Below are 72,089 nucleotides of genomic sequence, written 5' to 3' on the forward strand. Positions count from 1 at the left end.
CTCCCAAGACTCGAGTGACAGAATAGGTAGCTCTAAAGGTGGTTATCACACCTCTATCTCCATTCCCGTACAAAGATAATAAACAGGTACCATGAAGGTATGATTGTCAGATGGGAGGGACAACAAAAGAAAGTAAGGAAATATGTGAGGTGAGACACTTTACCAGAAGTGACATATGTTATTCTCTTAACCAACCTAAAGCGTCTGAGAAGAAGGTTACTATTGATAAGAGAAAAAAGGTTGATTTGTAGATAAAATAAGATGAGCCCGTCATTAATGAACTTGTAACCGAGAAAGAAGCAGTGTAATTCTTAAAATTCTAGAAACACAGTGAGTACAACATTGTGGAGCAACTACACAGGCTGCTTGCCCGTATCTCTGTCGTATCACTTCTTTTGAGTTCAGAGACCCATCGAAATGCCTTGTTAAAAGTTTTTAACCAGAACTTTGTGCCAAAAGAATTGCCAATAGAAAAGTTGGATCGATTAGTTACCAATATACAAGCTGATAACTTTCTCTCTTTTTTCAAGGATGAGATCCCTTATGGGATAATAATCAGCCATAAAGCTTTGCACATCATAGTTAGGTGCAAAGGACATGTTCTATCCAGAGTATTGGTCAATAATGGTTCAGCTTTAAATGTAATGCCCTTGGTTACACTAAAGAAGTTGCCAGTGGATAATACACTTATGAGAAATAGTCGGAGTGTGGTTCAAGCTTTTGATGGGACTAAAAGAGAAGTGTTAGGCAAGATGGATATTCTTTTAACCATTGGTCCAACAATCTATGAAGTGGAGTTTCTCGTGATGGACATTATGCCTACTTATAACTACTTGTTGGGAAGACTTTGGATTCATCAGGCCGGTGCAGTTCCATCGACATTGCACCAAAGGCTGAAATTTTTAAGTAATGGAAGACTTATATGTCTTCATGCCAAAGAGGATATCATTGCGTCTGTTTCTACTACTGCTCCATATATTGAACTGGAGGAGCAAGCTATTGAATGTTCTTTTAGATCATTAGAGTTTTTCAATGCCATATTTGTGGTTGAAGGCAAAAGGATACCAAAGCCTAGATTGTCAAACTGACCCTTAAAAGAGGAGCGAAAATTGGAAAAGGGTTAGGAAGCCAGTTACAAGGACCAGTGCATCCAATTTACCCCGTTGCTAAAAGAGATTGATTTGGGTTGGGGTATCAACCGACTTTAAGAGAAAAGTTGAGAGGCATTAAAAAGAGTCAGGAAATGAGAAAGGCAAGGTTGGCTGGTGAAGACCTTAGCTGGGAACCCATGACCTTCCCACCGTTGAGAAGCATTTTCGTATCAGGAGGGCATATGTTCCAAGGGAATCCAAGAAATAAGGAAATGATGGTTAAGAATGCCTTGGGATATCTAGGCATTAATGTTATAACTGATGATAAATCTGAAAAAATGAGAGCTACGAGCATTTACCCTGCACCACCTGGCTTCATGTTGAATAATTGGACAATGGAGAAACTTCCTGTAGTTTACAAACTTTTTACAGAGTAATGCACTAGAACTTTTCCCTATTGTTCATACTCTGGGGCAATAGGTGATTTTATGTAAAGGGTTAAGCTGGCTGTTTTTGCTTACTTTCAATAAAAGATTAATACTTATTAATTCAAAATGGAAAACATTCTACCATGCATTTTTCATTCTTTGTTATATGTATGTATTATTTATTTCTATTTATTTATATGGGAAAATATTTTCCCATATGTATATATGTATATATATCTCCTTTTTCGTTATTCTTTCAGGAACTCATATATCAATAATATGAATATTGATGACCCTGACCCGGAGATTGATTTCAAGATGGCTATATGTCAAGGGGAAATCAAAGATTATGATGATGATGAGGGATGTGAACTACCTTATGAATTGCTCAAAATGGTGGAAAAGGAAGATAAACAGATTATGCTACATGAGGAGCTTACTGAGATCTTGAATTTGGGGATGGATGAAGATAGAAAAGAAGTAAAGATTGGTACCACTCTGTCTGTTAAAGGACGACATAATTTGATAGAATTACTTCAAGAATACAAAGAGGTATTTGCTTGGTTATACGAAGACATGCCAGGTTTATATACATAATTGGTTGTCCACAAGTTGTTGATTAAGCCCGAATGTAAGCTTGTACAACAAAAGCTGAGAAGAATGAGACCCGAGATGCTGCTCAAAATTAAAGAAGAAGTGAAGAAACAATTTGATTTCAGGTTTCTTAAGGTGGCCAAATATCCTGAGTGGGTGGTAAATATTATCCTAGTACCAAAGAAGCATGGGAAAGTTTGAATGTGTGTCGACTATAGAGATCTCAACAGAGCCAGTCCAAAGGATAATTTTCCTTTGACATATATATACACTTTAGTTGATAATACTGCTGGAAATTCTTTGTTCTCATTTATAGATTGTTTCTTTGGATGCAATCAAATTAAAATGAACCCTGGAGATATGGGAAAAATAACGTTTGTCACAATGTGTGGAACATTTTGTTATAAAGTAATGCCGTTTGGATTGAAGAATGCAGGAGCGACGTATCAAAGGTCTATGGTAACATTGTTTCACGAGATTATGCATAAAGAAATAGAAGTTTATGTAGATGATATGATTGTTAAAGCCAAGACAGAGAAAGAACACATTGAGAATTTAAGAAAGCTTTTTCAAAGGCTAAGAAAATGCCAGTCAAAACTTAACCCAAATAAGTGTACTTTTGGGGTGACATCTGGAAAGCTTTTAGGATTTGTAGTAAGCCGAAAAGGAATTGAAATATATCTAAATAAAGTAAAAGCCTTTCAAGATTTTCCACCCCAACGAATGTAAAATGAGGTTCGAGGATTTTTGGGGAGATTAAATTATATAGCTTGATTTATATCACATTTGACTGAAAATTGTGATCCCATATTTCGCCTTCTTCAAAAGAATAATTCAGGAGAATGGAGTGAAGATTGTCAAGAAGCTTTTGAAGAAGTTAAGTGATATTTGTCGAATACTCCAATCCTAGCGCCACGCCTCTCAGGCAAACCCTTAATTCTTTAACTGTCAATTTGTGAAAATTCAATGGGGTGTGTACTGGGGTAACATGACCAAACTGAGAAGAAGGAGAGGGATATTTATTATCTCAGTAAAAAGTTCACTGAATGTGAGACAGATACTCACCAATTGAAAAATTGTGTTATGCTTTAATATAGGCTACTAGAAGGCCAAGCTGGTCATGAGCTGATAAGAAAATCATGATTTTTTTATTAATATGATCAATAAGTGTCATTGAAATTCTCTCCCAATCTCATGCACCTGAAGGAATAACCATATCACAAACTGACATTGACGTTGGGGAGTCATTACCCTTATACGCAAAGACAAGTCTTTCATTATTCTCTAACCAATTATCATACCAAAAGTATATATTAAGTCCTGTATCCCAGGCACCAGAGGGAAGAACCATATAACAAATGCATTCAAAATACTTTAAACTTATAAAATGAGTAAAAAAAAAAATAATTTGAGCTATTATTTTCTTTATTAAGCCATGTATATTGAGAAAAAGAATGATTTGGCGTCCAAATCAGTGTTAAGAGGGAAGCCCACTATCACGGCCGAATTGGATTATAGGAATCTACTATCTAGATGGTATTCCTCATCTATAAATGCAAAAGTATGACATTGATGTTAAAATATAGACCCAAGAAATACTAGAAAATATTTCATTCTCATATATTCATAAACTTACAAGCTGATGTATTTATACAATAGCTAGATATCTAACTAACTTATAAACTAACCAAACCAACTAACTAACTTTCTAACAGAATAACCTCCTACAACTATTTTCTGTACTCCTCCTCAAGTTGAGGGATTAAAACATTTTTCATCCCCAACTTGCCCACCAAATATTTGTGTTGCTGTATCCCAAGAGCTTTGGTTAAAATATCAGCAAGCTGTTATGCAGATGATACATACTCAGCCTTGATTATTCCTTCTTGTATCTTATCTATAACAAAACGACAGTCTATATCAATGTGCTTGGTCCTTTCATGAAATACTGGATTTGCTGAAATTTGTAAAGCCGCTTTACTATCACTGTACAACTTTGCTGGTCTCAAAACATCAGTTTTTAACTGCTTCAAAATACCATTTAACCATACTATTTCAACTGCAACAACTGCCATATTTCGATACTCAGCTTCTGCTAAGGATCTTGCTACTGTATTATGTTTCTTTGATTTCCAAGATATCAAAGAATCTCCTAACTTTATGCAGAAACCAGTAACTGATTTACGTGACATAGGACATGAAGCCCAGTCTGAATCACAATATGCTATCAATTGGCTCTTGCTTGCTTTCTTTAACAATATCCCATGTCCTGGTTTTTTTTTCCAAATACTTGACAATTCTCAATGCTGTTTCTAAATGTGTTATCTTTGGTTGTTTCATAAACTGACTGAGATGATGGAAGCAAATGTAATATATGGCCGAGTGTGTGCTAAGTATATTAATCTTCCAATTAACCTTTGAAATGTTAACTTTTCCTCAACCAATACTTCATCTTCCTTTCGCTGCAAATGTTCATCATACTCTGTGGAGGTAAGCTTCAAATTCTGCTCTAAAGGAGTCAAGGCTGGTTTAACTCCTTCAAGACCAGTCTTCTTTAACAATTCTAAAGTATATTTTCTCTGATTCAACATAATTCCTTCTTTTGACCTCAAAACCTCAAGCCCCAAGAAATATTTCAGCTTTCCTAGATCTTTCATCTTAAAATTGCAATTTAGTATATCTTTCAGTTCATTGATCAAAACTAAATCATTACCAGTTAATAGGAGATCATCTATACAAATGAGCATCACCACCAATCTTTCACCCTCTTTTTTTGTAAACCTTGAATAATCAAACTTACTATGCTGATATCCTAAATCTACCAATGCTTCAGTAAGCTTCACATTCCATTTTTGTGAAGCTTATTTCAAACCATAGAGAGATTTTCATAGATGACATACTATATTCTCCCCCTGGCTGCAAAAACCTTCAGGCAGATTCATGTATATCTCCTCAAGAAGATCACCTTGCAGAAAAGCATTATGCACGTCCATTTGAAAAAGAGGCCAATCATTCATAGCAACAAGAGCAAGAACAGTCCTGACAGTGACTAATTTTGCTACAGGAGAGAATGTTTCAACAAAATCAACACTCTCCTTTTGATTGTAACCTTTAGCAACAAGACTTACTTTAAAACACTCAACTGTACCATCAGATCTATATTTAACTCGAAATACCCATTTACATCCAATGTGAGTCACTCCTTGAGGAAAAGACACTACAACCCAAATACTATTGTTTTCTAAGGCTTGAATTTCCTCTTTCATGACTTTAATCCAAACCGGGTTTAAAATGAGTTCAGAATAAGATTGTGGTTCAACAATGGATAAAGTGGTAGTAAGAAAATGTTGAGTACGAACAGGTAAATGATCATAAGAAATGTTATGAATAAAAGGGTACTTACAAGTGAAAAAAGAGGAAGAAGACTGATTGGAACACATATAATCTTGTAGCCATGTTGGAGGTCCAGATGCTCGAGAAAACTTACGCAAAGGAATATTTGAAGGATCAGATGATTCAGGTAAAACTGGTGACAAAGAATTTCTAGGGGATACAGGAGGTTGAGACAAAACCAAGAACTCAAAATCATCCTCATAAGACTGAGCATTGAAAAAAGAATCAAATTGTTGAGGGAAACTAAAAGGAAAAATAGACTCATGGAAAACAACATCACGATTGACAAAAAAACTTTTTTTCAATATCAAAGAAGAGGTAGCCCTTTTGAGTGGATGAATAGCCAAAAAATACTGAAGGAATAACTCTCGAAGCAAACTTATCAGTTAAATGTGTCCAAGTTACATAAGCAAGACACCCAAACACGCGAATATGAGACAAGGAAGGGGGCTTTTATACAATAATTCAAAAGGAGTAAGCCAAGACAAAACAGAGGAATGCAACCTATTTATCAAATAACAGGAAGCAATAACACATTCATCCCAAAATTTCAAAGGAATTTTAGAATGAAAACGTAGGGCACGAGCAACCTCAAGTAAATGTCTATGCTTACGCTCAGCTACCCCATTTTACTGAGGACTACGAACACAACTAGATTGGTGAATTATGCTAAGATAGGAAAACAAAGGAGAACATACTGAATTGAAGAATTCTGACCCATGTCACTATGAATTATTTTAACAGAAGTAGAGAATTGATTTTGAATCATCAGAAATAGGGCTTTTAAATGAATAACAACATCACTCTTTAGCCTTAACAAAAAAAACCCAAGTCATACAACTGAAATCATCGACAATAGTAACAAAGTAACGATGTCCACTATGATTAGAAACTCCATAAGGACCCCAAAGATCAATATAAAGTAATTGAAAAGGATTGTTTGTTCTAAAGGTACTTAAAGGAAATGGCAATCGTGTTTGTCGAGCCATAGGACAGACTGAAAAGTGTTGCACATCACTAAGATTAAATTTAACAGACTGAAGAATAGGTAACTTGTGTATTTTATTAATGGCAACATGCCCAAGTCTAGCATACCAAAGTTCAGTAACAATAGGAGAATGATGATCAACATGTTTACAAATAGAAGAATATGAAAAAGAAGAAACATCAATGGGAGATGAACTCAAACTCGAGGATGCAAAAGAAGACTCAAGCAAGTAAAGGCTTCCACGTTCCTTACCAATCCCCTTGATCTTTCCACTGGAGATGTCCTGCAGGATACAAAATGCAGGATAAAACAAAACAACACAATGAAGCTCATTGGTCAGTTTAGTGATAGATAAAAGATTATTTTTGAATTCAGGGACAAACAAAACATCATGAATTATATGATCATTACTAAGAATGTAAGACCCAGTATAGTAATGAGGGGTTTATTACCATTTGGGAGATGAACAAACCGGTTCTTGGAAGCATATGCAATAGGATTAGTCAAACAAGAGAATTCAAAAGTAATATGATCAGTAGCACAAGTGTCCAAGATCCAATTTATAGAAGAAACAACACTTGAATCTCGTCCCATAAGATTAACAGATGACTCAGAGGCAGGAGCTTGGTGCAACAAAGTCAAAATATAATTGTAATGTTCTTGAGTAAAGACTAGGGCAGAAGATACATAAGATGAAATGGGAGCTGAAGTAGTGACCGGATCTTCAAGTTGAACAGTAAGAGTAGCTGAAACATCCTTCTTTCGAGTGATTTGAAGTCAGCAGGAAAATTATTCAATCTATAGCATTGTTCCTTTTTGTGACCTTTAATCTGACAATGGTCACAAGTGCCATTGAATCAACGTCGACCCATACTGCTAGGATATGCAGAAGAATTAGAATAAAAAATAGCATAATCAATGATTGAAGGTATACTGGTGGAATGAGATCGCTGAGACTCCTCTTGAACCAACATTGAGTAAAACTGATTAACAGATGATAATGGCTGCATCAGAAGAATTTGACTACGCACAACAAAGTACGATTTATTTAAACCCATCAAGAACTGGAAAAGACATTGTTGAAGAGCATTAGTAGTATTTTGCTGAGCATTGGCACAATCACACGAAGGAAGAGGCACCAAAGCGCCATATTCATCCCATAGAAGCTTCAATTTGGTGAAATATGACGAGATTGAGAATCGCATTGAATGAGGGTTACAATTTCTCGGTGTAGAAAATAAGAACCATCAACCTTATCAAATCTTTCTTTCAAATCAGGCCACACAAGAGCAACACTAGAAGAGAAAACAATACTTGCTGAAAGATCCTTGCTAACCGAATTGATAAACCAGGAAAGCACAATTGCATTGCAACGATCCCATTGCGGTTGAAGCTTCTCTACAAAATCAGACAGACTACAAACCCCATCAATAAACCCTAGTTTGTTCTTCGCAAGGAGAAAAATACGCATAGACCTACTCCAAACCCTGTAATCATGAACGCCGATGAGCTGATGAGAAATAAGAATAGCACCGGTGTATCGGACGGATGCGTGAAATCGATATCCGAAATGTCTTGTGGAGGCATCGCAAAGAGGAATTAAAACAAGAAAGAACACAGAGAAGTAGAACTGGAATTGGGAATTTTCCACGAGAAACGAAAACGAGAGACGGAAACGAGGGCTGGATTGGATTAGTGTGAAAGAAACCCAATAACCCAAGAGCCCAGAAATATACCATCTGATACCATGTTAAAATATAGACCCAAGAAATACTGAAAAATATTTCATTCTCATATATTCATAAACTTACAAACTGATGTATTTATACAATAGCTAGATGTCTAACTAACATATAAACTAACCAAACCAACTAACTAACTTTCTAACAGAATAACCTCCTACAACTATTTTCTACATGAAACAAAACTGTGTCCTTAAGACGCGGAGTATCGTCTTCATTATACGTGTCTACTTCCGGATAGGTTCGCATCGTAGGTTGTAGGCGGGCATATGGAGTATCGACAACATCAGATATACCGTCAAGAATCAACAAGCGGCGCGTGGTAGGAGACAAAGGCGGACATCCCAAAACCCGGTTTAGTATTTATATTTATATTCATGGGGAAAACGAAGAAGAAGAAGAAGAAGAAGAGGAGATGACTGCAGTCTTCATTAGGGTTTATAAGATTTGCCTCTCATCTTCTCTTTCCTTTAGATATTAAACAGAGCATTAACCAGTTTGACTATTGAATATTGATTTCTCTCTCAGCTTGCAGAACTAAGAAAGGAGCTAATTTTATATATAGTTTATGTCCTTTTACTTATCGTACAGATCCAGCAGTTAATTCTTCAAAAAAAAAAATCCCAACAGTGAAAAAGAGAAGGATCTGATAGCCTGTATCTATCCAACTGTTCAAAAACATTGACCTTTTCTTACTGTCATTTTTTTTGGAAAAAAGGTTTTACCTTTTTCTTTTATTTTCTTTTTTTTTCAATCCCCGTGCTGGGTTTGGATTGTTTTTCTTTGTTCTTCACTGGGTTTTTGTTTAAGCGCATTTACTCTTTACAGCCTCTTTCTTTTCTTTACTTGCACTGGAACTAAGAGAGAGGGAGGGATGAACTGTGGATTTTCATTCTTTTACGTTTTTTTTCCTTCATATTTGTCAGTGCATCTATGGCGTTTTCAGGGATTTCTCAGGCTGGGACGCTGGATTTAGGTGCAGACGTAAAAAAGGTGTGAACTCTTTGATTATATATTATTATATTATAAGATAAAAATGGTGTGAACTCTTTGATTATATATTATTATATTATAAGAAAAAAATGGTGTGAACTCTTTGATTATATATTATTATATTATAAGATAAAAAGTTCGTCTCTTTGTTCTGTTGCTCCACTGTTTTCTCTTTCCTAAACTGACTTTTTATTGAGAAAGAGAGGTATAATTTTTCATGCATGGGCGTTGACAGCCTTGCCATTCTCTATTTAAGAGGGGGAGTTTGTTTTGGTACAGAAAACAATGGATGGATATGAGAGTATGTCCAGCAGTGATAATTTTGAATTTGTTTCCGGTGACGATCAGGATGGCCTCCGCCGGACCGCCGAGAATAACTTGTTGAAGCAGGCCATGACTACTCCGGTATGCAACAGTTGTGGTGGTCCTGCAGTGCCTGGTGAAATATCTTATGAACAATACCAGTTGAGGATCGAGAATGATCGATTAAAAGACGAATTTAGCGGGATATGTGCTCTATCAAACAAGTTCTTAGGTAGTCCCGTTCCTTCTCAGGGCTTAAACTCCAATTTAGAGCTTGGAGTTGGAAGGAACTGTTTTAGTGGCCTGAAAAGTGCAGGCACTCCAATTTAGACGGCTTAAACTGGTTTACGTTCGTGGCTCGGCTCTTGTAGAGGCACTGATGGATGCGGTAAGCCATCAACCCGACTTGTTGCAGGGTCCGATTTTATTGATTAAATCTTCAGATCAAGTATTTGAATTGTTGTTTAACAAGTTCTTTTTATGTTACTTTATATGAATAGAATTGTTGGTCGGAAATGTTTCCATGCATGATTTCTACAGCAGCAACCATTGATGTGCTATGCGGTGGTACGGGTGGAACCAGAGACAATGAGTTACTTGTATGCTTTTTCTCAACCATCTGTCTTTGCTTCTTTTGCTGCTTAGCTCCAACTCGACGAAAATCTTACTCTGCAGATGGATTCTGAATTTCAAGTGCTTTCGCCTTTGGTTCCTGTCCGTCGAGTGAGATTCATTCGGTTCTGCAAGCAGCATTCCGAGGGTGTATGGGCCGTGATCGATGTTTCAAACGATGTTAGCCAAGGCGCTGCAGATACGCAGATGTTTCCAAACTGCAGGAAACTTCCCTCTGGCTGTCTTATCCAAGATGTGGATAATAAGTGCTCCAAGGTGATTGCTCTGATCTTATTTCTGCTTTCCTGCAGTGGTGTTCTGAAGTTCCATTGATATCCTTAAAAATATTTAAATAAAGGTTACATGGATCGAACACTCGGAATACAATGACGGTTCTGTACACCATCTGTTACGGCCATTACTCAGTTCTGGTTTCGGGTTCGGTGCGCACAGGTGGCTAGCAACTCTCCAAAGGCATTGTGACTACATGGCAATACTGATGTCCCGAGATGCCCCGGACGAAAATACTACAGGTTCTTTTAGCTTGTACATCACCCTTCCATCCTTAAAAAAATGGGTGTCTCCTTGCCTAATGCCACTACCTGTACCATAGGAATAACTCTCCTGATGGGAAGAAAAGCATGTTAAAGCTTGCGCGACGCATGACGGATAACTTCTGCGCCGGAGTTTGTGCTTCAAGCATTCATAAATGGGACAAGCTTAGTGTTGGTAATGTTGGTGAAGATGTAAGGGTCATTACACGGAAGAATTTAAATGATCCCGGTGAGCCACATGGTGTTGTATTGTGTGCTGCTACTTCTGTTTGGATGCCGATAACACGAGAACGCCTGTTTGATTTCTTGCGGGATGAACGGATGCGGAGCGAATGGGACATTTTGTCCCATGTTGGACCCATACAAGAGATGGTCCATATTGCCAAGGGCATGGAACATGGTAATTGCGTGTCTCTTCTCCGTGGCAGTATAAGTTTTCACTCTCGAGATTTTTCTCACTCGAATTATCTATTGGGGTGTGGTGTTCCCTTGCAGGCCATTAATGCAAATGAGAACAACATGCTAAATCGTATACTTCACCGAGTTATCGTGGCGGATGAAGCGACTCCAACGGACCTTTGGTGAAAAACGAGTTCGTTGGGAGGATAAGTGGTGGAAGCCTATTTACAGTTGGATTTCAGATTCAGGTGAACAACGTTCCCACTTCTAAACTAACGGTGGAATCAGTGGAAACTGTTAGCGAAATCATATTTAAAGAATTTGGAGTTAATTTTATAACAACAAAACAAAACAATAAGCAATCCCCAATAGATGGGTTGTGATCGGTTTATGATTTGAAAAGCTAATTTTATGACAACAAAACAATGTCATATTTAAAGAATTTCGGAGTTAATTTAGGAAATCATGGTAATTTTATGACATAATTAAATGAATTTTATAATCTATAGTGAAATCATGCTATATTCGCATTTGTATTATTTGTATGTTTCTTTTAATAATGACAAATTATTTTTATTAGTAAAAGTAATGGAAGAAATTATAATTACAACACACTTAAGTATTGTGAGAAAAATTAGGACAATAGGTACTAAAAGCCTCATAAAAACCAAATATTAAATTTAAAGATGCGGAGAGAGATGAAATATCCAATGACCATAAACATAAAAAAATTCAATAATTTTCATAAAAATTAATTGTTTTTGTAGCACGAGATACATTACAAAGTGATAAAAGAGTACTGAGCGAATTAAATTATTTAATAGGTAGTTGCACTACATAATTTTAATTACATCGACAAAGATTTTTTTTTCAAAATTGAAAAAATGGTAAAATGAAAAAATTAAAAGAATTAATAATTTATTCACGATCCACAATAAATATTAAAATTAATGATGTCATTAGTTAAACAAAAATCAAAGAAAACAAAAAAATGATATATTTTTATAATTAGAAATTGTGTAAAGTATCATAAATCTACCTAGAGACCTAAGAATAAATTATGATTAACCTATTTCAAATCAACTCAATTCATTGAGTTAAAAAAATATTATTTATATCAATAATTATAAAAAAATATTTTAATTATGAAATTTAATTTATGATTATAATTTTAAATTTTTATCGTAATTTTTTATGTTTATAATTTTAATAAAATCAACTATTTGTATAAAAAATCTATTATCTCATTTACTATTAGTTTTATTTATTAAACTGATTATTAATTCAGCATCTAAAATCACGTAAATTTTAGTAGATTTATGTCCATTATATTTAAAGATTTGGAAATTTGAAAAACTCAACCTGTACAAAAAGAAAAGTCAATTTAGTTAGGTTTGCGTCCTAATAAGATAGGTACAGCATTAATAATTGTGAAGAGCAAAACGTCCAAAAGCCTATGCCCCAATAAAACAAGCTTCAAAATTCTGTTATTCTCATGAATGATCAGAGTGATTGAGACGTTTCCATACCCACAGAAGGAATGGGGAAAGTGGCCAAAATGGGTCAATTAGTGAAGTGAATTTTTTCTTCTTCTGAAATAACATTAATTAGAGTTTATTTTCTTAAATAAGGATTTTTAGAAAATATATTAAAAAAACTAAAATCTAAAATTATTAAATTTCATGAGCTAAAAAAAAATTAGATCATTAAAAGAAACTATTTAAATTATACAAAAATTTGAAATTTTTAGAAATACAATTATTCCTTACATCAATTGGTCCATCCATGATTACATTTAAAACACAAACAGTACAAGATTATCCTACGTACCAAACCCTAAATATCTTGATCTCCATTACTTAATGATTAAAATTATGATAATGGAGAGTGGAAGAGTTATCTTCTTGATTTTGCAGCAGTTTCTCTTTGGGCATTGAAGTACACAGCAGCCACAGGAAGTCCGAGGCCATTGTCGGCGGAGAACGTCTTTGTGTTGAAGTAATCCCTTGAAGATGGTGGCCTCACCGTTTGTCTCCCACTCTGTTTGAACAACATGAACACGTACCTATGGATCCCTATTGTTGGCTTTGGAGTCTCCTAGGCAACAACTTCCCTCCCTGCTCATAATCCATTCATTACATTGCAAATATTACCAGCCTTGAGTAGAGATGGATGTAGAATTTTATATTAAAGTGAACTTACCGAATGAAGCATCGGTAGTACCCTGAATGTCAGTAACCATCCTACCATATTATTTCAGAAACTAAGGTTGCATTACATGTTGAACAAAAAATGTAAGGTTTAAATTCGAATATACCATAAAATTTTAAATATATGAACCAATACAAATGTTCTCTCTGTTAGAAGTTTTAATTTCTAATATTGATTCATAAAATTTAAGTAACTGATAATTGTTGTTGTTGTACTCACGGTGATGATTAGTGTAGTATTGAGGAGGCATATTATCGGGTGTAAATCCCTCCGTTCCAAACCATGAAAATATAAGTTTGAGTGATGTTATGTGTAACTAAAAAGTAGAAGGGTCTTTCGGTTATTTTGGCCTTTCGGTTATTTTGTGATTTAAAAAACATAGTGGAATTAGTTTTTTTAAAAAGGCAGACATGTTTTTTTTTCAAGGCTCTCTCTTTTTCTCTCTTAAAAAGAAAACGATAACACTCTATTTTTTGGGGTTATGATTCTTTCATCAAGAATCAAACAAGTCTTGATATCATCACAAGACGAATTGAGGATTATACAGGATAACATTTTATTATTTCATGCTTTTGGGATATTCAACTATCATAATAGAATCATCAAGAAAGTTTTCATTTCTTTTACTGTAATTCTTAATAATTATGCAATGAGCATGATTTGGTTGATTTAATTACCCTATCAAGATCCTTACGTGTTAATTGCTTCCGCATGCAAGATTAATTGATTTTAATAATTGTTATCAGAACCATGTTTGATAGGAATTAAATCACCAATATATGTTTCATAAGAAATTTGAGTATTTTTCTTATTAAAGGTTTCATAAGAAATTTGTGTATTTTCTTATTGAAGATCAATTGAAGTTGCAAATTGACAACTGATTATGATATTGATGTTAGATTGATTGTTAATTGATAATGAACAATGATATGATCCCAGTTTGATGGTGAATGAAGTTGGCGTGGCAAGTGTAGGATCACATAAAACAATTTTAGATCATTATTTAAATCTTTAATATTTTAGTGATTGCGTTAGTCACCAAAGTGGCCCACTCGAAATTCATTAAATGGGTTATATTATGTCTATAATGTTTATTTGATGTAGCATCATAAATGACATTTAAGAATAATAAACATTTATACTTGTTAATATATAGTTATATGATTACCCAAAAGTAGATCTTTCTCATGGTTAATAACAATTGAAGTAGGTTATGAACTTTGTTTAATTAATATATAAGTTACATCCAAAGATGACTTGTATGTTAAAGTAAACTTAATGATTGACCTTATATATGTTATAAGAATGATGCATGTTTGATGATTGTTGGTTGTGTTTAGATTTAGACCAAAGGTGAATTTAAATGTAATGTTTTGGTATATGTTATAGTCTGAATTATGGTTTAAATTCAAAACAATTAATATGTAAGATGTAAATGTTTGCAGTGGTCTCTACTATGTCAAATATGAATGCCAATGGTATCAATTTTAATGGGCGGAACTATGATGATTGGATCGAATATGTAAAGCTAAATGTTGGCCATTTGGGATTCGATTTAGCTCTAGTTATTGATGAGCCCACTAAACTGACCGATACTAGTCCAGAGGCAGACAAGAAACTGTGGGAGAACTGGGAAATATAGAATAGGCTTATGATGAGTTTTCTTAAGCTTAGCATAAAGCCTAATATTATGTCTTCCCAGCCCAAGACTGAGAATGTGAGGGAATTATGCCTTCCCAGCCCAATACTGAGAATGTGAGGGAATTTACGGCTGAAATTAGGAAGCGTACTATAACAGACATTGTGGATAAGTTTGATGTTGCTGAAGAACATATTACTCACATGGTGAATACCTATAATAGGCTTAAAAGATTGGATATGGATATTGGTGAGAGAGTGTTAGTTGAGTTCATGATGAAATCATGTAAGGGTGATGATTTCAAGCAATTTTGGAGAGCATACAACCAACTTTGCAAGAAGAGACAAGGAAAAGGGAAGTACTTAATTTTAAACTTCCCCAAGACAACTTTTCCTATTGTGGTAATTCAAACACTGGTTCTAGTGGCAGCAAAGCTCCAAGTAAGAAATGGAAGAGCAAGGGAAAGTAGCCATTTAAGGTGCATCCCGGTAAGGGCAAGAAGGGGTTGAAAAGATAATGAAATGTTTCCTTTGCAACAAACTTGGGCACAAGAAGTTTGATTGCCCAAAGAGGAAAACATGGTTTGAAAAGGCAGGTATACATTTTGTTTACATATGCTTTGAATCAAATTTGATTGAGGTACATTCTAATACTTGGTGGCTTAATATTGGTGTAACCAATTCATGTTTCTAATATTATACAGGGTTCCCTAAGTATCCACCAAATGCTGAAAAGTGAAAGCTTTCTATTTATGGGAAACAGGATGAAGGTTAGAATTGAAGATGTAGGGACATATAGAATTGTGTTAGATACAAGTCATTGCCATGATTTAGAGAAGTGCCTATATGTTCTAGATTTCTCTAGAAATATTGTTTTTGTTTCTAGGTTGGATGTTTTAGGATTTGATTTTAGGATTAGACATGGTTGTTTTTCATTGTATAGTGGAACAAACCTTTGTGGTATTGGTTTATTGTCAGATACTTTGTATTATTTCAATCTAAATTCTACTTTTATTAATTCCATGTTTAATGTTGATGTTGAATGTGATGTTGGTATGAAAAGGAATGCACTTAATGAATCTTTTGCTAACTTGTGGCATAAAAGACTCAGTCATATATCCAAACAAAAGATCTTGAGGCTAATTAAAAGTGGAGTTTTTTCTCAATTGAATTTTACCGATTTGAATGATACTTATGTTAATTGCATTAAGGGTAAGCAAACCAAACATGTATCAAAACAGGCTATCACAAGGAGTAGTGGATTACTTGATTTAAGTCATCCAATATATAGTTTAAATGATCACGAATGGAACGAGGTCGGATTGCATTCCCAGCATTTAGATTTGCCTCGGCATTCTGATCTTCCTCATGACCAATGCCTTGATTTTCGATTTGATACATATTTGCACATTGAGCACGCATTCTTCTCCTAAAGAGCCTCTTGATCTCAGGTTCAATCTGTTCTAATGGCTTTTCAGGATGTCATCTGGTCATACACAAAGAAAAACCTGAAAAAGATAAGAAAAAGAAAAGTTAAAACTATATAAAAGAAATATAAACAAGTAAAATAAAATTGCTATGATAAAATAATTTAACTTCCAGTTGCCAATCCCTGGCAACGGTGCCAAAAACTTGTCCGCTCTTTGTGAGTACTAAATATTGGTGCGGATATATGTGCAAGTATACACAATAGAACAAGTAATACTGTGATAAGTTGAGTATTGTCTCCACAGGGAATTGAGGAAATCAAATAGGTTTGTCAATGCACTTTACTTTGTCACTTAAGTAAAGTTAGTGGTGGTATGTACAAATGAGAATGCTGTGGCAAAATGGAATAACTGGCGTGGAAATGGAAAAGTGGTAGTGTGGTCGCAATTGAATATGTCGTGGCAAGTTGGATGGAAATGTCGTGGCAAATTCAATTGTGATAAGTTCAAACAGATGAAAATGTCAAGGCAAAATAAAATGTAAATACTGGATTTAATGTATAGGACTTTAGTTTTCTCACACGACAAGCTGATATGGGAATGAGCGATAGGAGTCACTAGGAAAATCTAAGTCTATTTTTCCGAATGGTCTTTCTTCTATGCCTAGTCTGCCTGACAGAGTCTACTGAGGTGCCCTATGCTATCTCTAGTAAGGGACTCGACAGATTTAAGATACCTTGGCAAAACTGATTGGCGTAAACCCTTGCAGTGATCTTATTGGTCCAGATAACAAGATAGTCTCGGCAATACCTTTTTGCGGCAACATTAACATCTAACCTCTCGTCCATGCACAACTCCTTTTATTCGAATGAAATCCTAGCCTTATCTCTAAGGTGTATTAGGCCTAGTTACTATCTAGAACCCCTTGCTTATGTGGTTCCTCCCTAGTTTCTCTCGAACACTAAGGATATTTTACCTAGGTATTCTCTTGAACCCTAAGAATCTCCTAAGGAAAGGCTACTCTCGTAGCTCCTACAACCTTAAGGAATTAAGTTTCATAAACAAAAATAAATTATAGCATATAAAAAGCAACCATTCATTGAAATAAAACTTAAACATCCAAGTGAACTCCCACCAAATAGGATTAGTTCATGGTGGGGTTAGAAATAAACAAGTAGAAAGAAAGTTTCATTCGTTCCTTACAACCCAATAACAAAATATGAAAGCAAAGAACTAAGGGGAGGAGAAAAAACCTTTGACGTGCACTGCCGGAACTTTCTTCGGCCACCAAGAACTGCCCCCAGTGAACTAGCTCCTCTCGGCTGCTTAGAACGCCACTCTCTCAAGCTTGTCACGGAGAAATGCCACGACAAGTGGGATTTACGGAGAAAAGTGAGACCTTCTCTCTCTATCTTTTTAAGCTCAAATCAATGTGGAGCTAAAAATCTTCTTCATTGTGGCTTCATCCTCTATTTATAGGGGAAAATTAACCCTAGGACTTGGTGTTGACTTTCCTAGGATATCCCAAACCATGCTTAATTTACTTGAGGATCGAGCAGAGTTAGCTATGATCCAGCCTGGGCTGCTGGCTGAGTACCCGGCATGATCTTGCTGCAAAAGCCTAAGGCAGACAGGATCTACAGAGCAGGTGGCGTGGTCAACAGGATCGACTGTTGCAGCACCGATCCCTCCAGACGGATCTTTGAGCCAGATTTCTCGGGCAGAGATCTCGGAAAGTAGGGGACAACTGGCTTCAAAAATATCTTCTTCCTCTTTGTTCACAGTCGAAATGCCAGTCCAACGCGACATTTTCATTATGCTCAGCAGTTTTAATATGTAACAGCATTTCCTTTCCTCTTTTCATTTTGGGACCTTTCCCATAAGGCAGCACCGCTTTGAAAATAAAATGCCGCGGCAAACAAAATTCCACCACATGCAACTAAATGCATCTACATGTCCTAAATGAGCTCTTAGACATTCAATAACTTAAGTGAAAAGGTCCCAAAATATGACCTTTTTACGGAGTTATCACACCCCCAAACTTAAGTTTTTGCTTATCCTCAAGCAATGGATAGTAATAAGCAAAATAAAAATACCATGACAAGTTCAGACAGCAAAATAGTTTTATGGGATAAAATTTCAGCCCTCAGTACATATGGCTTCAACATGCTAGACTAGGTTGAGAAATCTAGTACTGTCCCCTAGAACAAGATTCTTTGTGTGGGTGTGTGCGTGTTTGTATCCAGTCCATACTTAACAAACTTAAAAATTTTCTAAGCAAGCTTTCTTAATTTGCCATGACATTTATAAATATTTACTCCCACTTTGCTTTCTTTTCTTTAATTCTGCTATGAGGGGAGTCAGCTCATCACTTTACCATCCAACACTCTAGGTGAAAGGGAGCATACCTTCCACCCTCGAGCTAGTCAGGTAGAGTCATCTCGTGACATCTTTCATTCACTCATATGACATGGCATAGCGGAGTGTCCCTCTATAGATATGCCTAGGCATTAATTTATGACTTCTCTTCATTTCATATATATATATATATATATATATATATATATATATATATATTTTACATTGTGGTTTTCATCATTCAAAGTTTTATGCCACGCCATTTAAGAATTCTCTTATAAAAATTTTCTAAGTTTCTCATGCATGGAAAACATACAATCGTGTATTCAAGGATTTCAAAGAAGCAAGTCCTAGAGTTGGTTCTATCATCATCAACCAGTTATGTACATTCTATCCTATCTATCAAGATTCATCATCATCAGGCATCCTTAACTAATTCCAGAAAACTATTCAAACATTTACTAATGTCATGGCATATTTAATTTACTAATACTATCATACAATAATGCAAGAACCCTACTTCCCCCAAACTTGAGAGAATCATTATCCCAGATGCTTACTAAAACTAAGAAAAATGAGACTACATTCTATGAATGCAATGCAGTGCAAGGTACCTTGACTTCATGCAGGTGGTGGTGCAGTGGTCGCACGATGGGTGCGTTTTCTCAATTTTACGGGGCTGGAGTGTTCAGTGTTAGAAACGGGTGTAGCCGGAGGAGTACTGGGACCTTTTGGGATGGTTGAGAGCTAGGGCTCCTTGCGCTTAGATGCCTTATTTAGGTAACATCTACTCCTATGCAAAGGAGCTTGCCATGGCATCTCAGATTGTGTCTCCTCCGTTGACTGAGTGGGTTGCGGTACTTCGGGGTACTCTTCTTCCATTTGCGCGGCAGGTTGTGACATGTCGGGATGTTTCGCCGCCAGGGGTTCAACAAATTGCGGGGAATCAGGGACATGAACGAGTTGGAGGTTGGCTTCATGATCTTCAGCTGGGGACACGACATGGAATGGATCTGGGTCAGTAGGCTCTTCTACTTTAGCGGGCTGGTGGCTTTCTTCACTGGCCTGATGGACTTCGGCAGTGGAAGGATGGGGCACATCTGCAGTTGCCTCAGCATCCTCATCTGGTGGTCCAAGTGTTTTAGGGAAGACTAGGACGGTGACATTTGTATGCGGGAGAAACTCCAAGAAGGTGTTGGTGAGGAATTCTTCTCGGCGTTTGGCGTAGGCAAAATATGTCATCATTTTGTCGGACAGTTGCCCGACTTGCTCTTGAGTACTCTGAATGGCATGTTCCAAGGCATCTGGTTTTTCCTTGGCATGAGGAGATGCTGCAGTACGAGATGTGGTCGCCTCCTTTTCCTTCCCTTTGGCCTCCTTCAAACCCAACAACATAGGGATTTTGCCTTGGTAATTCCAGCGATGCCCAGGAAAATCTCGTCGAACTGTTCTTTAGGCACTTTCTTTTTACAACATAACGCGGTGATGAGGTTCGAAAATACTAGGGCACTTGGAGGTCGTTTCAGGCATAAATGAGCTTTCTCCATAATGATTTTCCCTATGTCAATAGAGCACCCGAATATGATTGAGTGCAATAGAAGCATCCGTTGGCAGGACACGGTGGTGTTATGGGAAGTGGGTAGAAGCTTGTGCTTCATAAAGTGGTTCTACAACTTTACTTGTGGTAGCAACTGCTCTCGATCCACGGTCCTGCGGCTAAGTTGCTAGTCATTCCATTGGGTGTCGGGAAGACAGAGGTCTTCCAGAATGCCTTGGTATGTTTCATTATCTGCTTCTTGTGCGAAAGTGGTGTGACGGTCTTCAACCACTTGCAATTTAAAGTAACGATTAATGGCAGTGGGAGTAAATCAAACAGAAATGCCACAAACCACGACGACATGCTGGTTTGGCACGGTGATGTTTGACTAAAATGCCTTCACTAACGACGTATTGATATTGGCAGGGTGTTTGGCAAATTTCTGCCACTTGTTCTTGTTAACAATGTCGAGCACGTCGCTCCCTAAGTCGACCTTATCCTCATCGGAGAAGATAAACTCCAACTCGAAAAATACCTGTCGGCTTTTTATGCTTTGGAACCGGTCTCGGGCGGCGTCATCCACGAAGCGTGGCGAAGATGCAGTAGCAGAAGTGGACAGAAGGGATCGTACCATGGTGTAAACAGAAAATAAATACAGGGTGAGAAAGCTTGAAGCTTTGGTGGCTATGGATATTGTCGGTGCAAAAGGAGGGTAGAAGAAGATGAAATAAAGAAAAGTCAAAAAGTAAAGTGAAAGGAAATAAAAACAAAAGAAAGATTTTATGGGGGGGAAGTAATTAAGTAGGAGTGGGGTATAGGCGGGAAAGGGACAAAATAAAGTAAAAAAAAATAAAATCCTAAGTCAAAAGTAAAAAGATGAAAAATTGAAAAAATTTCCCTCATTTTTCTTTTCTAGTTTGCTGCCCAAATTCCATTAGCTTCCACCGTATGCCTCACGTGCTTACTACGTGTAATGATTCTTGCAAGAAAAATAAAATAAAAATAAATAATTAAAAAGAATATATACTAAAATAATAGCAAAGTAAATTTATTTATGCATAGGAGTAAATTTAAAATGTCACAACATCCTTAAGATGTTGGGCCAATATCAACGTCATGCAAGAGAAGCGTAGACTTGTCACGCAATAGTAGGACTCCTAGGTAAGCCTTCAGGCGCTGGCCGTTAACTTTAAAGACGGACCCATCGTCCATGTTCTTAATGTCTACAGCGCCATATGAGTAAACATGGTGGACTTCGAATGGTTGAGCCTAGAGTTAAACAGGAGCGCTCTCTGGCCAACATGAAAATGTCGTGGCAAAAGCATTTTGTCGTGCCACTTCTTAGTTTTTTCTTTGTAGAGCTTGGCATTTTCATATGCTTACGCTCGAAACTCTTCCATTTTGTTCAGATCGAGCAACCGTTTCTCCCCAGCTAGTTGTGCATCAAAGTTCAGCTTCTTGATTACCCAGTATGCCTTATGTTCTAGCTCAACTGGCAGATGGCAGGCTTTTCCATATACCATCTTGAAGGGCGATATTCCCAAAGGTGTCTTGAATGCCGTTCGGTAGGCTCAGAGCACTTTATCAAGCTTTGGGGACCATTATTTCCTTTGAGGGTTCACCACCTTCTCGAGGATTTGCTTGATTTCTTGGTTGGACACTTTAGCTTGTCTATTTGTTTGTGGGTGATATGCCGTGGTAATTTTATGCCGCCCTCCATATTTTTGTAATTACTTAGCAATTACCTTGTTATCAAAGTGGGTGCCTTCGTCATTGATAATGGCCCTTGGTACTCCAAATCGAGTGAAGATGTTCTTGTGAAGAAACTTGAGCATCGTCTTCGAGTCATTCCTCGATATGGAAATCGCTTCAACCCACTTAGATACATAGTCCACCGCAAGAAAAATATATAAGTCTCCAAAAGAATATGCGAATGTTCCCATGAAATCAATGCCCTAAACATCAAAAAGCTCTATTTCCAAAATATTTTGCAGCGATATTTCATGTCGTTTGGAAATGTTCCCAGTGCGTTGGAATCTATCGCACGCTTTGCAAAACTCATGGGCATCCTTAAATAGTGACGGCCAGTATAAGCCTGATTGGAGGACCTTTGCAGTAGTCCTGGCACCTCTAAAATGCCCTCCACAGGGTGCTGTGTGGCAATGGTGTAAGATATCTCGTTGCTCCTCTTCGGGGACACACCGTCGAATAATTTGATCGGCACATTGCTTAAACAAGTATGACTCGTCCCAAAAATAGAACTTGGCATCATACAGAAACCTCTTCTTGCCATGGCTATTTAATTCATAAGGAAAAAAACCACTAACAAGAAAATTAACAAGGTCAGCGTACCACGAAATTGCCGTGGCATATAAAATTTTCTCGTCAGGGAATTCTTCTTTAATATAAAAAATGTCATGACATTTTGAAATGTTTTCTAGCCTAGATAAATGATCTACAACCTGGTTTTCAGTACCTTTTCTATCAATTACCTCTAAGTCAAATTCTTGTAGTATTAATATCCACCTAATAAGTCTAGGCTTGGCATATTTCTTGTTCACTAAGTATTTTATAGCTGAGTGATCGGTGTGAACTATGACTTTGGTGTCTATCAAGTATGGCCTACACTTGTCAAATGCAAATACCACGTCAAGTAATTCTTTCTCAGTGGTAGTATAGTTCAATTGCGCCTCTTTCAAGGTACGGCTAGCATAATATATAACATGAAAAATTTTACCCCTACGTTGCCCAAGCACAACCCCCACGGTAAAATTCACTTGCATTACACATTATTTCGAACGGTGTCATCCAATATGAGGGAACTACGATCGGTGCAGAGATAAGTCTTTACTTCAGTTATTTGAATGCGCCATGGCATTTCTGATCAAACACGAACTGCTGGTTCTATTGCAGAAGGTTGCACAAGGGCTTGGATATTGTGGAGAAGTCCTTGATGAATCGTCTATAAAATCCCGCATGTCCAAGAAAACTCTGAATGCCCTTGACAGAAGTTGGTGGGGGTAGCTTCTCGATCACCTCGATCTTGGCTTTGTCTACCTCAATACCCTTTGCAGAAATTTTATGGCCTAGAACAATGCCCTCGGTCATCATGAAGTGGTATTTTTTCCAATTCAGCACGAGATCAGCCTCCTCGCATCACTTTAGTACCTTTTCCAGATTGTCGAGGTATTTTTTAAAGTCATCACCAGAAACAGAAAAATCATCCATAAAAATTTCCAAAAAGTCCTCAACCATGTCTGAAAATATGGCTTGCATGCAGCGCTGAAAAGTTGTCGGGGCATTACAGAGTCCAAAAGGCATTCTTCGAAAAGCATAAGTGCCATAGGGACACGTGAATGTTGTCTTCTCTTGGTCCTCTAGTGCGATGGCAATTTGATTTTACCCCGAGTATCCATCCAAGAAACAGTAGAATGCCTTGCCAACAAGTCGATCCAGCATTTGATCGATGAACGACAAAGGGAAATGATCCTTCTTGGTGGCCTTGTTGAGCTTACGGTAGTCCATGCAGATTCGCCACTAGGTGACAATGTGTGTACATAGTAACTCGTTATCTTCACTAGTTACCACGGTTGTGCCTCCTTTCTTTGGCACGCATTGAACGAAACTCACCCAAGAACTATCCGATATGGGGTAAATTACTCTATCGTCAAGCCATTTGAGAATCTCTTTCATCACAACTTGTTTCATGATTGGGTTTAATCTTTGCTATGGCTCTATGGATTTATCGTGGCATTCTTCCACCATGATTTTGTGCATGCAGATTATAGGACTTATTCCCTTCAGATCTGCCATTGTCAATCCTAACGCTCTCTTATGTTGTGACAAAACACTTAACAAACTAGATTCTTGGTTAGGAGTAAGGGCAGAGGAAATAATCACACGCAAAATTTTTATTACTACCCATATAAGCATATTTAAGATGTTGTGGCGAATTCTTTAGTTCTAGGGTAGGAGCATGTTGTAATGAGGGCTTGGAAGGAACAAACTCTTCAAAATTCAAAGGTTCAAAATGCGTACCTGGGCTAGCTTTGAGAAAGCTAGCCTGTTGTTCCTCGGATGAAAAATCATTAGGCTCTTAGGCCTTTAAGTCTTCCAGTATCCCCTCATTAGGTCCCAGCTGAATGAAATTGTCTTGGCAAAATTGATCTGCTTTATTCGTGATTAATGTATCCACTTCTAAAATACTTTGGCATTCTTCAGAGTCATCCATATGTTTGAGAGATCGGAAGACATTCACAGTGACATATTGACCGAGCACTCTCATGGTTATCTCACCCCTCTCACATTCGATGAGAATATGATCGGTAGCTAAGAAGGGTCTCCCCAAAATGATGGGTGCTGTGGCATCGACCCCACAGTCCAGAATCAGAAAATTGACAGGAAAACAAACTTGTCAACCCGCACAATGACATCTTCAATTTTCCCTTCGGGACGAACATGTGAACGATCGGCTAATTGCAAGATGACAGATATGGGTCTCGTATTTCCTATCCCAAGCTTTACAAAAATTGACTTAGGTATCAAGTTCACACTTGAGCCAAGGTCACATAGTGCCTTTCCAACAAATTTGTCTCTTACATGAGATGATAAAACTGCCCGGATCAAGTCTCTTTAGAGGCAGCTTGCTTAAGGAAGAGCAAAATTCTTTTGCCGTGGCAATTGTCTCGTACTGCTCAACCTTTCTCTTCTTGGTAACAATTTCTTTGAGGAATTTAGCATACATAGGCATTTTTTCCATAGCCTCTAGAAAAGGAACATTGATTTAAAGTTGACTTAGAATTTCAACGAACTTTCTGAATTGAATATCTTCGTTATGCTTCTTCAGGCTTTTTGGAAAAGGAGGTGGGGGTCTGACTTCCTGTACTGACGGGGTGTGAACAGAAGTTGCCTTGGCATTTTTGTTTGCCCCTTAATTACTTTACTCGATGAACCCTCATCTTTTTCCTCTTCAACAGGTGCTTCTTCTAACACTTCTTGCTCTGCTTGCACGGTCTCAAGGGGTGAATTATCCTTCGGTCTTCCCCCAAACTTGTCTTCAACATTAATTTGCGTACCACTTCAGAGAGTTAGCACACTGCATTTCTCCTTGCCATGAGGTTTGGTGACTTCATTGTCACTCGACAGATGTCCTGGTCTTTGTTTATGTAATGCCGCGGTAATTTGACCAACCTAACTCTCCAATGCCCTTAGAGATGAACTATGGCTTTGAAGTATGGCTCCTTGATTTTTGATGGAGGTCGCGTGGTCTTGCAACATTGTCTTCGTTGTTGCTATGAACTCTTGCATTATGGCCTCCAAAGAACCGGTGTTAGATGAAGATGGCATATCTTGTTGGAATTATGCCATGGCATATTCGATTGAAATCTCTGGGAGTCATTAAAATTTTGCTGCCGAGCTGGTTGATAAGCATTGCTGGTTCCTTGATTTCCCCATGAAAAGTTTGGATATTGACGCCATCCAAGATTATATGTGTTAGAATAGGGATTGTTGTTGCCTCGGTTGAATTTGCCAATATAGTTGATGGATTCTTGATTGGTCGGGCAGTCACTCTCATTGTGATTGCCATGGCATAATAAACATGCTGAATTGGTTGCCTTCACTTCTCTCACCTCACTCAGCCTTTACAAATTCTTCAACATATTGGTGATAGTAGCAAGTTGGGCGGACACTGAATCCTTAGAATATAGCTCAAAAGCTCCATGTAAATTTCGCCCAAGTCTAAGCCTTGTAGATAGAAACTGATAATCATTAGTGGCTATCCTATCCAGAATGTCAAATGCCTTTGCTGGTGACTTGTCAAGTAATGACCTATTTGCCGAGGCATTTAGCATCATCCTCGTGGGCGCATTTACTCCATTATAGAACATCACCACTTATGTCTAATCTTAAAAACCATGATTTGAACATTTGCAAAGCAATCCTTTGTAACGATCCCAACACTCATACATTGATTCGTCATCAGCTTGACGAAAAGAAGCAATGTCGTTCCTCAATTGGTGTTCATGTTCGGAGGATTATGCCACAGTAATTTTTTTTACACAGATCAGTCCACGACTCTATTGAACCCGTTGGAATGCCACTCAACCAAGCCCTTGCTCGGTCACGCAGAGAATATGGAAATAGTTTTAACTTCAAAACATCTTCGTGCACTCCTTGTTGGCGAAATGAATCTCACACCTCCAATAAGTTACGAATATGCTGCCTGGCATCTTCATTTGGTATGCCCCCAATCTGCACTATGGAATTTAGCATATTGAACATGACATGTTTGAGTTCGAAGTAGGCTGCCTGAATTTCTGGTGCCACAATTCTAGGATTTAAGTCATCCAATATAGGGTTTAAATGATCATGAATGGTACGAGGTCGGACTGCATTCCCAACATTTAGATTTGCCTCGGCATTCTGATCTTCCTCATGACCAATGCCTTGATTTTCGATTTGATACAAATTTTCACGTTCAGCACACCTTCTTCTCTTAAAGAGCCTCTCGATCTCAGGTTCAATCAGTTCTAATGGCTTTTCAGGATGTCCTATGGTCATACACCAAGAAAAACCTGAAAAAAAAGAAAAAGAAAAAGAAAAGGTAAAACTATATAAAAGAAATATAAACAAGTAAAATAAAAAATACTATGACAAAATAATTTAACCTCTAGTTGCCAATCCCTGGCAACGGCGCCAAAAACTTGTCCGCTCTTTGTGAGTACTAAATATTGGTGCGGATATATGTGCAAGTATACACAATCGAACAAGTAATACATTAATAAGTTGAGTATTGTCTCCACAGGGAATTGAGGAAATCAAATAGGTTTGTCAAGGCACTTTACTTTGTCACTTAAGTAAAGTTAGTGGTGGTATGTACAAATGAGAATGATGTGGCAAAATGGAATGACTGGCGTGGAAATGGAATGGTGGTAGTGTGGTCGCAATTGAATATGTCATGGCAAGTTGGATGGAAATTTCATGGTAAATTCAATTGTGACAAGTGCAAACAGATGAAAATGTCAAGGCAAAATAAAATGTAAATACTGGATTTAATGTATAGGACTTTAGTTTTCTCACACGACAAGCTGATATGGGAATGAGCGATAGGAGTCACTAGGAAAATCTAAGTCTATTTTTCTGAATGGTCTTTCTTCTATGCCTAGTCTGCCCGACAGAGTCTACTGAGGTGCCCTATGTTATCTCTAGTAAAGGACTTGACAGATTTAAGATGCCCTGGCAGAACCGATTGGCGTAAATCCCTGCAGTGATCTTATTGGTCCAAATAACAAGATATGTTTCGACAATACCTTTTTGCGACATCATTAACATCTAACCTCTTGTTCATGCATAACTCCTTTTAGTCGAATAAAATCCTAGCCTTATCTCTAAGGTGGATTAAGCCTAGTTACTATCTAGAACCCTTTGCTTATATGGTTCCTCCCTAGTTTCTCTCGAACACTAAGGATATTTTACCTATGTATTCCCTCAAACCCTAAGAAACTCCTAAGGAAAGGCTACTCTCGTAGCTCCTACAACCTTAAGGAATTAAGTTTCATAAACAAAACATATTATAGCATATAAAAAGCAACCATTCATTGAAATAAAACTTAAACATCCAAGTGAACTCCCACCAAATAGGATTAGTTCATGGTGGGGTTCTAAATAAACAAGAACAAAGCAAGTTTCATTCGTTCCTTACAACCCAATAACAAAATATGAAGGCAAAGAACTAAGGGGAGGAGAAAAAGCCTTCGACGTGCATTGCCGGAGCTTTCCTCGGCCACCAAGACTTACCCCAGCGAACTAGCTCCTATCGACTACTTATAACGCCACTCCCTCAAGCTTGTCACGGAGAAATGCCACGGCAAGTAGGATTGACGGAGAAAAGTGAGACATTCTCTCTCTAATGTTTTAAGCTCAAATCAGCGTAGAGCTAAAAATCTTCTTCATTGTGGCTTCATCCTCTATTTATAGGGGAAAATTAACCCTAGGACTTGGTGTTGACTTTCCTAGGATATCCCCAAACCATGGTTAATTTACTTGGGGATTGAACAGAGCTAGTTATGATCCAGCCTGGGCTGCTGGCTGAGTACTCGACATGATCCCGCTGCAAAAGCCCAAGGACAAACAGGATCTGTAGAACAGGTGGCGTGGTTAGCAGGATCGGCTGTAGCAGCGTCGATCACTCCAGGATGATCTTTGAGGCAGATTTCTCGGGCAGAGATCTCGGAAAGTAGGGAACAGCTGGCTTCAAAAATATCTTCTTCCACTTTTTTCGTTCTCGAAATGCCAGTCCAACGCGGCATTTTCATTCTGCTCAGCAGTCTCAATATGTCACGACATTTCCTTTCCTCTTTTCATTGCTCTCAATTCCTGCATATCATCAATCAAGCACCTTTCCCATAAGGCATCACCGCTTTGAAAATAAAATGCCGCAGCAAACCAAATTTCACTACATGTAACTACATGCTTCTAAATGCATCTACGTGGTCCTAAATGAGCTCTTAGACATTCAATAACTTAAGTGAAAAGGTCCCAAAATGTGACCTTTTTACGGAGTTATCAGATGTATGCATTGAAGACTGTCGCATATATATTGAATAGTGTACCTAGTAACATTGAGGTACTTGTAAGGCACTAAGGATCACATGTTTATATATAGAAGAACTAGTAACCTTGAGGTTGTTGGTTACTTAGACTCATACTATGTCGGATGTTCGGATACTCGGAAGTCTACATTTGACTATGTGTTCCTTTTTAGTTGATGGAGTTGTCTCATGGAAGAGTGGTAAGCAATCTGTCATTGCTACTTCCACTATAGAGGCTGAATTTGTAGCATGCTTTGAATCTACAATTCAATCGTTATGGTCGCATAATTTTTTTGATGGTTTAGGCATCGTTTGTACAATTACTAAATCGATAAGGATTTATTGTGATAATGCGTCAGTTGTATTCTTCTCTAAGAACGATAGATACTCCAAGGGTGCCAAACATATGGATTTAAAGTATCTATCTGTCAAAGAAGATGTGCAAAATCAAAGAGTTCAAATAGTACACATTGGCACTAATGATATGATTGTGGATTCGTTGACTGATAACAAGCTTCTAAGACATTTATTGGCCATGTTAGTGAAATGGGAGTAGTCGCGAAGTCCTTGTACATCGGATGATTAGTCATACATGTAAGAATATATGTCTTTCACATTTATGTTTGTTTGATAGTCTAAATATCGATGTTTGTTTGGATTTTTCTTATCTATGAATCATATTTCAGTTATGCATATTTTTTTATGATTATAGATGTTGGATCTTATTTTAAGACATTGTCGGATAAGATATTTTCGGGTGTCAATCTTATTAAATTGTGTCTGTTAGAATTGTATTGACCTATAATACATGGAAGAAATTAGGATGTTTTCCAGGACCGTGACTGCCATGATTCGGTCTGTTTAGTTCTTACAAAGTTGTAACTTGTATATTACATTATTTAAATGAGCTCAAAATATGTTTATATGTTATATAGTTGTCATATATGAATAAAGTGAGAGAATGTTAGAAATTTTGATTTCTAATATTGATTCATAAAATTTAAGTAATTGATAATTGATATTGTTGTACACACAATGATGATTAGTGTAATATTGAGGAGGCAATTATCGGGTGTAAATCCCCCGTCCCATATCGTGAAAATATAAGTTTGAGTGGTGGTATGTGTAACTAAAACGTAGAAGGATATTTCAGTTATTTTGGCCTTTCGGTTATTTTGTGATTTAAAAAACAAAGTGGAATCGGTTTTTTTAAAAAAGATCACGTAGCAGACAGTTTTTTGAAGGCTCTCTTTTTCTCTCTCTTAAAAAGAAAATAAGAACACTCTCCTTTTTGGGTTCTAATTATTTCATCAAGAATCAAACAAGTCTTGATATCATCAAAAGGCGAATTGAAGATTATACAATATTAGGATTGGATAACATTTATTATTTCTTGGTTTTGGGATATTCAACTATCATAATGGAATCATCAAGTCAGTTCTCATTTCTTTTACTGTAATTCTTAATAATTATGCAATGAGCTTGATTTGGTTGATTTAATTACCCTATCAAGATCCTTATGTGTTAATTGCTTCCGCATACGAGATTAATTTATTTTAACACTCTCAAGGAGAATCACTAGGGCTTGGAGCATCCAGATCTATCATGAACTTCTAAAGGGTACACAAAAGGGAAATGAATCAAAATTCATTGAACTTTACAAGATAACAGACATTAATATTGTATGAATACAAAAGACTTACTAAAGTGCAACAAGTTCTCATGTCATTACCGTTGATCTCAACCCGAGGTCTCACAGTGATAACAGCGGGCATGAGCTCGAGACCATTGGCAACTTGTTTGTTGGAGTTGTGACTGTCATTTTGAAGGTGGGGGAGAAAATGTCCACCACCTCTCCTATGACTCTTTCGATGATAAGTGGGTCGGGGACTCTTGACATGTTGTAATTTAACAAGTTATGAAAGCTGCAAAAATGAATGAATTTGATGATCGAAAGTTAAGCTTTTGAAATTTTGATGCAATGGATTTGGGAAAATACGAGAGATCTAATAGATAACTGGAGATGGAGCTTGGGTTTGAAACTCAAGGATTCCAAGATTCTTCACATTACCATAACAAGAAAAGGTGTCTATATCTTGAATTCATACTTTTGACAACCTTACAAATATTGTGTCATTCTAAATGAATTTTTTTAATAGTATGAGATGATTACAATGTAATATCAGTTTAGAACATTTTTAACTTATTGACAAAGTATACACAACCCTACAAATATAGTTGTTCGAACACAAGACATCTAGAGAGAATAATCTTGCATAATAATCTATACAAATAAAAAATCAACCCACTTCAGCTTTTTTATTCTCTAGAAATCATTCGAGATATGAGATTTATTTTCATATGTGATGAATATTATTACGCGAAATTGATGAATCGGGATACAAGATAAATAATTTGATACTTGCAAAAGATATTATCCTTATGAAAAAAATTCTTCTGGATTCACAAAAGGTAAGATTAATTGGAAAAAGATTAAAATTTTTGTAAGCTTTTGATGAGGGTTGACCAAGGGATTTTTAATCATGTCTCTACATCAAGATATGTTTTTCTCATTCTTCTGTTTTTATTCATGAATTTAACTCACTTTGATATTTTTATCAAAGTGAGAGAGGTTGGAGAGACCTTTAAAGCAAATGAAAATAAGAAAAAGTTTTTCGGTTGGATAAACGAGCTATCTTTCAAGGTTTCGAGCAAGGTCACTTCTACATTTTTATACTCCATGTTTTTCATGATATAATATTGTGTGTTGAGTTTTTGTATGCTAGGTGTGTTGCGAAACATGCTCCAATAAATCAAACCTTAAGTGTTGTGATTAAAATCTACCAACCCTACCTTATACTCATAAAACTTACGAATGAATTGGATTGCCCGATGGATGACTACTAGATGGAGGAATACTCGACGGAGGAATGCCAGATGGAGGACTGCCCGAAGGAGGACTTTCGGGTCCAGGACTACCCGGGGAAGTATTGTCATAAGAGAACCACCCAACAGAGGACTGTGTGACAGAAGACTGTGAAAGGTTCGAGGCAAAAATTCAATCATAATTGGAACAATAAACAACAAAAAGTTTTAAAGTTACCCTCAAATTAACCTAGGATCTCATGCATATCATATTAATTATGGTAAAAAATAATCGTTAGATTACCTTAATTGATGGTTCGAAAATCCTTGTGTAATTTCTATGAATTTCTTTCAATCTTTAAAGTGATTCCTTTCTGAAAGATGACCACCCTCTATAAGTATCCACATGCGAATGAACAATGAATTATTATAGAATGCTAGTTTTAATATGTTTTTTTAAATAATATTTTTGTTGGACGGCTGTAAACAGTGATTAAACTTACCCTCATGCATATAATATCTATATATATAACTTGAGTATGATTAGATTAAATCCATCATTTTTAATTAACTAGTTTAATTATTATTAATTTAAAATTCCTTTTAAATTAAATAATAATTTAAATTATATCCATTACATGAGAAGAAATTTAATTTAAATCAAAATTTAATAAACATGTTTTCTAATAATATTATTTAATATTGTTTATGAATCAAATAAAGAAATAATAATAAATAAATTATTCTATCAAAAGAATAAGAATTTAACTTCTTAAATTTAAATAATAAATACCCTTTTAAAATAATTTTATTATCGAGAGTAATATCCACAACTATTTTTATTCATTCTTAATGTGCAGTCCTATAAGTTCAATTTACATCACTACAACAAAATGCACCTTTAGCGACAATGTAAATGGTCACTAAAAGCATTACATTTAAACACTAAAATGTATAGTGACAAAATTTTTAAGTCGACACTTGTCGTAACTGATAATCCTGTCACTATTACATTATTGACAATTATTCTAAAAATTGTCACAATTGTTCATTTTTTTGTGACCATCTATTCGACACAATTATCAATATAAATTGTGATGATCTTTTTTTACACTAAAAATATATTTTGTGACCATCAATATTGTCACACTAAGTATTTTTTTAGTGACCAAATGTTTAATACTATTACCAACAGAAATTTGTGATAAATTTATTTCACACTAAAGTATATATTGTGACCCCCAATGTAGTCACAGTAAGCATTTTTTAGTGACCAAATGTTCTATACTATTAACAATAATTATGTCACTATTATATTAGTAACGATTTTAATGAATTGTCACAATTATTTGTATTTTTTATGATTACGTTTTTTGACACAGAAATATTAATAACAACGACGAAAATTTAGACATTAATATCGTCTTTACTAGTGACAATATTTAACCACTACTACATAACTAAATTAATTAAAAAAAATTATTATGCAATCAATTATAGTAATATTACATTTTTAGTTGTATTCTTCTTTAGGAACTTGCTTTTCAATATTGACATCAGTTAAGCATGGGCGACCTGACCAACACAATTTGCTTAAGGGGTCTACTGTCTCATCTCGCTAAACCATCTGGTTGTGTTTTAACATGTTATTTTTTGATAAATTAATACAATACATGACTTTAATATGTCTGAACCTGGGACCTTTTGGAGAATAGTGCAACACCTAGCCATTGTACATATATGTAGTTGACAAAAATATTTATGTTAAACTATTGTTGAAATTAATTTATTTATTTTAATATACATAATATTAATTATTATTATTATTATTATTATAATTTAATTAAAATTTTTATGATTTCATATGAAATACATTTGTGGAAGATAAATATAAAATAATAGGTTTATTTAAGATATAATATATAAATATTAAGATTTAAATCTAAAATAATAACAAGTGTTCTTAAATTATATTTAAAAAATAAAAATAAAAATATTTGACAATGTATTAACCCTTGTAGTGAAAGTTCTAAATTAAAAAGAAAGTATTAATAATTAATGGTGTTTACAAAATTCACATATATCTCCATAAAGATCATAAATTATATATCAAAATTAAACAATTATTTTTGAAGAAAAAATTAATCATAATTGAATATTAAATGGCACTATCAAAGTTGATAGTATCGTCAATTATTTATTTCGTAATAAAAATAAAATTCATAATAATATAAAACAATATATTAAAATGTTAAGGTAATTTTAGTAATTTATTATTCATGTAGTCATGTACAATTTGGAATGTTAGTCATTGTAAATTTAATTTGGAATGTTATTGAAATTTAAAATTTTAAAATATATAGAAAGTAAAATTAATCAAATTAGAGCATAAGAGTAATAACAAAATTTTACCGTTTGACAAGCTAGTTTATCTTAACAACAATTTTAATTATTATTGGTGTCAATATTTATCACAACAAAAAGTATAATTTTAAGTGACAAGCAACTTATTGTTACAATAAATATCAAATAATAGTGATCACCTTATATATCGTCACTATCATATCATTTCTCGCCAGGAAATAATTGTGTCAATTTGCATATTCTAATAGTATCAAAAATTTTGTGACGGTGAAATTTGTATCACAACTATATACTTATAGTGAGAATTTAATTGTGAGAAAAATAATCATCATAGTTATTACTATAACAGGGACGAAATAAAAATACATGACACTTGTTTTTATTAATAGTGCCATACAAAAATTTTGTCACAAAAAGTTTAATATTTGTGACAAAATTACTAATAGTCACTATCAATTTGCCAGTAAAAAACTTTACTCTTGTAGTGATACTTGTGACGTAATTTAAAATTGTCACAAGTATATTATTATAAAATGATAAACTTACTAGTGAAAAAAATGTTATTGTCACAATTATGAATAATAATAGTGATCACTTAATATGTTATAACTATTACATTATTTCTTATTTAAAAAAGATGATGTCAATTCAAACATTTTATTAGTAACTAAATACAAGTAGGACATAACTATTCACTTCAATAGTGATAAAAAGTATTGTCGTCACAAATCACCAACTATGAATGATGACAAAAACAATTATCGTCACAAATCACCAACTAAGACTAATGATAAAAACAATTAACGTCACAAAACACCAAGACTAGAGACAAAATGTTTTAATCACAATAATGAATAGTAATAATGACTACGTAATATATTGTCACTATTACAATTTTTTACGTGAAAAATAAGTTGGAGCCAATTCGACCATTCTATTAGTGACCAATTGATAATAACAACTTGCTTTGGTTACAATAAAACACTATTAGTGACGAATTAATTGATGAGCTTCAAAGTTGTCATAATTATTATTCAAAGAGTAACAAATAAAAATATGTCACAATTACTCATTTCAAAAGTGACAAAAATGTTAAAATGTTCACTAAAAATCTTAATTCTTGTAGCGCATTGACAGTAGATAAAATCACATTTGATCCTACAAGTCATAAGTGACATCTATCAAGACAACCTTAACACATCTCTGTCGTAATCATTTTATCTCACAATATCTAGATAGGATATAAGACATGAAAATGTCAACCTTATATCACTCCATCTTTAGTTTCTTGATGCCCAGTCAAATTGATTAAACAAATGACATTGATATCTATCAACTCATTTGAGCATGACAATGTATTTTTTATTCTTAATCATCAAGGGGTCTTAAGATATCTCTCTTATGATAAGAATGATAATTTCCATCTTAATCATTCACATCTGTAACACCCCATTGTTTGACAGTGAGGGAAATTCAGGGACCCAGTCCTAAATTTACCAATTTTTCTTATATGTTGAAAAATAAATTCCCCTTCCCCATGCAATCAGTTTTCCCATATTGCTTTTCTCCAAATTTCCTCCCTCGTCGACCCCCTTTGTAGCTCCAATTCTCCATCGTCCGACTACCGTTTGTCGAACTGAAACCACCAATAGAGTCACCATTGAACGGAAAACAAAACCCGACCTCTATCATTTCTTGAATCGGCGTCGTTCGCCGTAAAACTCAACCGGAAGTTTCATCGGTTTTAACTCGATCAATGTTGGTTTTTCGTTGATTTCAACCAATCCGGCCACCCGTTTATCACACCTCCTACACCATCAGACTCACCATCATTGTGCACTCAAAACCCGACTAAAATTTCTCGCGTTGTTGCTCCGTCGTCGTCACTCGTCGGTCATCGTCGGATAAGTTGGTACTTTTTAAAATTCTATAATCCATTATGTTTTGATGAAAAATAACACTTGCATGAGAATCTGGGTCTCGATCTACAAATCTGGAAAATTTCACGCCGAACCGATGACCGAAACCGCCCACACACGCTGCACGCACCGCCCCTTGAGAGTGGGCGTCTGTCATCCAGAAGAGCCGTTTGAGAGCAGAGCCGCCTGGACTGATCCTTGACTGTTGACGGTCGTTGACTGTTGACCGCCGTTGACCGTTGACTGACCAAAAAAGTTAAATTTTTGGAAAAGTCTTATTTTATGTTTTTCGATGTCCTGAGTCCACTTTTGAGGTCCGTTTTGCCAAATTCGAACCCGATAAGCTATTTTTCACTGATTAATCACCCGATTCGATCCGTTTTTTGAAATTAAACTCTGTTTCTGATGAAATTTATGTTGTTATGTATCTGAGGAATTATTGGAAATTGATTTCAAGTTTGAGAGTGGAATGGATATTAATTGGCGATCGATATGATACGAAAATCGAGATAATACTCTACTACCTTTTGTATGCTTTTCGAAACTCATGGATAGGTGATAAATGTTTGATTGGAATAATTGGTCTATTAGATGTAATTAATTATCATCGGACTCAGACATAAATAGGATTAAGGTCAGAACACTGTAAAAGCCTCAGAAGACTCGAAAAAGAAATATGTAGAGTGACCGAGAATAAACCTCGGTTTAATAATTTAATCAGTAAATCAATAAATCTTAGAACGCGTAAATTATGATTAATCTCGTTATAGGTTAAATGTTGAAATATTTGGATATGACATTACCAAAAAAGTGCCATGGATAAATTAAAAAAAATTCCCTTATACTGAAAAAGGACTAAGATTTCCCCTAGTGGTGAAATGAAATATGGATTACTATGATAATAGAGACGACCTGAGAACTCATACCTTGATTCACGGGAACCTTGGAATCATCGAATTAAATTCTGAATCTATATTGGAATTATAAAAATAGCCTTAAAGTGTAAAATGACCAAAATACCCTTAAAGTGTAAAATGACCAAAATGTCCCTAAAGTGTAAAATAGCCTAAAGTACCTCTAAACCCTGGAATTTCTAATACCCACAGCTCTGAAATAAACTGAATGGAAGTATTGTACATATCTGAATCATTGAAATAACAGAATTACTCTGGAAACTCCGAAGTGACCGAGATAGATTTGACTAATAAATGAACTTAGCAACCTCAATGATTGAGGATTAAGTAAATGATTTGGATAAGTCTGGAAACTCTGATGAACTTATATGGTGTACCATCCCTATGGATTATGAACCATAAATCAAGTAAGTCGGCATTTCCTGATACCATTAAAACGTGGAAATGAAATAAAGACCTATGAAATATATGTTCGTCTCCTTAAGATATATTCAGCGATGATTCTAAAGATGATCAATGGACAAGAATTGTTGGTATTAAAGAGTGAATACACTCGAAGGGAAATGAATTGACCATTCGACAAGCATCTGTTTTGGGAGTTGTTCAACTCGAGTTGTTCGATAATCTTATAGATCGACACAAATTATAAGTGCCCTAAATCTTCGTTTCTCCCTTATAAGCTCAAATCACAACGGTCATATATGAAAACACAAGTAACTCAGATGCAAAGGATTCTGAATACCCCATTTGGTTCAATTGGACTAAAATCATGTTAATTCAATACATACTCCTGAATACCCCTGATTGTTGGGTACATAATCACTGTCAGTAAATCTGAATCTAGAATTATGTTGTATAAAGGTTCCTGAACACTTTCTTGATGCACATGAATCATAGTGTGATTCTAAAGTATCAACCTTAAATGTCGGATTAGATCGGTTAGCAATCGATTCCCTTCAATAGGATCTCGTTCCTGAAATCCGATCAAATTACATCAGTTTCACGTTATCCATTCTGATAAGTACCAAGTGTCTCTGAGAAATACTTGGATATCCTAGTGTGTTCCACATGTACTACATGACGGTTTCATATGTTTTAAAATGAGTTTCACTGAAATTATTGATTTAATAGTTTGTGAACTATGGCAACATGTTATATGTTTTCCAATTACTGTTTTCACCAAAAAATTATGAATTATTCCGGGTTTATGATATCATGGAATCAATTGGTTTTATGAAATATGGTTACCTGAAATATGTTATCGAGTTTCCTGTTTTCACTGGAAAATATGATCCTGATAAATCACATACTGAATATTTTTATGAGACAATACTCGATGTTCTGAATACAGTTTATTTTGATATCTAATTTACCACATATTTTTGATATGGTTTCTTGTTACAATATTTTGTACCTGATTTCTAAATAAGGAACATTTTCATATTTTAATGGATTATTTACTGTTTTCACTCCAATACATACATGTTTATTATTGTCATTCGGGTATGATTGGAGGAAGTATTTCAGGTCTAGTCTATGACTTATAAGTCCTTACCGTTACGCAGGCTCCTTACTATGTGCAAGGGTAAGTCCTTACCATTTCCCAGGCTCCTCTGCTATGTGCAAGGGTAAGTCCTTACCGTTTCCCAAGCTCCTCTACTTTGTGCACAGGATAAGACCTTACCGCAGGATCCTCTACTATGTGCAATTATAAGTCCTTACTATTTCCCAGGCTCCTCTTCTTTGCACGGGATAAGACCTTACCGCAGGCACCTCTACTATGTGCAAGGGTAAGTCTTTACCGTTACTGCAGGCTCCTCTGCTATGTGCAAGGGTAAGTCCTTACCGTTTCCCAGGCTTCTATTCTATGTGCAAGGGTAAGTCCTTACCGTTTTCCTAGGCTCCTCGACTTTGTGCATAGGATAAGACCTTACCGCAGGCTCCTCTGCTATATGCAAGGGTAAGTCCTTACCATTTCCCAGGCTCCTCTGCTATGTGCAAGGGTAAGTCCTTATCGTTTTCCAGGCTCCTTGCTTTGTGCATAGGATAAGACCTTACCGTAGACTCCTCTACTTTGTGCACAGGGTAAGCCCTTACCGGGTGTACAGGTGGGTGTATGGTTCTGGGGAACCTACACATTCTGATGTTCGGTTGGAGGGATTACTTTGGTTTTTGAAAAAAAATTATGTTTTAAAAATATCTGTATCTTTTCACTGGTTTTACGGGAACACACTAGATAACCTATCATGATCTCCTGAACTCAGTCATCCGAAATATTTCCATCTGAACTGAAAGCTTACTGTATGTTACTACCTGAGATATCAGTGGGACCTCAGCACAACCTAAAAATCTATAGATGTCTGAACCAATAAGGAAACATACGATTATCTGTTATTTGCATGTCCTATAGCATGTGATTAGGGGCATGTAGTTTGTATTTTGTTTTTATATCCGAGTCTGAAAATCTGTTTTATTTGAATACTGATAAATTTTATTTTGTATTCATAAATCATTTTGAGTTTACATGTTTTGATAAAAGTTTTAAATTTTTCGTTATTTTTACGGTGGGTCGCTCCGGTAGCCCTAATGTGACACCCCAGATCGGATCGGGTTACCCGCATCGGTCTGAGGGGGTTACAACATCTCACTACATGATTCATGTCATGCTTAAGCATTACCTTTATAATTGTTCGAGTAAAGACAATGTTTGATTATGTCAAAACATAATAATCATCATGTTGAGAAATGTAGTAATTTTAGATCTAATGATTTAATGACATAACTGTTTGAAAATAATATTTAACTTTAATTCATGTATTAATCTCAAAACGAGTCAATCTAATATTTGTTCTCAACAAATACATATGAATTTTATTTGAATCTTATTCAAATATTCATCTCTTGAATATCTATCAAACTTCATACCAGTCTATATTGTTATGTGTGATGTTCATATTAGTAGTGATGTTCACATTTTAAAAAAATGTGATTCTTTTGAATATCTTGTGTTTACAACAATAGATGCCCTCACTAAAGCTTGAAATATTTAATTCAAAACATATATATCTGAATGGAATCTAACACGTATTTGGTTGGGTTCATAATTGAAACCGAAGGAATACAACTTTCTTTTTGTTTCCAAATTTAATATAATATCTTTGGACAAATGGGAATTCAGCTTTTAAGGTGCTTCACTCCATACGCATGCTTTCTCATATTAGAGAACTTATATATATATAAAAAGCTTTATAAGATATAGTAATTAATTCAGTACTTCCGGAAATAAGAAGTGTTTTCTTAACATTAATAACCCAATTTCTTTCCACGTTTAAAATTTAGTTAAGCATGTGGTCATGATGTATGCATAAACTAAATTACGTTCTCCTCAAAGCTTTGACCTTATAGTTGGACCTAAAACTTCAAAATTTACAAGACTTCTCTGTCTTTAAATCAAAATTTTATGGGTTAAAATCACTAAAATTTCAAATTCATAAACTTTGGTTAATTTTTGTAATTAATCATTATATATACGTAATTTTAACTTAAAAACTGGAAATTTGTAATTAATCATTATATTTAATTTTAACTTAAAAACTGGAATATTGTAGATATGTAAGTGATTCCATTTAAAGGGTGCCTGTATGAACAATCAATTAATCTAATATCACACTATAGTTTTAGGGTAAATTATTTTAATGATCACTTAATTATGAAATTGGTGTCAATATGACCACATACATATTTAACTAGTATCATTTAAGTCGTCAGCCTTTAAAATCTAATGGAAGGGTGACATGGTAATTAACATATATTTATACAATTACACATTTATCCTAAATACTTATATATTTTATTAATTTAAGCCTAACTTAAATTTAATTTTATAAATTAATCATTCAATCACGAGATGACACATGTCAATACACAATCCTATCAATAACTTTATTTGGCTCTCTAGGATGGAAATGGAGTGATCAAGCCATTGAGCCAACTATTTCGTTCAATTTATTAATTACAGCTACATTTATTTATATCAGAATATGTTAGTCATATAAAAATAAAAAAATAAAAATATTCAAAATAATATTTAGCTTGCAATATTTTTATATTCTTAAACAGAACAAATTAAATTTAATATTTTATTTTCAAAATCAAATTCAATATTTTTATATATTTAGAAAAATAAGATTTATACCAACAACCAGTTTGTCTAGTGGGATGAGGTACTAGGTCTCTTAAGTAATTTTGGGGTTTGAATCCTGGCATTTGTGAATGAAGCAAACTGGGTTGGGAGGGTCGCTCTCACCACTGCAGTACCCGATCTGGATTAGTTGGTCAATAGATCAAATACCAATGATTAATTCAAAAAAATAAGATTTATATTTTTTATATTTTATCAATAGTATTTAATGCAATATTTAAAATTAAATATTCTTTTTTTAATTTTAAATATTTTATTAAATTTAATCTTTTTAAAATATAAAATATAAAGTTTATTTTGTTTAAATATGTAAAATATTTATTTATATTATATGAATTCTTCCGTAAATTTGTTTAAAAATATAAAAAATATTGAATTTTATTTTAAACATAAGGTATTAAACTTGTTTTACTTTGTTTAAAAATATAAAAATTTGAAAGTTAAATATCATTTAAATAATTTTTTCTATATCATTAATAATATTATGAAATAAATAAATATTGATGTAACCCCTAAACCAAATGAAGTAGTTGGTTCAATGACTTGAGCATCTCGTTTCCATCTAAGAGACGTGTCCTCTTCTGATTGAAGGGTTAATTTATAAAATCAAATTTAAATCAAGACTAATTAAAATAATATATAAGTATTGATGATCAAATGTGTAATTATACAACTATTTGTTAACTATCATGTCACCCTTCCGTTAGATTTTAACGGTTGGTGGCTTAAATGATATCATCTAAATAGTTATGTGGTCATATTGATAAGATTTTGAAAATGATGGTCATATCGACACTAACCTCATAGTTGGATGGTCCTATTTTAAAGTAACAAATCTTAACGTAATGAATTAAACAAATTGAATTCGGAGTAGGGTTGCTTATCGAGCGAGTAGATAAGGAACTATAATCAATCCTAGAAGTAAGAAAGTCAATATTATTATTACTATTTTTTGTGATTAACTATATTATTATTGATTTTATGATGAATTCTTTTTATTCAGAGGGTCTTATTAGGTTTTCCATTATACTCATTTCAGGGGTAAATTTGAACCAATACTATAGATGGGTTAATTATTTAGTCCAATACGTAGATATTTTATCTTGGAAAATACAATATTTGCTACAGTGATCGAAACTCATCATGGGCATGACAAATTTCAATAAAATATATTTTTTCATTGAAACTTATCACTCTGATGTGACAAAATTCTAAGAGAAAAATATTTTTTTTTAAAACTTGTCACTTTGACGTATGGCAAACTCGTCATGTAAACATGACGAGTTTATCATGCATTATAATATTTTTCATAGATTCTCAAATTAATTTTGAAGATGACCAAATGAGCGGATTTTTGTTATCTGCCTGATCTATTGTGGCAATTTTCCCCATTTCAGGTTTCATGGTCTTCTTTTGCAATAGCTTGGATGTTGGACTTGGAGGGAATGATTTGGAGCCTAATGTAGGCTCACTTGAAAGGTTGGGCTTGGTCTAAAGGTTGGGCACCGGTAAAACAATTTGACTTTGTTTATTTATTTAATATCCAGGTCTTAATCGTTTAAATATTATATATTTTTGATGCATTTATAATCCTTTTTTTACACGATTAGATTCAAATAAGAATCGAGATAACATGAATGTTAGTAATGTAAATAGTGGATAGGAGTGAGTCACTCTCATATCTTTGGGGTAAATGGAATGAATAATTATCATTTGACAATCTCAAGTTTGAAAACATTAATACCAACCTGACTTCAATTCTTTATTTTGGGTATAATATTATTTACTAACAATAATCCATAGCGAAGCTGTGTACAGACTCTTTATCTTTCGAACTTCCAAAGAATAAGATCAACAAAAAAACTAGTTCTTAACATGAAAGCTGTTTATTATATACACATAACATAGCTACAAAACATGGAGACTCCCAAATAATCCAAAGATTTACGCATCCGTTTTATCTTGCTAATCAATTATGGAGAGGGTTTGGTCCACTGGGGACAAGTCGACGTGAAACTGCGTGAACTGATGTTATTTGCTCGGTGCCAGGCTTCCCATGGCTACGAATAGCAGACAAGCTTGTTTTGAATATAGCAGAATACTTGTCTCCCAATCTTTGATCGATTTCTTTGCTTGCTGCTGGGTCAAGATATCTGCAACTCGTGGCTTGAACAAACCCTAGGATGATCATAACAGCAAGAAACTGGGATAGGTAGCTCGGAGTTTTCATGGAGATTGGGAAAAAAGGTTAATTAGAAGAAGAAGAAATCATATGGTAGTGGAAACTAAGTTTTTCTTCTTTCTTTTTTTCCTTGTTTGACTGTGTTATCAATGTGTTGAAGACTATTTATAAAGGATTGCATCTCCAGATTTGTCAAACAAGTCGTTGTCAACAAAGAGGCTTGTGGTAACACGTTATGATGAATTCATTCGTCCAATCGTTCAAACTTCACAACTTCCAACAAGAATACAAGATTTTTCGCTTTTGTAAGGTTTACAATAATTATCCCGTTTATGTTCATTATCTTTTAGTTTGATTCTTCATTTTTTTTATTGGGATAGATGTTAAATTTATTCATGAACTTTAATTTAACGATGATAGTTTCGCATGACGACTTATATACATGCCCTTTGTACTAGTTTTAGATCTAGAATGATGATAGCTATTTGTAGATTAGTTGGATAAATAGACCCGATAATGAATTCGACTAATAGATTAAATGGGTCTTTCAATAATAAAAAACTTCAAAGATTTTGGAGTTTGATTAACCGAGAAACGATAATAAAAATGTAGTTTACGAAAGAAGTTCAGAGGGATACAACAATACCCGAATAACATACAATCCTCTTATTTGAATTTGAGCAACATAATTTGCTGATATAGACTCTATAATGTAATATTTTAAGAGCGAAAGATATAACATAATCTATTGTTAGTGTTGGAAGAAGCCAAATAAGATAGTATTTTATACTTTTCTAACGTTCTCTACATGGAAAACAATATAGCAAAGTTCAAAACAGAATGGCCGAGCCAGCGAGGCTCTAACATTGACGAAGACCACAACTAGAGAAAGAAAGAAAGAAAACTACGACTATATTTAAGTATTGTTCATTAATAAATTGTTTTATAGAAGCTACATTATTAATAAACAACTTGGGAACTATATCAGCGAAGACAATTTGGTTACCATTCTTTTATAACTTGTTTTGTCTTCAGCAGTTGACTTTTTAAGCCGGCCTGGTTAGCTGTATCATATTATACATATTATATCGTACCATCAGTTGACTTTTTAAGCCGGCCTGGTTAGCTGTATCATATTATACATATTATATCGTACCATCTGTATTTTCTGGAGTTTACGAAAAGAAATCGTATAAGAAAGAAGTTACAAATTTCAAAGATATTATTTGGATATAGTTGTATTTGTATTTTTTGGTTATAATTATTGTAACATTCTTAAACTTAATTCGTGATTAACAACGGGTCAACAATGTTACATTGGACCATCCCAATAACCCGAACATTCAAATCATTAAATTATTTGACAAAAAACAACATAACATTGAACTCTACAAAATTAATTAATAATACACATCTATTCTATCAAATTGTATACAAATCATGACGACATAGAAAACATATACATAATATATGTCATAATATTCATGTGGTGAATTTAGAGTTCTCATTACTATTTCGTGTTCAATGTTATTTCTTTTCTTATATTGGTAACCAAATAATTGTTATTAAGCTCTTAATTGATTCACAATTTCGCATTACAGATTCATCATCAGTCACTTATTCGTCGAAGCTTTATTCTCCTACTTTATTCACTAATCAACAAGCAACAAATGGAATCACATAAAACAATCAAAGGGTAAACTTCGAGATATTACTAAACATTTTTACTCAAGTTTCTTATATAATTAGTAACTTGGGTAACTGATAATCATGGGGTAAGGGAGCTCTGAGTATATCTTATTTAGAGAGGAGTATCTATTTTTTAGTAGTCTATAAAAAATATATTGCTCGTTCTATTATAGAAACAGACTTAATAGCTCAAGACTAAACTAGGTAATAAGTTGAATGACTTAGGAATCCGTTTGATAAGATTATTTATGAGGGAAAATATACACTCTTTGTGTATATTATTTGACTCACAATATATTTTTATGTAGTTAGTATACATGCATATAATAAAGAGAAAAAATCACAGAGATTAAATGTGAGTATGTGAAAAATGTTATAAAGATATCAATAAGAATATATCTTGAACTTACTGAATATACATTTGAGTCCTTATTCTTATTTTGAAAGTATTTTGATCTCAACATTTCATTGTATAAAAAAATGCTTTAATTTTAGAGCGTTTATTATTTATTGATTAACAATTTAAACTTGTGGAGGGGTTTTTATCCCTAAAATAAAATATTGAGATTAAAATACTCTAAAAATAAGAATAATGACCAAAATAATTATTTAATCAAACATTAAGGATTTTTTTTGTCATTATATTTTATTCTTTATCAATGGGAATCTTTTACCAACTTCCATATGTGCATCATTCTGAAGAACAGATGCTGAAGTATCAGCAGTATTTGAAACTTCAAGTTCTTTACTTAACATTAATTAAAACAAAGATCAATGCACATTGAAACATTCTTTTCAATACACAAACTTATTAAAAAAAGGATCATTTCGGGAAACAAAAACAATAACTCTGCGTCGAGCAGATACATACTTCGTCTTCCTGATCAGTTGTGCAGTGGGTTTGGTCCTCCGGGGACAAGCCGAACCGAGACGCCGTCGTTTCCTGCAGGAAACCGTTGACCGAATGGGAAGGAAAACAACTGGCTTCTTCTTAACTTGAGTTGTGTTTCCTGGTCGGGAGCCGACCAGGTGAGTTGCCGACAACTCGAAACATGGATTGTTGCTACTATGATTGCCAATATCATAAGAAGAAAAGGAGAATGAGTTCTCATCCTTGAGATGACAGTAAATGGAATCTTACGAAAACCGGACATTCTGAGTTGGATTCGGGGTTTGTATCCCTATATATAACCCCTCCCGGTATTGGAAATGACCGAAATACTCATATTTTAATAATTTTTATTAAGCTAACATGATTATAAAGTAATACATGTTCTAAATATTTTTAATCATTTGACAGTGAATGCTCAATCACTCTACTTCAGTCGTTGGTGCTTAAATTTGTGATCTCTAGAAACAATAACAATTCCTTTAACTATATATGTTAGTTGATTCGTACCATTTTTAAACCTACCTTTAAGTCTGATATGGTATCTAATCTCCTTTTAGAAATTACATACCAAAATTATTAATAGGTTAATCTCATTCAGATATAAAAGAATTTTATAAGTTAGTTTGTTATGTAGTCTCAGTGGTAAAAGGGGATGTGTATGCATTGTTAAATGATTAAGAAAATTCACTTTAGACTATTAAAAAAGTAAAATAATAGTATATGTTTTAAAAACTCTCAATTATTTAACAATAAACACTCAAATACCCTACAATCTTTGGTACTTGAACGTAAAACCTTTAGAAACAACAATCATTCCTTTAACCACTATGTCGTAATCGTCTTTCGAGTGGGCCCCGGAATTGGGCTTCGACTTGGATTAAATGAATTGGAGTCGCCACCGACCACTTTAAAACGAATTTAGGTGGGCCGGACACCATCTTACCTGATCTGCGTCGTACCAGAAACGTGTCGGGTTCGGGAGTCGGTTACGGTCAAGGAAGGATTAACACCCTTGAACCGCCCTTTCGGTACCAATTAATTTGTCGGTTGTCTTTAATTGCGAAAATTAGAATTTAAATTAAAATTAAATTCATTTGATCCGAATTACTTACCATTTGATCGGCTGAAATCATGACTGAAACAAAATATGTTAGATAAAAAGCGAAAACAAAATGCTAATAAATAAAAAATATAAATAATAATAATAATAATGAAAGAAAGAAATAATAAAATAATAAAAGGTTAAATTTAAAAAAGTATTTAAAAAGTAAAATAAAATAAAGATAAAATTAGGATCAAATTGGAACAAATTGAGCTTAATGAATTAGAAAATGAACTGCAAAAGAACAAAAAAAAAGTTAGGGGACCAATTCACAGAATATAAAAAAAATATAAATAGGGACCAAATTGATTAAATCAGAAATAGGCCAATTTACAGGTAGTGACCAAATTGAACTGCGACTCAAAATGATAGGGACTGCGGAAAGGATTTAAGAATCCTTTATTTGCACACTGGTCCCTCGTATATAAATGCCCAAACACACCTTTTCTCAGTCATTTCCACCATTTCCTCACAGATTCTTTTCTCTCAAACGAGAGAAGGCTCTGAAGCCCTCTCCTTGGCGATTCCGACCACTACCGACGCTGTCCACAACCGCCGACGGCCCGAAAAAAAAAAAACCAAAGCCCCTCAAAATACTATTCGAATATGTGGGAAAAATTTAAAAGTTAAACAGTGTTGACATCAACAACCACTTAAATCAAAACAATTTCACCTCTCTCACGATGGTTAATCAATCATGCCTTGGATTGAATGCGAAAGATTCACAACCAGAACCAAGAATTTGGGTGGAGTTTGATATGAGATTTGAAGGTGAAGTGAAGATAAGTTTGAGTCGGCATGTGTGGTAATGAATCCAGCAAGATTTCATAAGTTTCTGTGATAAATTGTTGTAATATTGCAGGAATGCAGATTAGGGGGAAACGATTAAACATATCTACTATCCTTTTCAAAAGTGGCATGAAACCGACAGATTTGACAGCATTTGGCTTCAATTCAATTCAATATAAAAATATAAATTCTTGGTCTAAAATGAGTGGGAAAAAAATATTAAGGGCTAAAATGATATTTTTAAAAGGTTTAAGTTTAAAAATGTTATTAGAGTACTTTATAAGATTTAAAACTTAAATTTCAAAATAATAATCGTATCTAAAATGTAAACTTTAAACTTTACTTTATTTTGAATTACTTTGTAGCCTCTTCAACTTTTGAGTGTTTAGCTATTTTTCCAAATCCTTTGACATGCTCACGTAGGATGGAACCATCCGTTACGCCTATCTTCTTCTTTTTTTCTTTTTTTTTTTTTTTTTGAAAAAAAAATTATCTCATTAAAAATCCCTTCTAAAGTCAATAAGAGGAAAAAAGTACCCACAAGAACTTCATTATTAAATAAAATACTTAGTCAATACATCGTTTCGAATAATGTCGAGACAAACTGAGTCAAAGTACATAACATTTACCAGCACTAATAGCCCATGTTGCAAGATTATGAGCAATTATGTTACAATAAAGTACAATGTAATGACAATAAAGTACAATGTAATGAACACTAAACCCATTAGAATTAGATAGAAACTATCGTGCCTCATATAAATGGAACTCGATCGTCAAAATGTCGTCAGTCTCACGATGAAGTTTATTTACCAATAGTTGAGAATTAGACTCAATCATCACTCTTTTCCATTCGTAATCCCTGGCCAAATGAATACATGCGATAATTGTATACGTCTCAGCTAACCCTGTTTCCACACAACTAGGAGAAGTCGAGGCCATTCCACCTAAGACCCTACCATCCGAGTCCCGGGAAATGACTCCTATATCTGTCAATTGCGTCCGTGAATCAAAAGCACCATCAACATTAACCTTCACTACACCCTGCAGATGAGGCTTCCAGCGTTTTGGATCCAATACAAGGCCAATCCCATCACCAATGCACATAACAAATTGAGCTTCCATCTGAAAACTCTGAGCCTGGACAAATTTTGCGTGAAGTGTCTTCGCATTTGCAACAATAACCCTGCAGACGAAGCGTTATGAACCCTAAAAAACTTTCAAGATCAAGTGTTGCAAAGACAGTCTCAAGCCAATTTAAGGGAGATATTAATTGACTAGATAAAATGAAACCTGTCAACCCACTGTTGCGAAGACTTCTTGGGCGTACGAGCAATCACGAAGAATGTGGACACTATTTCTATATCCCCGTGACAGATAGGGCATAAACTTGTCTCTATACTTGCATTCAAAAGGCGAAAACCAATCGAGATCCCTCCATGAACCATCCTCCAAGTAAATTGACCTTAAGAAGTGTTTGAAGCTTCGCTATGACCTTCAATTGTTTAAATTCACCTTTGTTGTATGTTTAGGTCGTTGAAGCCACGAATATCTAGATCGAACCAAATAAATCATAATCATAATTACCCCTGATAATAGTATCCTCCGAGCAAGGAGCTATCGCAATTGATAAAATAAGCTCAGCATCAGAGGTCGAAAAGGTCGAACGCACCTTCATCTTGTCCAACATAGGTTGTCCTGCATACATGAATTGTAAACCACATAATCTTTTCCTATTAGAAGTGGTATAATCACTTGTTAGGTTAACCATCTGGAACCACCCTATTTATCTGTCACAAGGTTGATCTTACTATCCGTCCCTATCCTCCAAAAAATACACAATCAAAGGCTTGGATTGCCTTGTGTATTTATTCCTTTCCATCCATAAGAGCTTTTTTCTTAAATGGAAGCATTTAAAAGATCCCCATTTAAAAAGTATTTCGTTCTAAGCACATGGGATAACAAACAAATTGGTTGTGTAATCAATAGCCATACCTGTAACAAACAAATTGAAATAACGAAGATCGTGAAATCCTATTCCTCCACGACATTTAAGTTTACAGATTTTAGACCAAGATACTAGAGATCATCCTCGTTCAAAAATCGTTCCAGTCCACCAGTGTCTACACATTATACTAGTTATCTCATTAAAAAAATTTCCATGAAATAGGTAGCAGGACATTGCATATTGAGGTAACGCTTGCGCCACTGATTTGAGGAATACTTTTCTGCCCCCATACGACAAAAATCTTTTGGTTCATCCAGTTACCCTAGCTACGACTACGTCACATAGATAACCAAAGGTGTTAGTTTTATTTTTAACTATGTGGAGAGGAGGAACAAGATAATGTCATAGGGATTCAACTTCTTGAATACCAAATATATTTGTCTTCTGATGTTGATGCTCCGTAAGAGTATTGGTGTTGGATATATGAACTGCAAAACTACACCGTTAGCATTGACTGGAAATATAAACAGTAATTAAAAGGAACAAATTCGTAAACCGTGTCGTGGTAAAAACCACTGCCTTAGAAACGAATTCGCCACGATGTGTGTAATCGCTGCAGTAGGCGGACCGTCCCCCGAGGTTAACACGGTCGCTCTGAATTCCGTACACCCGAAACCGGAGTGGACTGCTGGTGGTATTGCTCTTCTGATTGGAAAGCACTCAGAGAGAACTCACAGAGAGAATTGTAGAAAACACTTTTGTAAGTGAATTGTGAATGTTTGAGAGTGTGTTGAGAAGCTGAATATAGCCCTCTATTTATAGGCTAGAAATAGGGTTAAAATCGTCCATAAAATTTCAGGATTAAATCTCTTCTTTTGTAACAACTGAAACGTCTAGATGAACCTGACTCAAAAATAGTTTAGGTTCATTGCCATCATTGTTCAGCTGTTATAACTCCCAAAATTATATCATGTAACCCATGGAATTAAATCAAATAACTCCTGTAACTCCTGATATTAACAGCTTGTCTCCTCTGTACAAAGCTGGAAATCAGTCCAGATACATCTTAACGTTTTTGATTTAATTTAGGAAAAGCTGTTTAATTTCTCATAAACCACCTGTTATCATTTGAAATTAAACAGTCCTCAGCAGCCTATAAATATCAGTTGAAATATTTCACATTTTTCCATTTGTTTCTTTCAAAGAGAAATTCCTCAAGAATTTTCTCTAAAAATATAGTATCCGCGCAGACGTGTCGAAGACACGTATTACCACGACCACGAGCCAAGCCAAGCCGTGCCGTGCCAAGACGAGAAGGACGGACGGCGGCGGCGGTGCGCGAGAGTCCCCCTTGTTCTCTATCACTCAACAAGAAAGTGGGAAAGCCAAGCCTTAAATACTATTCCCAATAGTGTTTCCAATACTATGTGGGATTGAGCATTACCAACATTCCCCCACTAATGCGAAAGAAATCTTCTGAAACTCGAAAACAAACTTTCCAGAAGAGCAATAGCAAGATTAGTTGCTTAAGCACTAGTGAACGTATCTGGAACTAGTACATAGTGATGATGAGCAATCCTTCTCTTAGATAAGTGAAACTAGTCTGGAACTTTCTAAGATTAGGGTAAACTCATAACACACAACTAACCCCTTCATCCACCTGAGTCCTCGATGTGTAAGATATATATATACAAAGTATATATTTAGCCATATTACCTCAGGATTCTAGTAAGTGTGCTAGAAAAATGGCCCAACATTTTTCATAGAAGACGGCTAACCCTTCTCACTTACAAAGGTTATTTCATCAACTTTACCTCAACATAAACCACCCTTTAAAAAGGGATATGAAATAATTAAGAGTTTTAATAATAGCTCAACCTCGCAAAGGGTATGGTGACTTTCTTTAAGTTCATTATTAATGAACCACCCAAACTCTAGGCTAAGAAGTCATTAAGAATAAATATTCAACCTCATTTATCGGTAAATTCAGTAAGTCCTTCTCACTAGAACCATCCAAATACATGGATTTGAATTTATTAAGAGTTTAATAAACTCAACCTTTCTGTAGGTAAGTTCATCATTTCCTACCCACTCACTCTGGGTTATGAACTTATTAAGAATAGATATTCAGCCAAAATCGGTAAATTCATCAAGTCTTTCTCACTAAGACCACCCAAAGCCTGGGCTATGAATTTATTAAGAGAACTTAAGCTCATCCTGGGCATGCACACTATTCGTCATAGGGATAGGCAGTAGGAATGTGCACTATGAGTCTTTCCATTGTTTCGTTTAACCACATGGAACTTAGATAACTAAGTTGGGTATCCACCATGAATTCCTTAACCAATGGGCTTTAGACCCATCCCTCTCGACGAATCTAGGACCAGCTTCCAACTTAACCCTTTGGTAATTGGATCTGGTAGGTTCCTTTCCGACTTCACATACTCTAAAGAGAGCACTCCATTCTTTATTAAGTGTCTCACTGACTCATGTCTTATACGAATGTGTCTTTTCTTACCATTGTAAGCTTGGTTCTTAGCCACACATATCGCAGCTTGTGAATCACACAATAATGAAACTGGAGGAGTCGGTCTTCCCCATAACGGAATATCTGCTAACAAACTTCTGAGCCACTCGGCTTCTTTCTCAGCTAGGTCAAGAGCTATAAACTCTGACTCCATAGTAGAACAAACATTACAAGTCTGCTTTGATGATTTCCACGAGATTGTCGCTCCACCCAAAGTAAAAACATACCCGCTCGTAGAGCTTACCTCATCATTATCAGAAACCCAGTTGGCATCACAATATCCTTCCAGTACCGCAAGAAAGCCAACAAACTCAAGTTTCCAATCCAAAGTACCCTTAAGATACTTCAGTAAGCGTTTAAGAGCAATCCAGTGCTCACCACTCGGATTATGAGTATATCTACTCAGTCTACTCACAGCATAAGCAATATCAGGCCGAGTATAGTTCATTAAGAACATTAAGCTTCCGATTAACTTAGCATATTTAGTTTGGGAAATGCTACTTCCTTTATTCTTAACTAGATGTATGCTAGGGTCATAAGGAGTTTGAACAGGGACGACATCAAAACTATCAAATTTCTTTAGCACTTTCTCTATATAATGTGCTTGACATAAAGAAAATCCCTTCTTAGTTTTGGTAACTTTGACTCCTAAGATTACATCTACTTCTCCCAAATCTGTCATCTCAAACTTAGTGGATAATAAATTTTTAACTTTGTTAATGGACTCAATGTTAGAACTGAAAATCAACATGTCATCAACATAAAGACTTATGATAACACATTCAGTGTCAAACATCTTCGAATACACACAAGCATCCGAACCATTCACAAAAAAACCAAAACTAAGAATAGTTTTATGAAATTTCTCATACCACTGTTTAGGAGCCTGCTTAAGTCCATAGAGTGACTTTTTGAGTCTACAGACTTTGCCTTCCATACCAGGTGCTTCAAAACCTAGTGGTTGCTCCATGTAAATCTCCTCATCTAGATCTCCATTCAAGAAAGCAGTTTTAACATCCATTTGATGTACCTGGAACTTATGAATAGAGACTAGTGCAAATAATGCACGAATCGTTGAGATTTTTGTAACGGGAGAATATGTATCAAAGTAGTCTAAACCAAACCTTTGAGTGAACCCTTTGACGACTAACCTTGCCTTGTACCGCTGAATCGAACCATCTGGCCTTAGTTTCTTCGGAAGACCCATTTTTTGTAGATTGGTTTGAATCCCATAGGCAAGTCAACTAATTCCCAAGTATGATTAGATATTATCGATTCTAGTTCATCATTAACAACGCTTTTCCAAAAACTAGCATCGATAGATCTTATAGCTTCTTCAAAAGTTTTAGGATCCTCATCTAACATAAAAATTTGAGCTATAGGATCTGAAATGGAGTCTAAATCATTTATCTCAGAAATAAAGGAAGTAATAAAGTCTGGTCCAAAAGAGGTTTCAGCTCTTTGCCTTTTACTTCTTCTAGGCTCGAAATCAATTTGTTCAGAAGACCTAGCAGGATTACTAGAAGAAGTGGATGGAATATATTCTATTTATGTTTCAATATTCATTCTCGGTTCCTTTAAAGGAAAAGTATTTTCAAAGAAAACAACATCCCTTGACTCACAAATAGAATAATCTTGTAAAAGCATGAATCTGTATGCAGCACTATTCGTAGCATACCCTATAAACACTACATCAACAGTTTTAGGTTCGATGGTGGACTTCTTAAAGTCTGGCAAACCCACTTTGGCCAGACACCCCCATACTTTCAGGTATTGTAAATTAGGAGCGTATCCTTTCCATAATTCATATGGGGTAGAATCTAATTTCTTATGAGGAACTCGGTTCAAGATATGAGTTGTAAATAGAATGACTTCCCCCACATGTTATCAGATAACCCTAAACTTATTAGTAAAAGAATTCATCATCTCTTTTAAAGTTCTATTTTTCCTTTCGGCTATACCATTCTGTTGAGGAAAATAGGGGGCTGAAGTTTCATGAATTATGCCATTCTTTTCACAAATATCTTTTAAGAAATTAGATCCATATTCACCACCTCTATCAGATCTAACCCGTTTGATTCTCCTATCTAACTAATTTTCTACTTCTTCCTTATAAATAAGAAAGAAGTTTTCAGCTTCCTCTTTAGTTCTTAAGAGATAAACTTTTGTATATCTTGAAGAATCATCTACAAAAGTTATGTAGTAGTATTTTCCTCCTTCACTTTCAGTGTTTTTAAAATCTGCTAGATCAGTATGAATGAGTTCTAACAGTTCAGTCTTTCTATTAGAAACAGTCTTAAAGTGAGGTCTAGTATGCTTAGCTTCTACACAAATCTCACATTTGCTAAAGCTAGTCGTGTCTAGTTTAGGCAGAACATTCATATTCATTAATTTCTTTAAAGCATGAATATTCACATGTCCTAATCTAGCATGCCACATATCAATGGATTCAACAATATAAACAGAAGTGGTAGATTTATTTTCATTAAATTGAGTTTCTATGACAAATAAACCATTGCTTAAAAATCCTTTCCCCACATAATCACCATTTCGGGAAAGTACAAGTTTGTCTGCCTCAAAAACTAACTTAAATCATGCCTTATTCAGAAGCCCACCACTTATCAAATTTCTACGCAAGGCAGGTACATACAGAACATTATTTAAAGCCAGAGTTTTACCAGAAGTCAGTTTGAGTAAAACCTTGCCTTTGCCTAGCACTTCAGAACTGTTAGAGTTCTCCATTTACACACGTTCACCAGTGTTCCCATCCTCGAACTAGGTGAAAAACTCCTTCCTTGCGCAGAAATGATTCGAAGCGCCAGTGTCAACTACCCATTCTGAACTGTTCTCCACCAGATTAACTTCTGAGACCACCGCAGCAATAATCTCATCATCTTCTTCTACAACGTGCATCTGTGGCTTATTGTCATTCTAGTGGTCTGATCGGTGTTGGCATTGGTAAGCTTTATGGCCGGGTAAACCACATACATAATACTTGAACGTATTTCCTTCCGGTTTGGCCTTTCCTGACTTCTTGAAGTTGGTAGCCTTCTGTGGTTTCGTCTTCTTGTCTTGATTCCCACATTTCATGATCTTCTTAAATTTAGACTCAACCAAGATAGCTTTAAAAGATAAATTACTCATAGAATTAGTAAGCTTATCTTTTAAACGGTTGGCTTCTTCAATCTTCATATGGCCCACAAGTTCTTCAAGCGAAATGTCTCTCTTCTTATGCTTAAGAGAGTTACGGTAGTCGGACCATGACTTGGGCAGCTTCTCAATGAGTACATTGGCTTGCAGCACCTCACACATTTGCATCCCTTCAGCGATGATGTCAGCGACTAAGTTCTCATAGTCATGGACTTGATCCATTATTGGCTTGTCGTCTGTCATCTAGAATTTGAGCCATTCGCCAACAACGTACTTCTTGATGCCCGCATCGTTCGCACCATACTTTTTGTCGAAAGTGTCCCATATTGCCTTGGCACTTCTTTCTCTAAGGAACATATCAAATAGTTTATTTGACATGTTGTTGAGCAGATGTCCTCGCACCATCTTGTTATCTTTCTCGTATTTCTCGTAGGTAGCGAGAGCGACGACGGCGGTTGCTAAGGCATCATCATTGAGGACCACATTCGCATCATTACCGGTAGCTGGGGTTGGCGGCATGGTAGGTGGTGGCTTGAGCAGCACGTAGTCAAGATCAAGCTGCTCGAAGAATATCAGGATTCTTTGGGACCACCTTCTATAATTCTTTTCATCAAGTGCATCGAGCTTGGAAAGATCGGGGATTAGTTTGCTTAAAGGTGTTGTCATGATTGCAGTATATAAATTTCGTTTCTAAATTGTTGGATATATGAACTGCAAAACTACACCGTTAGCATTGACTGGAAATATAAACAGTAATTAAAAGGAACAAATTCGTAAACCGTGTCATGGTAAAAACCACTACCTTAGAAACGAATTCACCTCGATGTGTGTAATCGCTGCAGTAGGTGAACCGTCCCCCGAGGTTAACACGGTCGCTCCAAATTCCGTACACCCAAAACCGGAGTGGACTGCTGGTGGTATTGCTCTTCTGATTGGAAAGCACTCAGAGAGAACTCACAAAGAGAATTGTAAAAAACACTTTTGTAAGTGAATTGTGAATGTTTGAGAGTGTATTGAGAAGCTGAATATAGCCCTCTATTTATAGGCTAGAAATAGGGTTAAAATCATCCATAAAATTTCAGGATTAAATCTCTTCTTTTGTAACAGCTGAAACGTCTAGATGAACCTGACTCAAAAATAGTCCAGGTTCATTGCATCATTGTTCAGCTGTTATAACTCCCAAAATTATATCATGTAACCCATGGAATTAAATCAAATAACTCCTGTAACTCCTGATATTAACAGCTTGTCTCCTCTGTACAAAGCTGGAAATCAGTCCAGATACATCTTAACGTTTTTGATTTAATTTAGGAAAAGCTGTTTAATTTATCATAAACCAGCTGTTATCATTTGAAATTAAACAGTCCTCAGCAGCCTATAAATATCAGTTGAAATCTTTGACATCTTTCAATTTGTTTCTTTCAAAGAGAAATTCCTCAATAATTTTCTCTAAAAAGATAGTATCCGCGCGGATGTGTCGAAGAAACGTATTACCACGACCACGACCACGACCATGAGCCGAGCCGAGCCGAGCCGTGCCGAGCCGAGCCGAGACAGACGGAAGGCGGCGGCGGTGCGCGAGAGTCCCCCTTGTTCTCTATCACTCAACAAGGAAGTGGGAAAGCCAAGCCTTAAATACTATTCCCAATAGTATTTCCAATACTATGTGGGATTGATCATTACCAACATTCCCCCACTAATGCGGAATCTTCTGAAACTCGAAAAAAAACTTTCTAGAAGAGCAATAGCGAGATTAGTTGCTTAAGCACTAGTGAACATATCTGAAACTAGTACTTAGTGATGATGAGCAATCATTCTCTTAGATAAGTGAAACTAGTTTGGAACTTTCTAAGATTAGGGTAAACTCATAACACACAACTAACCCCTTCATCCACCTGAGTCCTCGATGTGTAAGATATATATATACAAAGTATATATTTAGCCATCTTACCTCAGGATTCTAGTAAGTGTGCTAGAAAAATGGCCCAACATTTTTCATAGAAGGCGGCTAACCCTTCTCACTTACATAGGTTATTTCATCAAGTTTATCTCAACATAAACCACCCTTTAAAAAGGGATATGAAATAATTAAGAGCTTTAATAATAGCTCAACCTCACAAAGGGTATGGTGACTTTCTTCAAGTTCATTATTAATGAACCACCCAAACTCTGGGCTAAGAAGTCATTAAGAATAAATATTCAACCTCATTTATCGGGAAATTCAGTAAGTCATTCTCACTAGAACCATCCAAATACTTGGATTTGAATTTATTAAGAGTTTAACAAACTCAACCTTTCTGTAGGTAAGTTCATCATTTCCTACCCACTCACTCTGGGTTATGAACTTATTAAGAATAGATATTCAGCCAAAATCGGTAAATTCATCAAGTCTTTCTCACTAAGACCACCCAAAGCCTGGGATATGAATTTATTAAGAGCACTTAAGCTCATCCTGAGCATGCACATTATTCGTCATAGGGATAGGCAGTAGGAATATACACTATGAGTCTTTCCATGGTTTCGTTTAACCACATGGAACTTAGATAACTAAGTTGGGTATCCACCATGAATTCCTCAACCAATGGGTTTTAGACCCATCCCCCTCGACGAATCTAGGACCAGCTTCCGACTTAACCCTTTGGTAAGTGGATCTGCTAGGTTCCTTTCTGACTTCACATACTCTAAAGAGAGCACTCCATTTTTTATTAAGTGTCTCACTGACTCATGTCTTATACGAATGTGTCTTTTCTTACCATTGTAAGCTTGGTTCTTAGCCACACATATTGCAGCTTGTGAATCACACAATAATGAAACTGAAGACTTATGATAACACATTCAGTGTCAAACATCTTCGAATACACACAAGCATCCGAACCATTTACAACAAAACCAAAACTAAGAATAGTTTTATGAAATTTGTCATACCATTGTTTAGGGGCCTACTTAAGTCCATAGAGTGACTTTTTGAGTCTACAGCTTTGCCTTCCATACCAGGTGCTTCAAAACCTAGTGGATGCTCCATGTAAATCTCCTCATCTAGATCTCCATTCAAGAAAGCAGTCTTAACATCCATTTGATGTACCTGCAACTTATGAATAGAGACTAGTGCAAATAATGCACGAATCGTTGAGATTTTTGTAACGGGAGAATATGTATCAAAGTAGTCTAAACCAAACCTTTGAGTGAACCCTTTGACGACTAACCTTGCCTTGTACCGCTGAATCGAACCATCTGGCCTTAGTTTCTTCCGGAAGACCCATTTTTTGGAGATTGATTTGAATCCCTTAGGCAAGTCAACTAATTCCCAAGTATGATTAGATATTATCGATTCTAGTTCATCATTAATAGCGCTTTTCCAAAAACTAGCATCGATAGATCTTATAGCTTCTTCAAAAGTTTTAGGATCCTCATCTAACATAAAAATTTGAGCTATATGATCTGAAATGGAGTCTAAATCATTTATCTCAGAAATAAAGGAAGTAATAAAGTCTGGTCCAAAAGAGGTTTCAGCTCTTTGCCTTTTACTTCTTCTAGGCTCGAAATCAATTTGTTCAGAAGACCTAGCAGGATTACTAGAAGAAGTGGATGGAATATATTCTATTTGTGTCTCAATATTCATTATCGGTTCCTTTAAAGTAAAATTATTTTCAAAGAAAACAACATCCCTTTGACTCATAAATAGAATAATCTTGTAAAAACATGAATCTGTATGCAGCACTATTCGTAGCATACCCTATAAACACTACACCAATAATTTTAGGTTTGATGGTGGACTTCTTAAAGTCTGGCAAACCCACTTTGGCCAGACACCCCCATACTTTCAGGTATTGTAAATTAGGAGCGTATCCTTTCCACAATTCATATGGGGTAGAATCTAATTTCTTATGAGGAACTCAGTTCAAGATATGAGTTACCGATAGAATGGCTTCCCCCCACATGTTATCAGATAACCCTGAACTTATTAGTAAATAATTCATCATCTCTTTTAATGTTCTATTTTTCCTTTCGGCTATACCATTCTATTGAGGAAAATAGGGGGCTGAAGTTTCATGAATTATGCCATTCTTTTCACAAATATCTTTTAAGAAATTAGATCCATATTCACCACCTCTATCAGATCTAACCCGTTTGATTCTCCTATCTAACTGATTTTCTACTTCTCCCTTATAAATAAGAAAGAAGTTTTCAGCTTCATCTTTAGTTCTTAGGAGATAAACTTTTGTATATCTTGAATAATCATCTACAAAAGTTATGTAGTAGTGTTTTCCTCCTTTACTTTCAGTGTTTCTAAAATCTGCTAGATCAGTATGAATGAGTTCTAACAGTTCAGTCTTTCTATTAGAAACAGTCTTAAAGTGAGGTCTAGTATGCTTAGCTTCTACACAAATCTCACATTTGTTAAAGCTAGTCGTGTCTAGTTTAGGCGGAACATTCATATTCATTAATTTCGTTAAAGCATGAATATTTACATGTCCTAATCTAGCATGCCACATATCAATGGATTCAACAATATAAACAGAAGTGATAGCTTTATTTTCATTAAATTGAGTTTATATGACAAATAAACCATTGCTTAAAAATCCTTTCCCCACATAATCACCATTTCGGGAAAGTACAAGTTTATCTGCCTCAAAAACTAACTTAATGCCTGCCTTATTCAGAAGGCCACCACTTATCAAATTTCTATGCAAGGCAGGTACATACAAAACATTATTTAAAGCCAGAGTTTTATCAGAAGTCAGCTTAAGTAAAACCTTGCCTTTTCCTAGCACTTCAGAACTGCTAGAGTTCCCCATGTACACATGTTCACTAGTGTTCCCATCCTCGAACTCGGTGAAAAAATCCTTCCTTGCGCAGAAATGCTTCAAAGCGCCAGTGTCAACTACCCATTCTGAACTGTTCTCCACCAGATTAACTTCTGAGACCACCACAGTAATGATCTCATCATCTTCTTCTACAACGTGCATCTATGGCTTGTTGTCATTCTGGCGGTCTGATCGGTGTTGGCATTGGTAAGCTTTGTGGCCATGTAAACCGCATACATAACACTTGAACGTCTTTCCTTCCGGCTTGGCCTTTCCTGACTTCTTGAAGTTGGTAGCCTTCTGGGGTTTCGTCTTCTTGTCTTGATTCCCGCGTTTCATGATCTTCTTAAATTTAGACTCAACCAAGTTAGCTTTAAAAGATAAATTACTCATAGAATTAGTAAGCTTATCTTTTAAACGGTTGGCTTCTTCAATCTTCATATGGCCCACAAGTTCTTCAAGCGAAATGTCTCTCTTCTTATGCTTAAGAGAGTTGTGGTAGTCAGACCATGACTTGGACAGCTTCTCAATGAGTACATTGGCTTGCAGTACCTCACACATTTGCATCCCTTCAGCGATGATGTCAGCGACTAAGTTCTCATAGTCATGGACTTGATCCATTATTGGCTTGTCGTCTGTCATCTGGAATTTGAGCCATTCGCCAACAACGTACTTCTTGATGCCCGCATCGTCCGCACCATACTTTTTGTCAAGAGTGTCCCATATTGCCTTGGCACTCCTTTCTCTAAGGAACATATCAAATAGTTTATTTGACATGTGGCTGAGCAGATGTCCTCGCACCGTCTTGTTGTCTTTCTCGTATTTCTCATAAGTAGCGAGAGCGGCGGCGGTAGTTGCTAAGGCATCATCATTGAGGACCACATCCGCATCATTACCGGCAGCTGGGGTTGGCGGCATGGTAGGTGGTGGCTTGAGCAGCACGTAGTCAAGATCAAGCTGCTCGAAGAATATCAGGATTCTTTGGGACCACCTTCTATAATTCTTTCCATCAAGTGCATCGAGCTTGGAAAGATCGAGAATTAGTTTGCTCAAAGGTGTTGTCATGATTGCAGTATATGAATTTCGTTTTTAAATTGTTGGATATATGAACTGTAAAACTACACCGTTAGCATTGACTGGAAATATAAACAGTAATTAAAAGGAATAAATTCGTAAACCGTGTCATGGTAAAAACCACTGCCTTAGAAACGAAATAGCCCCGATGTGTGTAATCGCTGCAGTAGGCGGACCATCCCCCGAGGTTAACACGGTCGCTCCGAATTTCGTACACCCAAAACCGGAGTGGACTGCTGGTGGTATTGCTCTTCTGATTGGAAAACACTCAGAGCGAACTCACAGAGAGAATTGTAGAAAACACTTTTGTAAGTGAATTGTGAATGCTTGAGAGTGTGTTTAAAAGCTGAATATAGCCCTCTATTTATAGGCTAGAAATAGGGTTAAAATCGTCCATAAAACTTCAGGATTAAATCTCTTCTTTTGTAACAGCTGAAACGTCTAGATAAACCTGACTCAAAAATAGTCCAGGTTCATTGCATCATTGTTCAGCTGTTATAACTCCCGAAATTGTATCATTTAACCCATGTAATTAAATCAAATAACTCCTGTAACTCTTGATATTAACAGCTTGTCTCCTCTTTACAAAACTGGAAATCAGTCCAGATGCATCTTAACATTTTGGATTTAATTTAGGAAAAGCTGTTTAATTTCTCATAAACCAGCTGTTATCATTTGAAATATCAGTTGAAATCTTTCACATTTTTCCATTTGTTTCTTTCAAAGAGAAATTCCTCAATAATTTTCTCTAAAAAGATAAAATCCGCGCGAACGTGTCAAAGACACGTATTACCACGACAACGAGCCAAGCCGTACCGTACCGTACCGTACCGTGCCGTGCCGTGCCGAGCCGAGCCGAGACGGACAGACGGCGGCGGCGGTGCACGAGTGTCCCCCTTGTTCTCTATCACTCAACAAGGAAGTGGGAAAGCCAAGCCTTAAATACTATTCTCAATAGTGTTTCCAATACTATGTGGGATTGATCATTACCAACAATTGGAACTAAAATAAATAATTGATTTGTCTAGGTTAACTCTTTGCCTGGAAGATGATGCATACACCGACAAGATCTTCTTGATGTTATTAGCATCAGAAACTGAATTTTTCAAGAACACTAATCTATAATCTGCAAACAATAACTAGGACACATGTGGCCCAACTTAACATACATGAAAACCTTAATATTACTTACCTATTAAGCCTTATGAAATAAGGTAGATAGCCTTGAGTAACTAAAAGGAATAAGAAGGGAGATAAGGGATCTCCCTACCTTAATCCACGACTCATAGCAAATTAGTACTAAGGGAACCATTAACCTTAGTAGTGAATGTAACCGAAGTTACACATCTCATAAGTAATCTCACAAACTTAACACTTAACCCAAGCATCAACATGACACTCTCCAATAAGCTCTATCCTACCCTATCATAAGATTTCTCAATATCAAACTTAAGCGTTTCCCCTTTGTTAATCCAATTTTTAGAAGAATTCAAGTACCACACCAACTCATGCGTTACAAGAATATTGTCTAAAATTTGTTTACTAAGAAGAAATGTGATAACTCTCCAAAAGAGTTATATTTTAGGTCCTTTTTACTTAGGCTAAGTTTGTACTCTAGCATTTTTAGGATCATATTTAGATTTATTTTAGCATATTTTACATCATTTGCATATTGAGAGTGAATTGTTAGTACTTAGGTTGATTTTAATGTTTCTGCTGCAAAACTAATGTTGTGACATTGTTAATGTTATTGTCGTCGTTGAGCGTTGATGTTAGACTAGATTATCAAGACGATACAACAACATTTTTAAGTTACCAGGAAGCTTGAGAAATTTTAGGAATTGATAGCTGTCCACAACTACTGCGGGATAATTGATGGAATTTGAATTTTAAAATGGAATTATCATAAAAAAAAGGTTTTCTTATTGGTGGAAAGTTTGACTTTGATGGGCTATAAATACAACATTTTTCTACATACTTTGGGATCATGAAAAACCTTAGCCGCCTTTTATTTTTCTCTCTTATCATCACTATGGCCGCCTAAGCCATTCGTCGGGGAATGTACTAGCAGCGTAGAGTAGCAGTGGAGCAGCGATGACTAATCAAAATTCAAACTTTCCTTAGTATTATTTCCTTGAAAAAGGGAGACACTTTTCTAAGTTTGAATTATTTATTTTTATGTTGTTATTCATATTTGAAAATAAGGTGTTCGATGAAATGCCTACATTATCATTTTGCTTAAAACAATATTTTTATTAGATTAGTTCTTTTTAATGGATGTTTTAGAGATGTATTCATCCTTATATATGTTGATCTTAATTATTTTTAGAAATAGAAATCGTTTAGATTACATTCTACTTTAGTTTCAGCATCGATGTTTATGAAAGTAAGCTTAAGAATATAGAGATGTATGATGTCGATTGTATTTGCTTTATTAACTATTTAATCGATTATTTTAATGAAAGTTAATTCCAATTGGTTAAGTGTTTAATTCTTGAAGGTGGATTAATGTGTTAATTTTTGTATGAATCATAACCATATTGCCACAACATAATCGTAATGTTAGCTACTAGATAACAACTACATTCTTTGGTCAATAGGTCTGATTGCCCCACTGCTCACTATAACGTTCCCCTTCTTTTATTATTCTAATTTTATTAATTTATTGTCTTTCTGTTACCTTCTTAAAATACACATTACTTATATTTTCTTTTTGCCAACAATAACTCTTTTGTGACAAACGCTCTCTGTGGGTTCAACATCCGATACACTTTGTGTATCCCTTTTACTAGTTGAATACAATAAGTATACTTGTGTGATTGTTGTAGCATTTATTGTAGCATCATTTTTTTGCCGTTGTTGTCGGGAAGCAATTGTTTTAATTTAAATTTTTTTTTTTTTATTAATTATGTTTATTTTCTTTTTCTAGGTACTTATTTTCTTTTTCTTATAGCATAGTGTTACTGTGCATGACTCGTAGAAATAATCAAGACCTATAGCCTTTTGATCCCAAATCAAACATACATTATGAGAACACTGTAGACCAGTAGCCCATAATCGAGTAAACATGGCCCAAAAAGGTGATGGTAACAACGGGTTGCCACCAGTGTCAAATGGTGAGGAAGAATTGCCAGCTGGAAATGGAGCAAATCAGAAGCAATATTAAAATATTGATGAGCGCAATAGGCCGATCAGAGAGCATATTGTGCCAACATTGGAAAACTTGAATCCTAGTATCGTTCGATATGCCATCCATGCTGCCTACTTTAAGTTGAAGCCAGTGATGTTCCAGATGTTGTAGTCAATGAGGCAGTATATTAGTTCATTTACCAAAGATCCTAGAGCACATCTTAGAGCATTCATGGAAGTGTATGACTCTTTAGTACAACAATGAGTACCTAAGGAAGCATTTTACCTTAAGTTGTTACCCTACTCTACCTTAATCATAAATCTTTAAAATTTGGGAGCAGTTTCATAAACCTGAAAAAAATCTAATGGGTTAGTTTGTAATTTACCCTTTTTCTTTAAAATCAAACCCCTACCCCCCGATTATATCATCTCTGTAGCGCTCTATTCTCACCAAAAACCCTCTTCGTCACTCTCTCTTTTCTCTTCGTTCATCACTTTTTCCCACCATTCAAGCCGTCTAATTGTCGGGGTAAGCTCTCCAACCGTCCCCCTTAACCCTGCCCTTCTTACTGTCGACTCAGGATTGGATTTATGCAAAACCCGTGAGCATTTAAGCTGCGTTGTCGCTGCCATGGCCTTGTTACGGTCGTGTATGGCTCTCACTCGGCTGGTCATCTCTTGATGAAGGCCTAACTGGTCCTTGCTTCATCGGGGTCACCTTCAATGGCAGCATAGAGGCCGTTTTAGTTGCAGTCGTTTACCCTTTGCCTTAATGCAGTCGTAGTTGATCGTTTAGGGTCACGACAAGTGCGTCCAAGACACTCTCCACCCTCTGGACTATCCTCGATGTACCCTCGTCGTCGGCATACCCTAATTCCTATATCAACAGAACCTTCATTCGAACTAAATACCAACTACCTAGTCTTGATTCGAAATGAAAATAACCACCATCATCATTAAATTATTCTTTAATATAAAGTAATGGGATATTTGGTTATTGATTCGAGCTTTATAATTTTTACAGGAGACTTTGACTTAGAACTAAAATTATCACATCTTTCACTGTTACCTGCGACTTTCGAACTGAACCAAACTACACATGTTGACCGAGAGCGAAAAATTATTATTTTTTGTGTGTTTAGTTATGTCGTTAACTTTAGAACAATTTAGTAATTATTTAAATTAATTTGTAGGAATTGATTCGTGTCGAACCACTGCTTGAGTTGATGTTGATAAGCTTTACAACCGATGTTTTTAAATTATTAATTTTTGTGTGTTTAGTTATGTCGTTAACTTTAGAACAATTTAGTAATTATTTAAATTAATTTGTAGGAATTGATTCGAGTCGAACCACTGCTCGAGTTGATGTTGATAAGCTTTATAACCGATGTTAGCTATTCTATCAAGGTATGTCTCTGACCGGTGCTATATTTAACTCTATGTTTATTTGATTTTTTGGTGTATGATAACTCCGTAAAAAGACTATATTTTATGTCTTTTTACTTAAGTTATTGATTGTCTAAAAGCCATTGACATAGCATTTTAGCTGCATATAGTTGCATTTAGGACATATTTTCATGTGGTGGATAAGTTCTGCCAAGGCAACATTTATTTGATTAAACTGATGCTGCTGATGAGAAAGGTTGTTTTTTTATTGTGATGATGCAGGAAATGATTGAGGAAAAATTTATTGTCTAAAACAAATTAATTTTCTAGGGTCAGTGGAACACAGAAGACAAAGACAGTGAGGAACATATTTTTCTTGCCGAGGTAAGATATATCTTGCAACTCTGACACGAATCTGACAAACTACTGAGGTCAGCTGCCAACTGTCTGATTGACCTCACGTGCAATCACACCCTTAAATGAACTGACCACCTCCAACCGTCTTTCTATTTATAGCATGGACAAGTCAACATAGGTATTTAAGAAATATTCAATAACACAAAACCCTAGGAATTCCCATTGTAAATACCCATTATAACCGCCTAGAAGGAGAGAAAAAACAGAAAACAAAACATAGGCTTGTAAAAAGCGGCCACGGCTTTCTTTTTTTCCACCGTTCCCCACTCGTTCGTTCTTGGTGCCCTCCATTGAAAGGCTTCGCCGGGACAGCGGTCAAGCCCTCGAGAGAGGTTGGTGCACTGGAGCAGTCATGGTGATGGTCTGATGTCACAGCAGAGCTCTGTTCTGGGAGTTTTTCTTCCTCTTGTTCTTCATGTTTTATTTTTCTAAGGGCTTGTACTTAATGAATATTTTTGGGATGATGTTAACCACACCATAAACTATTTTATTCGGTGTTGGGAGTGTTTGGATAATATTTTTTTACAGTTAATGAATGATTAAGTATGTTTTTGTTAAGTGTTTTTTGTTCACTGTTTTAACATTTTACCTTGATATTGTAAGAGCTTCGAGAGATTGCCTGGTGTCTAGGCGAAACATTTGTAGACCTTGTAAAAGCTTTCGAGATATTACCATTTTTCTAGAAATTAATTCTTAGATTCGAGAGAATTAAGATAGATCTATGTGAACAATGAAATAGATCCAGGATGGTGATGTTCTAACCTGCCTACCCGGTTTCAATCGACTAAAAGGGATAGACGATTGAGCAGGATAGATAACGACTATAGTTCACGCTGAGGGGTATTGCTACAAAAACAGTCTGACAAACCAAGGGCTGTAGTTAACGTTGAGTGGTATTGCCATAGCAACCATCTTAGAGTACTCAGTAATCCTGTCGAGCAGCCTAAGCATAGCGTACCAAATCATTCTTAGCATAAAATAACTTATCGCCATAGTAAAACCAACCTAAGTGCTCCGTTAGAAGTCTGATTGTGTGAGGTTATCAGTCTATTTACAGGGTTTTGATAACTTTAGCCTGGACAACTTTTATTTGTTTACCTTTTCATATTTTTCTTGCCTCGACAAAACGTTTCTGCTCAATTCACTTTACAATTTTTATTGCCTCAGCCAAACTTTTTCCTTCTGTTCATACCATTTTCCATTACATATTTTCCTTGTTTATATCATTAGACTTATATACTTAGGATTAGTTAGTGACACCTATTCCTAGCTGTAGCAATCTTTTAAAAGCCCTCCAATCCCTGTAGAGATGATTGATACTCACTCACTACTATATTACTTGCATCGATTGTGTATACTTGCACAAATTTGCTTGCCTTAGCATTTACATTTACAAGCGATCAAGTTTTTAGTGCCGTTATCGGGGATTGACAATTAGTGTTTTTAAATGTTTTCTTATAGCATTATCTTGTTTCTTTATTTTTATATTTTTTATTTTTATATTTTATATTTTATTTTTATAGATTTATTCGCTATTTTTGTTTACCCTTTTCAGGTGTTGTGCGGTTGCATAACTTGTAAAAGTCCCAAGAAACCATTATGTCATTTTGAACCTGAGATCGAAAAAAATTCTGTAAAAGAAGATATGTTCAAGGAGCTGAAAAAGCTATAAACGAAGTTAAAAATGAAGTGGAGGAACCTGAAGAATTAAATGCCACAGCAAATAAAAATGCGAAGAATACTGTGAGACCACGAACTATTAGATATCACTTAGTTCCCACCTTGGATTACCTTAAGCCTGCTATTGTTTCTCCCAAGATTCAGACATACCACTTTGAGCTCAAACCGGTTATGTTCGACATGTTGGACTTGATTGGACAGTTTGGTGGTGCTCCTCATGAGGATGCAAGACAATATGTTTGAGCTTTTTTGGAGGTTTGTGACTCATTTTGACAACAAGGTATAAATGAAGATGTGCTAAAATTGAAGTTATTTTCGTATTCTTTGAAACATCACGCCAGTGCATGGCTTAATGGACTACCTTCCGGGTTGATAAGGTCCTGGGTAGACTTTTGTAAACAATTTTTGTTATGGCATAATCCACCCAATATGAACAACCATCTCAGGAATGCCATAGCATATTTTTGCCAAGGCGATGAAGAGTCTATGTATGAGTATTGGGACCGATACAAAAGTTTGCTTCGCAAGTGCACCAATCATGGATTCCACTACTAGACTCAATTTGTGATATTCTACAATGGAGTCAATACACCCACTCACATGATGTTGGATGCCTCGGCAAATGATACTCTGCTTGACAAATCACCCGAGGAAGCCTTTGATATCCTTGATAGAATAACCAACAATGATTTTCAATTCCCTTCTACAAGGCTAGGAACCGAAGGAAAGTGTCTGGGGGGTATTTGAACTTGATGCCAAGGATTCAGTATTTGTCCAACTTTCTGCCATAACAAATATGTTAAAATATTTGCAGTATTCCAGCGAGGTGAATGAAGTCAAGGTAACCAGCTCAACATACAATTTTTGCCACGGCAACCATCATGAAAGTGAATGCCCAGAAAACCAAGAGTCCATCAATTTAGTGGGGATTTTAATAGAAGCAACAACAACCCCTACTCTAATACATACAATCCTGGATGGTGACAACATCCAAATTTGTTGAGGGGTAATCAAATGACCAACAACAACCATGCATGCAACTTTAACATGCCACAACAAAATATTTCTGAACCTACAAATTTTCAGCATCAATAGATGCCTTGGCAAAATATTAACAAGTGTTTAGCATCTTCCTCAAATTCTAATTCCCTCGAAGCTTCACTGTAAGATTTTATGGCCTCGACAAAAGATTTCACGACTTCAACTAAGGCCTTGCTACACGAACACTCTTCAACAATTAAAAGCCAATGCACACTGTTACAAAGTCAGGAAGCTTTATTAGAAAGTCATAGCTCATCTTTGAGAGCATTAGAGAACCAAGTGGACTAAATTGTCACAGCATTACATTCTCACCCACAAGAAAGCTTCCCTAGTGATACTTAGGTCACTAAGCCTCAGGGAAAAGACCAATGAAGTGCACTTAATTTGAGGAGTAGCACCCAAATTAATCTAGAAGATAAGTTTGGGGATGAAGCAAGAAATTTCTCGTCACAGCATTACAAATGAAGAATCTGAAAGTCAAATTGAAACTGTTGAACAAGATGAGTTGCCTAAGGAGAAGGAAAAGAACGAGAGTTCAACAGGTTATCCTACTGATAGAGGAAAATGTATTACCACGGGAAACATTTCACCCCCACCCACAGTAGATGAAGTCAAACCCCCACCATGTTTCCCTCAAAGGTTGAAGAAGTATAACGAAGAGATTCTATTCCACTACGATTTAGCTTCATGCGAAGATCACTTTAAAAGAGAGAGGATTACTACAAAGGTCCTACAATTCAGATGTACAAGACATGAAATGTTAGGGGAAAATATTTTGAAGGTCAAACTGTTATATGTGGAGGGCATTTTAGTTTATACTGGTGCTCCGATTGAACGTGAAAAAATTGTCATATTAATTCTGGATGTTTGGAGTTTGCATCCCTTCAACCCTCTTTATTTTTTTTTTGTCATAGAAATTTTTTTTGTTTGTGTGTTTGTTTTTCTTTGCTTTATTTCTTTATTTACTTTTAATATTATTTTTTATAAGAACAGGCTCTCAAGCATGTGGACAAGAGTAAAGCCCATGTGAATACTTCACCCACTTAGAAAGAACACTCAATTGGTGTTAGCACAAACGATGACATTACTGATAATGTCCACTTATCTGCACAAATGCCATGGAGAATTGCAACCCCTCTGATCAAGCATCGCCTGAAGAGGACAACCAATCACATTTGAACTTCTCCACCTGAGGAATCTATGTAAAACAACCCCACCACCATCAAAGTAGATGTTAGTCAAGGTACCTTGCATTATATTTCATCTTTAGTTTAGTCTTCATGCATTGAGAACAATGCATCCCTCAAGTTTGGGGGAGGTATTGTTCATACTTAGTCATTTGCATTGATAATGTTTAGTAGAGAATTTTTTTTTGTTATGGCATTAGTTAGGATCATGTTAGTTACTTGGAATAAGTTGATGATGCCCGACGATGAAAAAATTGAAAAAATATATTACCTAGGCCATAATTATTGTTCATGACTGTTAAGGAGGATAGAACCAACCTTAGGACTTGATTCTTTATGATTCTTTTAACACGACTCTATGTTTTCTATGCTTAAGGTACTTAGAAAATTTTTTAGGATAGAACTTTTGTGCATCAGGGCATCAAATTATTGAAAAGATTAAGTTGAACTCCTTAGTCTTGTGAATTGCAAATAAATGCCTCGGCATAACTGTAGAGGGACACTCCTCTTTGCATCGGTATTACCTGGAAACCTCCTTAAATAAATAGTAGCCTTGGCACATGAGAGAATGAAAGCAGTTACGAGATGACTCTACCTGACTAGCTCGGGGGTGGAAGGTATGCTCCCTTTCGCCTAGAGTGTGGGATGGTCGGTGTGATGGGCTGACTCTCCTAGAAGCAGTGTTAAAAAATAAGAGAAGAGAAAAATATCTAAACTGAAATGTTGAATAAACAGGAGTGACGATGTGCTTAATGAATAATTTTATGCCTTGGCAAAACAAAAGAATATAGGAGTTTTCTAAATTCGTTAATCATAGACTAGATACAATCACGCACACACTGACAAAGGATCTTGTCCTAGGGAAAGGTACTTGACTTCTCAGTTAGTCTATCATGTTGAGGACAAACTTGTTACCGAGGGCTGAAATTTTAAACCATTTGAATGTCCTGATTCATACTTTGCCATAGCATTTCAATTTTCTATTAATCATTATCCATTGCTTGAGGACAAGCAATAGATTAAGTTTGGGGGTGTGATAACTCTGTAAAAAAGACTATTTTTTAGGTCTTTTTACTAAGTTATTGATTGTATAAAAGTCATTGACATAGCATTTTAGTTGCATATAGTTGCATTTAGGACATATTTTCATGTGGTGGATAAGTTTTGCCAAGGTAACGTTTATTTGATTAAACTAATGTTGTTGATGAGAAAGGTTATTTTTTTATTGTGATGATGTAGAAAATGACTGAGGAAAAATTTATTTGCTTAAACAAATTAATTTGCTAGGGCTAGTGAAACACAAAAGACGAAGACAATGAGGAATAGATTTTTTTTTTACCATGGCAAGATTTATCTTACAAGTCTGAATCGGATCTAACGAACTGCTGAGGTCACCTGGCAGCTGTCTGATTGACCTCACTTGCAATCACGTCCTTCAATAAACTGACCACCTCTAGTCGCCTTTTTATTTATAGCATGGACAAGTCAACATGGGTATTTAAGGAATATTCAATAACACAAAACCCTAGGAATTTCAATTATAAATACCTCATTATAGCCACCCATAAGTAGAGAGAAAAAACAGAGAAAATACCCTAGGCTTGGAAAAAGTCGACCGAGAGGTCCCTTTTTCCACCGTTCCCCATTCGTCCGTCCTTGGTGCCCTCCATTACTAGGCTTCGTCGGGGCAGCGGCCAGGCCCTCGAGAGAGGTTGGTGCACTGGAGCAGTCATGGTGGTGGTCTGATGTCATGGCAGAGCTATGTTTTGGGAGTTTTTCTTCCTCTTGTTCTTCATGTTTTATTTTTCTAAGGGCTTGTACTTAATGAATATTTTTGGGATGATGTTAACCACACCATAAACTGTTTTATTTGGTGTTGGGAAAGCTTGGATGATATTTTATTTTATCGTTAATGAATGATTAAGTATGTTTTTGTTAAGTGTTGTTTTGTTAACTGTTTTAACATTTT

The 72,089-nt window shown here is 35.5% G+C and overlaps 2 pseudogenes; one reads left to right on the forward strand and one right to left on the reverse strand.

The window, feature by feature from the left end:
* Positions 1-9,169: 9,169 nt before the first annotated feature.
* Positions 9,170-11,480, forward strand: LOC120172159 (annotated as a pseudogene).
* Positions 11,481-12,993: 1,513 nt separating this feature from the next.
* On the reverse strand, positions 12,994-30,759 carry LOC120172160 (annotated as a pseudogene).
* Between the last annotated feature and the right edge of the window lie 41,330 nt (positions 30,760-72,089).

Source organism: Hibiscus syriacus, unplaced genomic scaffold (genome assembly GCF_006381635.1).
Source record: "Hibiscus syriacus cultivar Baekdansim isolate YM2019G1 unplaced genomic scaffold, ASM638163v2 tig00111843_pilon, whole genome shotgun sequence".
In the NCBI taxonomy this organism is placed as follows: Eukaryota; Viridiplantae; Streptophyta; class Magnoliopsida; order Malvales; family Malvaceae; genus Hibiscus; species Hibiscus syriacus.